Genomic DNA, 59,877 nt, shown 5'->3' with positions numbered 1-59,877 from the left:
GAGCTCTCCACGACAAATCCCAGAAGGCAGCTTCTCCTCTTTGTGTCCCCTTTGAAGCCTCGCATATTTCGCATGAGTTTTCTGTGTTGGCCACTAGAAAGCCAGAAGAGATGCAGCCTGTGACTGCAGGAGAAAAACTGCTGCACCTTTTTAACTGATGTGACACCCTGACTTCATCTGGGAATTGTTGAGATCCAGGAAAGTAAAAAGTAACGTAGGATCCTTTTATTCTGTATGAAAGGATGGTTGCTGAGACAATAGCTTTGGGAGAGCCACTAGCTGGACCTGAACTTTTACACTCAGTTTTATGTAGTTTGTGCTAATATACATCCACCATAAGCCACAGCGTTTTAATAAGTTGCATTTTTTAATTCAGATTTTGTTCTTAAAGTTTATATTGTTACTGTAAATCTGAATTAGAAAACCCTTTATATTGTATTGCTGGATTTCAGCTAGTGAAATGGCCTTACTTCACTGACAACAAGCTGAATTATGGTGTATTCACTTTACCTGTTTCAAATCATAATGATCTGAGAATTTACATTTGGGATTTCCATAACGTACTTGTGTCGTGCAGAAATATGAATCCTTCAGCAATGTTAATTATTTTTACTTTAAACTGTTGAATCTAGGTGTACAATAGGTTCCAGAACCACTGGGTATCCCCCATCTTCTATTTGTGCTTCAGTATCAATTGCTGCTGAGTGACAGAAGACTGCGAGTTCTATTGTCTCCCTTCACAGAAAAGGACTGCCAAAGAACTCATGCAAATGAGACTGGGAAATTAAAAAAAAAAAAGGTCTTCACAGAATCACAGAATCACAGAATTGTAGGGGTTGGAAGGGACCTCCAGAGATCATCGAGTCCAACCCCCCTGCCAAAGCAGGTTACCTACAGTAGGTCGCACAGGTAGGCATCCAGGCAGGTCTTGAACATCTCCAGAGAAGGAGACTCCACCACCTCCCTGGGCAGCCTGTTCCAGTGCTCCGTCACCCTCACTGTAAAGAAGTTCTTGCGCATGTTTGTGCGGAACTTCCTATGCTCCAGTTTCTGGCCATTTCCCCTTGTCCTGTCTCCACTCACCACTGAAAAGAGTCCGGCCTCGCCATTCTGCCCCCCACACCTTAGATATTTATAGACCTGGATCAGGTCCCCTCTCAGTCTTCTTTTCTCAAGGCTAAACAGACCCAATTGTCATTCTCTCATTATCGTTCAGCTTCCCTAAATAAGTCCCCTTCCCCTTATACCCGATTCACCAGATTTTTATTTAATGGTGTCAAAGGCCTCTAAAGTGTTTTGTAGCCCACATCTTGCAGATTCCATATGTGTAAAACCCAAGCTTTTATTTCAGAAAAAGCTTCAAAGTTCATTTCAGTTCATGCCAAGCTGACTTCTGATAAACTGAAGCACAGCTTTGAAAGCAACATAGTCCTTCTTTGTTATATGGCAAATAGCCACAAAAATTACTGCTGTTCCAGGAAGCCAAAACTCCCCTTTCACTGCTTTTGCAGAACAATGAACAGACAAAAAAAAATGGCAGCAGTTACAGTAGCTGCTAGGTTATAGGATGGGTGGGGTTTGAAAGTGGGTCCCCTTGCCAAGATTCAAGAGAAATTTCCCTTCATTCTGATGGCTTTCAGCTGGAAATACTGATTTTGCCTCTGTACTTGTTCCTGTTTCTGCAGAGAATGCAAAACAAAGCAATGGGAGAAGTAAACTGTACATGAGGAGGTCTGAATTTTTCTGTTACAGGATTTTACAGGAAAGTAGATCTGGCCTCAGGCTCAGTGCTCTGTGCACGTCGATGTTTTGTCACTTTCTGTGAGTTCGCATGGTTTGTTTTTGCACAGTAGTTCAGGGAGGAAGAAAACACCACTCCAAACTAATTGCACTTCCTCTGACACCAGCAATTAGGAAAAAAATTCTCTGAAACCGTATCAGGGCTTGCCAGAATGAAATAAAATTCGTGATGTTTTTTTTTTTTTTTCCCATGTATCTTTTACTTTAGCTATATCACAGTTAAATTCAGAGGACCCAATTCTCGTTTATTCCATGAGCCTTTTACAGCTTCTTGCCTGAGAAATTACAATATAATCACACAATGTAAATGTGAACAGGGCTCAGCTCCTCAGCTGATGAGCTAGTAAAAGAGTTCATGTAATAATAGAACTGTTTCTAGACTGAATACTAAAAGATTCACATATCAATATCATTATGTCGATTTGTCGGCTTTTCTTTAGAGCAGATATGGACATAAGCATGTTGTAAAATACCTTCCCAAATCATTTCCTAAAAAAAGGTCCCTAAATTATATTTGTCTCACTGAGATTGAAGCACGAGAAACCTGTAGCACTTAGGGGCATGTTTTAGTGGCTATGGTAGTGATGGGTTGACTGTTGGATTCGATGATCTCAGAAGTCTTTTCCAAGCTTAGCCTCTATGATTCATACAGGTTAATATGTATCCTTAAGCATCTTATCAGGACAATTCTGGGAACCAAGGCTGAAATAGGCATGAGAATATTCTGCCTTTTTCATAAATGTTCGAGAAACAAATAGGAATTTCACAGCAATTTTATCCTAGCTGATAATGTAGCCAGAGGTATATTTAAAAAGAGAGTTGCAAAAAGTGACATAGGAAGGTGAATTAGATCTGCAGTTGATCTCCCCTTCCGTCTAGGGGACACTGTGTTTTACAGAGCTATGCATAGGAAGAGGTCAGAAACAGCCAAGATGAACATCCTACAGAATAACAGATTTATATGGAATCTGCCTACAGAATGGCCATCCTCCAGTCCAGCAATAGTTCTCCCCGTGGGACAAAAGGAAATTTGCTCCTAGTTCTTCTATCCATTTGTAAATAAGAAATTATTTTTGTTTAGAACTCTATCAGTCAATAGTACAATTCTTCCACATTTTTCATTCTAGGAACACCCATATGGGACTGCTACCACTCTCTGGGTATTTATGTAAATAGAATAGAATTTTCTTAAGAAAATAATACTGCAGTGATCAGATTTGCAGACATCTTGTTTTCTTGAAATGCTGCTGTTAAAATTTAACAAATATGTGTGTGGATATATATATTCTTATCACATACATGTAGTCTTTCAGGGTTGGTTTATTTTTGAGTGTGAGAGTTATTTCTAAGTATCTTAGATAGATGTAGGACATCACAAGAAACAGCAGGATGGAATGTTTCAAGTTTTGTTCAGATGAAGCTTGCAGGAGTTAAAATGTGCTCTTAAAACGTTTGTAACACTAGGCACTTACAGCTTCTCAGGTTTCTGATATGCTCTCTATACGTTCCTGCAAAACAGTGGGATCAGAACAGCATCTTCTGAATGAAGCACTCAGACTCAGAAAATGAACAGTCTAATTGAATTGCTCCCTGTAAATACTCAGCAAAATCTGAGAGGTACCTTGAAAAAAAAGTCACTCATGGTTTAATATGCCAAAACCCAAGAGTATAAGAGGTCAGAATAATAACAAGTATTATTTGATACTACTGGAAATATTTGTGTGTGTAAGCAATGCAGCTCTCCAGCCTGCAGCTGGGACCAAACTGTACAGCACAGAGAAATTTCTGTGCAGATGAATCTGCTAGTTAGAGGCAGAATGCTAAGCTCTGTAACTGTATTTTGCCCTTTTCCAGAGGCAGACCCTTGAGAGTCCTTCAAGAGTTCATGAGATAATTCTGTAGGTCCTCCTTACATCTTTAAAGTGTTTCACATAGCATGTCATGTCCACCTTGCTGTCCTTGAATAAAGATCATGGCTTTAAACCAGTGCCCTTTTGTTCCGTGCTATACGCTCTGACAGGAATTTCTTATCTAAGTAAACGCTCCAAAGCACATTTTATTACACTCTTTTTAAAATATGTCAAATTCAAATGACAACAACAACAAAGAAAAACATTTATTGCTCTAATACATCATAGCAAGTTGATATTATTTTTATAAAGTGTTTTAAAAACCCCGAGAACTAAAATACTGTTTGATGATTACAGAAACTGTAGGACGTGATTATACAGTGATTATACAGAACCTATATTCATTTTATACACGGAAGAAAGTTCAGGAAACAGTAAGCAGGAAACTCTTGTATGTATATGTGTGTTAGCTACAATTAGCAGCCCTATCCAGAAGATGCTGAGCACACTCAACACACTGACTTCAGCAAGTGTTAGAAGACGGTCAGCAGCTGTACGGATGGAGCCCAAAGGATGTTCTTGAAGGAGCATGTGGTAGCAGTGATGATATTTTTAAGACCATTTTTCTTATGGAATCACTAATAAAATAAACTTGTAACAGTCACTGATAAGCACCAGCTCACAACACTGCATGTGTCTGCATCACTTGCACATTACACTTCCTGGCACGCTGCACATACAATACACCTAGAATTCTCAGTGCAGAAAGAACTGAGAGGGTTGTTAGGTAGCACTCACAAATTACCACAGGGAACATGTACTTTTTAGTGGCATTTTAAACAGTGAAGTTGCAATATTATTTTAGTGACTACATTCCTTATACAAAGGAAAAACATAAAGGAGTCAGTTACATACTTCCTGAAATTTTAATACTGGCTTTCAGGTGGTCTCAATCTAAAGTGCTTTCACGTTTCATATATTTTTTTAAATTTTCAATTTATACAAAAAAAAAACCAAAAAACCAGAATATTTATACATTTATTCTATATGCTTGTGAATGTAGTAGATGATTTAGTCTATTCCCGTTTCCTCACCCAAAAAATTGGCATTGCCATCTCCCAGATCTTCCTTTTGAAACCAAGTCTGTGAGCTTGTTCCTTGAATATAAGCATCCAGAAAATAGCAAATTCCAGGGATATCACTGGGAAAATTTGGAGGAAGTTCTTCTCTTGAGCGTGGCGTAAATACAAAACCTGGATACTCCTTTAATAATCTGTAACAAAAAATGAATTGCCTTGGTTAAGAGGGAATCAATCACTAATCGTTACTACATACACATACACTACACAATAATTCCTCATGAATTCTTTATAAAACAGGTCAAAATTTACTTTAATATTTATGTTTTTTACTGAAAAGTTTAAAACAACTATTTACTTGGTAATCTTGATAACTCATTAAATCAGGCACCAGTACAAACAGGAATATTGCCTCTCTTTTTTGTCTTGTCACTGTTTTGAATATAGGTGCTGTATTTGTTGCAAGTTCTTGCAAAACCAATGTAGCTAGTTCAAAAATGAGAGCTAATTCAAATTAGCACATGAAAACGGCACCACAATTAACGTTACAGCTAATGAAATACTGACAAGGTTATTAACTAAGCTATTCAGATCCTCCTGCCAACTCTAGGAATTTTTTCCACAAAACCTAATGGTCTTCAATATCTGAAACACAGATGGCTGTTCTTCAGGGATAAATATTGATGACTGGTACCTAAGGTTCCAAATAAACATTGCTACAGGTGGGAGTTGTGCAAGATGCCATGCTCTGTATATAAATCCATGTAAATGGATTTCAATGTAAAAACATTAAACACAAAGACTGTTTTTGCATCATTCACTCAGGTGAAAAAGCATTCGGTGGCAATAATAACTATAGTTTACCCTTCAACTCCATTGCCTGTTTTCTAGGCATCCAAATAATTACGGTGTGAGTTTGGTTTCTTTCCTTTCGACAGTTGACTTATTTGAGATATTGTCTTGAGATGAATAAGCAGACAAACAGGGAGCCACTTACACCTCAGAATATAAACAAGTTTCGTGTGAAAGAACTGCATAATGATTTTAAGAAAAGACCGTGGCCAACCTGATTCAGAACGACTTGCCGTGTGGACGTGGAAAAAGTCATTACTGGCCACCACAGTTCTTCTGACTCAGCTAAGCACTGGAGATGATAATGCTATGTCTCTGTTTAGACTGCATGATCCAAATCCAAGTTACTTATGTGTGCTCTAATACATCTGCTTTCACCTGCAGAAGATAATCTTTAGCTTTGCTCCCTCTAAGTCACACAGTATTGCCGCAGGGGATTCCAACTTCTCTGACAACTGGCCACACAGTCCTGACACAACATCAGATACACAGCACCAAGCAGAAGCTGAGTACAGCCAGCTGTCTAGGCTACAGTTCTGAATGTAGCAGATTATTTCAATTACTCCTGTTTCTGCACCCCCAAAAAATGGTATTGCAGTCTCTCAAATCTTTATGAAAATGAAAAAAATCATTTATATCCGTATTTCTGGTTATTTTACTCATCCAGCACTACGATTTCCTACTAGTGAATTCACCCTCTGTAGTTCATATTTAAAATTTTCGGCTATTCTGGAAGAAACAATAAAACTGTATGAGTTTCATGGCATAAAATTCAGATCTTTACCTGGAGCGCAGACAGTTGCTACCACCAAATTTAAAAAAGGTTTTTAATGCTTTGTCTGGAACATAAAAGACACTATGACTTGGCCACGGACATATTGGCAAGGTAATTTTAAGTATAACTGAAGACATAATACAAAGGGAGTGTTGGGCTAAGAGGACAAAGGAAATATATTTCCCATGGGAGAGCCTGCTAACTATCTGCACAAAACCAGATATCCTTTACTAAAAATGATCTGAGTGAATCATAAATAGTACAGCCTGGGTTCCACACTACGAGGTTCAAACTGAGCTGAGATCAAGACATGCATAAAATAAACACTATCATGGTTGATTCACTGCAACCTATTCATTCATCTTCCCTAATCGAAAGAGAATGGGGATGTGTACAGCGATGCTTAACAACTGTTTGATTAGGATGTTATTTTCAAGTGCCTCTGCATAAGCTTGGCATCCAGGAATTAAGAAAATAATTTAGGTTAGGTGCCTTCATGGGGTGCTGCTGAATCAGCAGCTACAGATCTGACCTTGATTAGACAGGTTTGGCCCCCGATACCAGATGCTTTTCTACAGACTTAGACAGTTGGTACAGACAGCGGGCCTCCTGTTTCTCCAAATAACATTGCTTGCTATCCTATCTCTGGAATGCAAGGTAGCAGGCTCAGCCAGGGAAACCACAAATTAACGGAGAAGCAGCGGATTGGTGGACAGAGTTGTAGCCGATAAGATGACCAAGCAGAGCGAGTCAAACGTCCTCCAACTTGACCCGGGTCAAAGAGGACACAGCCTTCATCAAAAGACCACTAGAGGAACATTGAGAGATACCACGCGTGCACAAAAGAACTGAGACTTGGGGCGGGGAGAAATATCAATCATTTTGAGGACTTGTAATCACCCAATCTTTTCTTGGAAACCTAATGCATACTTAAGCAGCTTGTTCTTTAAGTATGTGCTTTTCTTGCCCTCTGGTTTGCAGGCTTGGAGGGATTACCCACCTGCATCTGGCGTGTGCGCAGCGCTGATAAAACACACCTGCTTTATAACTCTGTGGTTACAGAGTTTGATTTTTGCACATCATCCAGTTTACAGTGAAAGCCACCTCCCTCAAAGATAAACCAGTTTTACGAGAGGCAAAAAAAGGCAAGAGGTACATAGCTTCAGGGCAAGAAGCAAATTTGCCCCAAGTCCTCCACTTATTTTAATCATAGCATCTGAAAAATAAATATCAGCCGTTCCATTTCACTCTGTTGCTGCTTCTGATTGCATTCTGAATAAAAATAGCTATTGTGAAATCATGAGCAGTCAGATAAAAAGAATAAAAAGAAAACAGGGAAAAAATAACAAGATAACAAACTTTTACATTAACTATTTCAAGTGGAAATTTTACTGATGTACACCATAAAGCACCGTACCTGTAAGTTGTTGGGCTGACATTTATTTTTCGAGGTACACTGCAAGATTCAAACTTGTTGGCAAGGGTTACATTATTTCCAAAGAGGCAATAACGAGGCATTTTAACTCCAACAACTCCAGCAAAAACAGATCCAGAATGAAGGCCAATACGCATCTTTAAATAAAAGGCAGAAAATGTCATGATTAGGTAAGGCAAATAAAATGGTTGAAGTGTTAAAAATTCTTTCTTAATTAAAGAATAAAATTGAGTTGCTAATATAAACCGAGTTAGTACAGCCTACTGAATATGTCTGTATTCTGGTCATTACTGCTTGTAGATTGGAAAGTAGCCCAAGTATATCTTGCTTTGCATAGTAAATCACTCTTCATCTGACATGACTGAGATAAAGTTGGTCTTTCTGGCAGTATATTCATCTGAAAACACCATCAGGAGTTACTATGACACTTAAATATTTTCCTAGGAGGAACTGCATGGCACAGTGTTAGACTGATGAAAGTTACTAAATTGAAACTGTAATTGCTTTGCTGTTAAGGTCAGAAGACAAGTCCTAGGGAACAGTGAAGAAAATATGTACATGCTCTTCAGCAGTAGAAACGTTCTGATACCTCCTCTTTGCAATTCATAGTCTGAATTTTGAGTTTTGTTTAGTTTTCCTCTAAGAAGCTTTAGAATTTATTCTTTCTCCCTATTTTAAAATTACTTTTACAATGTAATAACATTCATCATTCAGAACTACACAAGTAGCATTTGCATGGAAATTATAAACACTTAATATTGTCATAAATATGTTTCCGTATTTTCAGGCGTAATTTAATTTGATATTGTGAAATACAAATATAATGGTCTTTATTTCCACCATTCTTAATACTGCTGTTCTCTGTGATAAATGTGGAGCCTGTAATCCTTGTAAAAAACGTTTTCTTGGTCTTAGAACACAAATATTCCTTAAACCATAATCAAAGAAGCCTGAAGCTCCTTTTCTAAAGGGGCAAATATTAAAAATAAGCAAGTGCAAGGTGCAAATATGTGACTACCACTGAATCTGACAGTGGCCTTGCCAGCAGTAGCACCATTCTTATCGTGACCAGCAACAGAATCATCTAAAGACGTGTGGATTACTGCATTTACAGCACGTCTCTGATGATTCATGTTGGTGACCGTTGCCTGAGAATACTTTCATGTTCTCCTAGGTTCTTATTTTGAAGGAGGATTAGTATCCTAATTAGAAAACAATAAAACTGATTGCTAGGAAGACAAAAACAGCAGCACATCAGTGTGCACCCATTAATTTAGCAGGAACTGGGTTGATTTTAAGACCTCTGCCTCATCTTTATTTCTCCACAACATTCATATTCATAGAAATAAAATAGTCAGCCTCTCCACCTATACACATTTGATTCCCCAACTTGTCTAAGTTAATGCAAATTTTCCTTGAAACAAATACCCCCAGACCAACTAGGCCATCAAAATTTTCCCTTTTTACCATATATAATATTATAAAATAAAATATATGACCTTGATAGGCTCTCCATGGGGAGACACCACCTCATCTGACAGCTCCATCATCTTCAGGGCCATCAATGCTATTTGGACAGCATGGGTCTCACTTTCTTTGTGTAAACCTCCAGCAACACAGTAGGCATCTCCAATAGTCTCAACCTAAAACAGGTACATTTGTTCCTTAATATTACAATAGTTGTATAAAAGAACAGTCTGTGGCTTCAATATGCTACCTCCATGTTGACTGAGTCCTATTTGTCCTGCTAAATCATTTAAGTCTTGAATAAATCCTGTGGTATCCTTTAAAAGGCAAAAGTGCACAACTAGTATTTACTGCTGGACACGACAATAGAATACTTTTCCTTGCTCTCCTACTGTCAGACACCTGTAGTTACATTAAACACATTGATTTACCCCAGATTCATAGCACTGCAACTGAAATCCATTTTAGAAATGACCTCTTAGGTCACTTCTTGCTTGGCTGCATATATTGCCCACTCTGTTGACAAACTTTTGTTTTTGTTTTATGATTTATCTTAATATTTTTTTCTTATAATGAAGGTTTTAGGCAAAATATTTTTGGACTTGTATTATTCTCTGTCCTGTTTTGTCTTTATTTCCTTTCCTGCCACATAGCCCCACATACAAGCAAAAAATGTTGTACCTTGTAGACATCTAACTCTCCACACTGGTAATCAAAGCGAGTATAAAGCTCATTAAGCATGGTTATAACCTGCATAGGTGAGCACTGGGAACAGATGGCAGTGAATCCAACAATGTCAGAGAAAAGCATTGTGACATTATTAAACTTCTTGGCTTGCACCACTTGTCCTTGCCACAGCTGCTGAGCAACTTCTCCAGGAAAAATAGAAAACAGAAGATCTACGGTCTTCTTCTTTTCCTCTTCAAGTGCTTGATGGGCCTGTTCAAGGGTTGCTTTCAGCTTTCCTAACCTCTTCTTCAGTCCATCCTGAGCTCTGGCTTGCTCTCCAATCAGAACAACATCTCTCAGCGCATTGTGAATAGGAATATCTGAAAGATATAATCCACGTCCTGTAAAATCTTCTAGCCTATCCACACACGGAGATCCCAAGAATAGGATTGCACTGGATTCAAGAATATAGATCATTTGGCCTTTGAGATCCATTACCTGAAACAGAACATTAAAGAAAGAAGAATTCATGCACACCATGCAAGGCAAGTATTTAGAAACAAGAAACACATTTTGCTGAGCCATAGGAAAATTGAACTGATCCAGTTCTCACATTTTCTTCTATTTGTTGGAGATAGAACATGGAATACTAAATCGTAGAGGTAAATAATAAGTTCAGTATATTTTACCTTAGGCTTCTGGTGCAAAAGGTAAAACAGCTTAAGGATAAAACACTAATGTGGTATTGGTAAGCATCAATTTTATCTTAGGGATCAAACAAAAATCAAAAGAAGAATTTTGTGCATTTTTACCTACCAATAAATTGCTACTGATTTGAGTGGCCAATAGATTTCTGATAAGAACTATACTGTTCGAGTCATGCACAACTTCCTCTGTAAGATGAAGTGAGAAAATGGGCTTCAGTTTTATTAAAGTTTTATTAAAGTACTCACTGAGACTCAAAATTGAAATGCAGAAATACCAGGAATAACTCATATTCATGATCTAAAAAATCAATATTCTTTGTGTGTAATGCTGTTTCTGTGTTCTTCCCCTGTTCGCTCCTGCAACGTAGAAGGTGCTGAGGAGGTCTCCTTAATGTTGCTCTGAATCACCTTTTTTTTTGTGGTAGCAATTGCACCAGTAAAGGTAAATGAATATAAAAGATGCAAAGTACAAAAGATAACAAAGACTGAATTAACACAAGAAACTCCCATCCCCAAATTCAAAAGCTGCTGTTTGCATCTAATTCAAGTACGCTATGGTAAAACTCTCCCTGCTCCATTTTTTGTGTTAGTGATGCTCTTACTCTCAGCAACATGGCATGCCACTGGCTTTAGCTCAATTTATTAGTTTCTCTCTGTATTTCCAATGACTCCTTCAAAATCAAGCTAACAGTCAAATTTCGTATGTGCAGTGGTTCAAGAGAACTTTCAGTCAATGTTGGTTTCAAATTCTGAATTACCTTACATTGTCCTCATAATAGACCATCATTATTAAGTTGTATTAGAGGTTGAAAGATAAGTGATGTAAGCTATTTTAACTCTACCTATATTGCATGTCTCCGAAGAGGAAAACAAATTCATCTCTGAAGATTATAAAAAGACTCTTACCATAGATGACTTCAGATCAGTATTATCCCATCTTCTCACTCGTACAGTAAACTGCATATTTAACATTGTCATTATTCCACTAAACGTGCAGCTTATTTTAGGGGTAAGAATTTCAAAATATTCTTCAAAATTGGGCTTAGCTTGAAATTCTCTTCTGGTCAAAAGCCTTCTTATCCCATTTCCAACTTGTAGAACAGACATATCCTTGTCAAACATAAAATGAAACGGGAAGATCTTACAGAACACAGAGGCAGGAATCACAAGTGAAGACTGCGGTTTACATGGAGATAAAGAAGGTTTTGCACTTTTGACTTGTATAGAGTACAGCAAATAGGGCTGATTAACAAACTCAGTGCAGTCATTATGGAAACAAGGAGGCATGAGCATGACTTCCACCTCAGTTTCATACAAAATATGAGCCGCTGCTTTAATAATGCCAGATAGAATAAGACTTGTGATTTTCTTGGGAAAGAAATAATACACGTTTAAGAAGTCCTGATCTTTCTCCAGGCATAATATGGAAACTTCTTCAAGTCTGTCCTTTTTCCCTGCTTCCTGACTGTGGCTACTTTGCTTCAGCAGAGTAGTGAAACTGTTCAAGAAGTCCTTAAGGGTTCCTCCAATAACCCCCAGTATGTGTTCATCCTCTTCATAGCATATTTTGAACAGCTCTTCACCAAGAGATTCTCGTAGAGACTCCACAGGAACACCTGCATGGAATTACATTTAAATCAGAACTACACTTGTCATGCAATCTCAGGCTAGCCTCTAATTTTTTTGTCCTAAACCTAATGAAATCAGCAATATCCTTCACTGATCCAGCACAGACAACTGAGGGCCTTCTCACTTAGGAGTCCTGCTGTGACCGACTAAGGTTGTTCTTTCTGGTGCCTGAAAGACATGCAGAGATGGGCTGTAGTCTGGAACGATCCATTGTGCTGTGGTAGGAGCGCAGACAAAACGAATGCCCATTTTGGCACATGACTTAAACCCAATGAAATAATAATAATAAAAAAGTAAGAATAAAATCAGATCTGTGCAGATATACATGCTGTGCCAAATCCAATCGTTCCAATGCCTCTAGGAACATTCCAGGGCTCTGAAACCAGTCAGCACAGAACAGCTCATCTTCACGGTAGCTGTATGCAAACTGATTGCTGGGAACATTGCTGGGATTGCTGCACAGCTGTTACTAGGAATCTTTTTGAAAAGGGTTATCTGCCACGTGATCAGCTTTACTGCTTGAGGTTACAGAGGACGATGCTTCACTTCCTGGAAATGTTAATTTACTAACTTCAATAAGTATTGGCTGCTAGAGATGTAGCTTGCTCCTATATTCCAAATTAAAGCAGTTCTCATCCCAGAGAGTAGAATCCTTCAGAGGATGTAAAGAATCGAACATTTTCTCAACAGTTTAACACCACAAGATGCTACTAGCAACACTTTACAACTCTCTCTAGATGTTGGATGTTGGGGGTCAGCACAGACTTGATAAATTTTGACGCTCTGGGCTGTTGGTTGCCCAGAAACAGTTTATTTTATGTGATGTTGGCATTACTTCAGCCATCACGAGGAGGAAATGATTTAACAAGCCCAATTTATATATGTATATATTATTTTATACATATATCATTTTACATAAATATTTGTACATGTAATATATTTGTACATGTAATATAGATGTATTATTAAACAAGAATGCATTACCTGCTGCAATAGCATGATCACTGATTATTTTTTCAAAATCTTCTCTATCGCCAGTTTTTCTGCAAAGATCATAAAAAAAAGAAATAAAACTGAAAAATCAGGACAAACGGGATAGAAATAGTATGCAATACTATTTACCCTGTATTTACTCTGTAAAGATTAAGTTCTGCCAGTCAAATAGGAAGGTTTTGTTGGTTGTTTTTTTTTCCTTCTCATTCAAAATGGGCCTTAGTAGGATCCTAGATTATCCTGTGCATTTGTGATAAATTTAAGTTTTAGTTGTCTGAACTCAGACTATGGATTGAGGCCAAATGCTGCAGTGTGTCATTGATTACAGCCTCTTACATTGCAACAACCCTATCTTTTGCTTCACTAGTATTTTGCTACTTGTAAGTGTATTCATATTCACAAATAATAAATACTATATATATAATATACATACAAATATATAGTATAATTTGAGTATACATTCAAGCATTTCTTGGAATTACATTAAGTTAAAGAGAGGTAATAAAGCATTTGTTTTTGATAGGAAATACCCATCAACTCTAAAATTACTTGTCAATTGGTAGAAATCCTGATTTCTGTGTTACAAAACAGCAATCCTGTGAGTTCTGAGGTTGATAAATATCAACCTGAATGTCAGACACAAGGTGATGAGATGTAGCTTAGATCAATCTTCGCACAAGCTGTGAGCCTTTGATACAGATGATCTGAATTTCCTTACATGAAATAACTTAAATATGCAAAACATGCAAAAGCAACATAGATGTTTGGATTTGTTATAGATTTGCCTTAGTACACTGTTCAGGATAGCATACTTCTTTTTTTGCTTCAAACTAATCCTCTATATTCCAATACATAATTAAGATAGAGAAAGTATTCCAGTCAGCAATTATAATACACTTCAGACCAGCTATTAAGAATGCAAGTATACTAGAAAACAATTTATTTTTTGTATAATCATTTGAATTTAAAATTCTTTTCCCAGACTCTTAGAAATACCAGTGGTTTATTTATTATTAGAAGGCCATACAATTGTGAAATAAGACAACTATATCCATCTTTCCCATCTATGTCTGAGTGCTCCCTGAGGTCCCCCAGAACATCTGCTTATTTTAAGCAATGTTTCCCTGCACAAATGGCTAAATTTGCCCATTAAGCCAACTTAGATTGCATGAAATGCCATGCACCAATTTAACAAGGTAAGAGAACACAGATTCCTGAAGTCCTGATCCCCAGCCAGCACTCCAGCCATTATGAACTCTGCAAAACATTTTTACTGCATGGTTTAGTTGCAAGTCTATTACACATACGTACCTGGTTTCTTTTATCCTGTGCTTTGCTAATGTTCTCTGAAGTGCAAGATTTAGTCTTTCAAACTGGGAAAGAAAGAAAGCTACATTGATTAAGTATCGCTGCTGAAAATTTAATCATAACATTTTACACAGAGAAGAATTACTGTGCTGTCCTTGGGACTGACATCTTTTTTCAAGCTGGTACAGTTAGAAAGAGTGTGTCATTTCTGTGCTTGGGATTTAGATCATGTTGATGCCTTCAGCTCCATACTATCATAGAATGGCTTGGCTTGGAAGGGACCCCAAGGATCATCAAGTTCCAACCCCCTGTCACAGGAAGGGCCACCAACTTCCAGATCTGGCTCTAGACCAGGCTGCCCAGGGCCCCATCCAACCTGGCCTTGAACACCTCCAGGGATGGACGGGGCATCACAGCCTCTCTGGGCAGCTGTTCCAGCACCTCACCACTCTCTCTGTGAAGAACTTCCCCCTGACAACCAAGAACTTTCTCTTAGCATACAACTACCAGTACCTACTACTCCAGTACCACTATAACCTATAATTAAGGCCCCTTATTTGATGTGCATGTGTGGTTAGGCATTCTAAAAAATGCTGTGCTTCACCTCCAAATTGCCAGATGACAATAAAGATAATACTGCTAAAAATTAACTAACTCGACTTTCTAGCATAACTCATTACCCTCAAAAAAGAGCAATCCCTTAATTCAGAACTACTAAGATAAATAAGAAAAATTGATTCTGACAAAAAAAAATACAACACCCCAACAAAACAAAACAAAACGACACAGCAAAAGAAGAAAAACAAATCACCTGCATTCTGCATGACACCCTCAGCAAAACATATTAAAAAGTTGTAACAAATAACTTTTCCTGAAATAATATATATATATTTTTTTTTCAGGGCAATTTTCAAAATTGTCAAGGTTGAAACAGCGAAAGGTAGCACAGCTTCAAAAGCAGCTGCTACAGATCAACATAACATTCTTCGATTCAGATTACCTCCTTTTCTGTTTTTAGGACTATAGAGCTTTGAGACAGTGCTAGAATCACTTACACATGTAAAAAAAGAAATCTGACTATGTATTCTACAGATGGTTTGGGTTGGAATGGACCTTTAAGGGGTTTCAACTGCTATAGGCAGGGACACTTCCCACTAGACCAGATTGCTCAAAGTCTCATCCAGCCTGGCCTTGGATGCTTACAGGCCTCCACACCCTCGCTGGGCAATTTATGTTAAAGTCTAACACACATTCCTCAAGTAGTATTAACATACACATGTATTACATATTCTAATGATGTCCTCCACTTTTTGTATTTGAAAGTGAGGTAATTAAGCTCATAAATAGTCTAAATGATAGAAGGACCAATTTGATCAAAAGTTTATCCTGCTTGCACTATATCATGGATTTCCACGCACAGTTTACTGATGTCGCAAGGGGTTTGTGAATCATGATATGGCCACGTATTTTAATGGGAAAGAAGATGAGGTTAGTTGCTGATGAGAAGCAAGGCAGTTTAAAGTATAAAAGCAATGAAAAATGTTTTTAAACAAACAAAACCCTTCTATGAAGAATGATTGGGAAGGTTTCTGTCTATAGACCCTGAAAGCTGACAGCATGAGAACAAAATACTATATCTGAACAAAGTTCCAATTCATAAAACTTCAATAACTGTTGATATCTGCGACAAGAACCTTGAGGTTCAGGAGCTTTGGGAATACATGGCCACAGCCTCCTTGACTTTGCTCTTAGTACAAGTAATGGAATTGTAATGAACTGAGTATTCAGAGATGGCCGTTCACTGTCATCCCAACACAGACCAGTCTATTTGTCCATGTTTTCAGCAAAATTTGAGGTATACCCACATATTGGATGCCATGCAGTGGCACTTTCTTTAAAGCTGTAGTTCTCATATACAGAAATAGCATGCACTGTGTCTGTTCTCACTAGAACTGAGCAGAGACTATTACTGAAAATATATTAATTAACCCAGTGTTTCAACATAATCATTGCATTTCCCAGTTGCACAGATACTCTGTTCAGTCTCTCCAGGGCAAAGAGTCAGGCATGGTTTCTGCTAGGAGGACACTGGAACTTAGATGACAAGTTCTGTAGTCTTTGCTCATTTAAATCTAGTAGCTATGACACAGCTCACACACGACAAAAGTTCTATTTCTTTGTTTGAACCATTTGCCCAAATATATGGTTTAGAATTTTCCTTTGCATTAAACATAGACATTAATGTATTTAAAGTAATATCGCAGGAGGTTCGCATAATAGCAGATGAAAACAGTGAATTTATTTCTATATTTATTTGTGATAATGAATGATAAGCATAGTGTGGATTCAGTTAGGTGAATTGATTAGGTAAACATGTAATTCATGTGATTAGATACCAGGGCAGAGTTTCTCCAACTGTATCTCTATGTTAAAAAAATTCTTTGGAAAGGCATGCTCTTAAGAGGAACGAGTAAAATGAGCAGTGGGAAACTGCAAATACAGGATGAAATATAGGGAAATACAGTGGAAGAGCAGACAAAACTGATTGTGGCAAAACTGTATCAAAAAAGGAATTGGAAAGGATGAAATGACGATTTAACCTCTGCTGACCTATGTAATATTACAAGCTCTGAAGTCAAAACGGCTTTCAGGAGGCTTACATCTAAAGGCTTGCATAAAATGCATTTTGATGTACATAATGAAACACTGGTGTTAATACACAGTATCCATTTACCTCAGGAAATATTAGTTTGCAGATGCTTTCAGTTAACGTGTGCAGGTACACTCTACTTCTGCTCGTTTTCCTTTGTGGAAGGTTTCCTTGAGTGTCTTTTTCGTGGACTTCTTTGCAGATGGGCAAAGCTGCTCTGGAGCTGTTTTCTGTGCAGCCCTTCTCATGTTCATCAGCAATACGACTTTGAGTCAGTAAGGAGAAAGGACATTCCCCTGTGATCTTCAAGTCTTTCAGTTTTGTACAGAACATACTGTACTGTCTATTGAGGATAAGAGTACTTGGCTTGGTATTTAATAGTACTCTTCTGTTTACTAACAAGAGAAGAAGATGCCAGAATATTTGATGAAGCAACCACTGTGGAAGATTATTGGTAGCTATAAATCATCTCAGGAACAAATGTGTGCCCCTAGAAAAGAAGAAAGCAAAAAAAAAAAAAAAAACAAATAACACACAAATGTATTATTTTATTTTCTCCTTTAAAAATGAAGTGGCAGTTTATGCCATGCATGCATTAAAATAATGGCTTTCTTAAAGCCTTGCTCAAGAAAACACTTAAGCTTTGCTCATGCAGTATTTTAAGCACGTATTCCCTACTGACTGGAATGCTTCAGGTATTTAGAATTGTGTGCATGGCTAAGTGCTTGGCTGAATCGTGGCTCCAGCGATTAAGGCAGAGGAGCTGCTTCATCTGATACATCTTTGTTCATGGTGATGGATGAGGTTCCTGAAAGAGCAAATAGCAAAGTTCTAACGAGAAAAATCTTTTTAATTCTTCATAAGCAGCTATTAAAACTACTTGAAGTGGCACAATGAAACTGATTTGTAATGGATGCTTAAATCTCCATTTAATCAATGCCAAAGGCATCCTTCTTGGAGCAGAGAACTATTTGACTGAAGTCAGCCCTCAACTGCCTGGAACAGCAGACCGTCCAAGACCATGCGTTAGTGCCTGCTGTAAAAGCCACAGCTACTGCCCACAGCAGGTAGGAAATAGGCCACGTAACTGATGTAGCTGCTTGGAAACACCAGGAGATTTTATGCTTTTACAGGTGATGCCTTTCAAACAATGCATTAAAGCCAGAGTTGAGCATTTCAGTTTAATTTGGAATTAATTCCCTGTTTGTTTTATTTATTTCAGTAAGACTTAATTCATTTTCCATTGACCATACCTCATTTAATCAGATCTCCTCATCCCCATGCAATACAAGATAACCCTTGAGAGCTTCTGGCAACTCTTGAAGCAGCTGAAGCATTGCATTTCTCTCTCTGGAGGTACAGCCCAATAAGGCTTTCTTTCAGAGGCACTGTGGCTTTAATCGTGTGCACCACACTGCTTATTCCTCCCAACTGAAGGGCCACTGGACCGAGGTAAAAAATAACTAATTCCCTAATACAGGTTATGAACTGCTGCTTTTGAAACAGCTGTAATGAATGGCACGGCAGGGGAGTGCTGCACGAGTGCTGTGGATAAAAGCAGCAACAAGCAGAAGGCATTCTGGCTGGACCTCCTGCTGAAAAAAATACCTGGCAGAAAAGGCCCTTTTCAAGTGTGCTGCAATGCTGATGGTGGCAGGCCAGCTTCCAGAGGGTATCTATCGAAACTATTATTGTAAGCATCTGTAAATACGGGGAGAAGAAGAAGAGGCAAAAGAATGCTCGCATAAGATTTTATATTCCTGATTTCAACGCTGAAATTGACTTGTTTCTACTATATGAATATCAGTAGCACTTTATTTTTTAGTGCTGCATGCTCTTGAGTAGCAAACGTGGCAGAGAAGAGTTCCAAGCAAGGATCACGCTCTCTAGATATACATGAACATGTATTGTTATTTGTTGTAATATACGCATCGTTATATATACATAAATATTTTTCTTCAGGAGCCATTATAAAACCTCATATTACATTATTAAAAGAGAAAAGCAAAACAACAACAACAAAAAATCCACCTTTGCTGTACTTAACTGTACTTCTTATTGAATTCGTGTATTGAAATACTGTTTCAAAGAGAAGGGATAACATTTGTCATATACGTTTGAATCACTGTCAAAGGATGAGAAGATCAATGGCTGTGATGGAACTTACATGTATCTACTTAAACACTGCTGTTTGGGGCCTGTGATTTCAACATATTTCTACTCCTAGATTTTAAAAGATAAAAATACTTAAATTTTCAAAGTTGGGCTGGGCTTTTTGGTTTGTTTTTTCCTCTATTGCTGGTGGAACTATTTTTCTGTTTCTAGAAGCCAGTAATCTGGAATTATATGGGGAAGTTCGCTGGCATGCTAGGATAGTGTATTAATTAGTGTACTATCAGTGTAAATGTCCTGAAGTTCTTGTTTTCCCATGAACAAAGGGAATGGTCCCTTGATACATATATCCCAGTTCGAACCAGTATCAACTTATCAGGCACGATAAGATTAAAGTGGTGATGACCAAAGCAAGATTATGCACTTGGCCTGCCAATTCCACTTGGTATCCTAAGTGTACCTTGCACTTAATCTACCTAAAATTCAGCAAACATATCATTTTCTAGGAAAACCTGCCTCACTTCAGCTGTAATTGGGCAGTGCTTGTTGAACGCCTGTCAGAAGGACTGTGAATCATCTGTGTCGTGTTTAAAGAAGAAATTCCAGCAGTATGATGGACTTCAAAAAGTTATAAGACAGATGAGATACGGTACGTGCCACAGGTTGAATCAAACATTTGCAAATGCGTTTCAAGAATTATAAACTCCAGCCCTCCCATTTTTCACAGTGTTTAAAAACATTTTCTGACCATGAGAAAAAAAAAATAATATGGCACTTGAAAAAATATGGAAAAGTTTCTGGTTTTGATCCCCCTCCAAACATGCTCTGTGAGAGCTTATCCCACGGGAGCAGCAGTGTTTTATATGAATTCTTCATCTCTGCTGTATTAATTGCTGCCGTATTTACCTTTGGAAGCAAACTGAAAAATTGAAATGAAATAATCTGTGGTGAGAACAAACTGCAAGCAACAAATTTATTTAGTGTCTGGCTGAACACAACGTGGCACTGTGCCACTCAGAAAAACTCAGATGACTTCACATGGCATAGTCATAGCAGTAGAATAATTTAACAGTGTTCAAAATGCTTTGTGCAAACATTTCATTGTGTATTTACATCTGTACTTGTCTTACAGCCAAAAGGTCTTCCTGTATGATTATTTGTACTAGCTGCTTCTGAATATTTTCCTCTGCTAAAACAGTTCCTTGACAATTCCATGAAATACAGTGCAATGAATAAATCATGCAGTAAAACCGCCTTCTATTAATGCAGTCATTTATAAGAATTAAGCAACAACACTTGCTAACAGTAGCTAAAGTTGTTATTTAATCTTAAAGACATGGGAGGAAAAATTAGACGCGATGTGAAATACCTTTTTCTGTACATAAGCTACGTCATTCCATCAGAGAAGCATATGTCATGCTATAGTGTCACTTCTTATTTTCAGTCAGACATCTCAGTTAGGTGAACTTCTGCACACCGAGCCATAATTTTAAAAACATACACTGACTGATGCAAAAAAACCCTTAAAATATATTACTGACTGGATCTAACTTTCTGCAGCACAAGAGCAATTGCAGTGCTTGAAGGAGCTTAGTGTGGTCTGGAAGTCATTGCCTGAACGGCAAGTAGTTGTTAACATCTGTCTTGTCTTGATGCAAAATGGAGACTTGCAATTCCCACCAAGCTCTAATCCTCGTGGGATTAAAGAAATCACTGCCTTTTACCCCTTGCCAGTAGGCCTCTGCACAGAGCAAGGCACGATCTCTTTACACACAGGCAAACCACAAGTATCTCCTAGCAAGACAGATTAGAACCCACCACCCTATTGCGAATAGCTCAGTGTACATTTTGCTCTTTTCAGCAAAGAATCTCAGGGAATAAAACTAAATCCTGTAATTTTGTTTTAAATTCTGAAATGCAACAGCAACACTTGACTTTTTCTACTTAAGGAGATATGTGTAGCAGCAGAATCAAAGCTTTGATTTGCCCATTTCCAAAGATTTTAAGGAGCCTTCTAAGATGCTTAGAGAAAATGGATCAAGTCTGCATCAAAATAGAAGTTAATATTTTAAGAAGTCAAAGTAAGTTTGTTTGTTTGTTTTAATCTCACTAAATCCTGCACAAGTAAGCAAACTAACTTACTTGGGCTGCTTCATTGAACTTGAACACATTCAGTGTGCACATACCTTCAAAAAGTTAATTTATTTGGGTACGGCTGCTTTGGGAAACACAAGGTAACAGGAGGAGACAGGCAAATCTGTTTCCAAATGTCTGAGTGGCACCAAGTCATAACAGAACAATGCCAGTTAGTGCCAGTTGTTGACTTAAGTGGAGGACATCTTGGAAGACACACGTCCTTGTAGACAGGACCAAGGTTTTTCTCTGCATCTCCTCATTCAGAGACTAAACCTTCCACTGAAATTTGAGGATGCCTCATTTGTTTCCTTTCTAGTAAGTTAGTTCTGTCATTAACAGAGCAAATACATTGGCTAACCTACCTGAGGACAGCTGTGTCATTGGCCAAGAATAGCATGTAATGTACACGTTAGATGTGGTACACTGTAGGGATAGGATTTTTCAGTCTGCAGCAACAAGGCAAACTTAATTAAAATATCAGTAAGACCAAGTTGCATAAAGAATATAAGTGCAAAAAGGAAAATTGCAAAACCAAGGACTTGGGTGTTATGTGACTACTGAATCATCACTACACTTGTTATGTCATCACTACACTTGTGATCATTACTACGCTTGTGTAGATACCACTGTACTTACACTACAAAGTAATACCTTGTTTTCAGTAAGATTCTAGGCTCTTTCACTGCACAGTTGCTACTTGAGCAAAGGCTTCAAAGACAAACTTCAAGACAAGACTGTTATCCTCTCTACAGGTCAGGTGAGATGTGATGATTTTTAACAGCAGACTTCACAATAAGTCAGTGGTACCCCAGACATGACTGGATTCAGCAACCTCAAATTATCTCCAGAAAGGAATATGCTTTGTCAGGCATTAACTTCTGCTTTTTCCCCTGTAAACATCCACCCCTCTTTCTGCCAAGCTGTCCCTACTTCTAATCTGTCTGTACACCAGAGCCCTTTAGGGAAGTGTTATTTTTCACTCCAAAGCACTAAATGCCATTTTGTGCTGTGCAAGCCTAATTCCAGCGCCTTGACTTCCAGATTTAGCTCTGTTTGGGGCTATTTCTAAAAGAAGTACACTCACAACAGTTCTGTTAATCACAGCACACCTTTGATAGGAAGGAAATACCACTGCCCGTACTTAAATGCCTAGTGAAATTGCAGTGACTACTAATCTATGTTCAAGGTAGTATTACATACAATACATACTACAACCCATAGTAATCAGCTGTTAATTCAACAGCCCAAATATTTTACCAAACCCAATTTCAACATGGTGACTCGTTCCTGTGTCCTGTATAACAGCTTAAGACAAGCTAAAAATCTAGACGTTGCTTACAAGACTTTCTCCCCATTTCATGTGAAATTTCTTCACCTTCGTACACTTTTCTTCATGAACTGCTTTAAGAAACAGAGAAATGCAGTCAGTTATTGCCACAGTGATACACGTCTCATGGACTGTGATCTGCTGCAAAAATGACAACTTCAAAGCTAGGAGATGCAGAAAATAAGAAAATTGAATTATTCCTTTGTTCTCGTGGCAATCAGCACAAAATAAGTTTCAGGGAATACATAAGCAAACTTCAAAACTTCTAATGTATGTCATTTAAGGTCATCCTGAGACATACGCTTCTTCTGCTTTAAAATATTAACGTTGGTATAAGAACAACAAGCTCTGTGCCTCGGCACAGAAACCAATGGGCTTGGAGACAGGCTGAATCCCTAGTTTTAAAGTATCACTGAATTTCTGATACGGATCGACCCATTTCCCTCCAGTGGTCTGCAGCAAATTCCTGGATCCAAATATAACCCTAAGAGAGGCTTAGACTGGTTTCAATTAAATGCACGCGGGAAACCCTAATTACTGCACCCATGATTTGGCATGTAACTAAAGGAAGGGCCGATTCCCAAATGTAACTTATAAGATACATATTTGTCATTTTAAGTATTGCATGCACTTTCACAGGGTAAATATTTTCCCTCTGTTAGGACCAAATAACAGGGAGGCATGCTGAGAAGATAGCGTGGGAAAATGTTTCTCTTCCTGTTAGTCAAAGGCAATCTGTGAAAACATTCCATAGCAAGCCCAGCAGGCAGCCCCAAAGCACCTGGTTCTTGGCTCTTCCATCATGCTGTCAGGCAGAAATAGCAGTTTTGGATTGTGGTGCATCCTCTCAACTCCACTACAGGTCCAAAACATGGGTAGCACCACCAGCTAAGCACTTATAATAGAGGTGGTGCTCATGAAAACTCCAGCGACTTTAACTGTGGGAGCTCTGAAGGTTGGCTGCTCATGGGCCCTCGTTCTTGGGAACAGCTATGAAATGTACATGAAAGTACAATCTGCTGTGCGTAACCACAACTCATTATTTAAATGTCTTCAGAACTCCTGGTAATGAAGTGACATAATTGGTGACACCTTAAGTGATCCAGGTACACAGTGGGGGAAGCGACTGAAACAGTGAGAACAAACATTAGCAAAACCTATCCCAAATGCCCAGAATTATTTCCACACTTCTAAAGGAATATATTTTAAATATAGCATTTCCCTTTAGCCTGCATTTGCAGTCCACAAAAGTGCAGATTTTAGTGAGCATCTTAAGAAGAAAGCATATAAACAAATTGATGTCTTCAGCACTCTTTCAGCCATTTCAAGAATAAAAGCTCGACTTGCAGAAATACCATGGCGGTGTGAAGGAGTTAAACACAAAGATCAAAGACCTGCCTGTAGTCAGTGGAATGTAAATTAGAATTCACAAAAGGCAAAGCCTTGTGATTCTAGAACGTGAAGTAGTTGACAACTGTTGTGTTTACTGATTCTTCCCAAATACCTACTTAACAGCTGTATCTCTCAAGCTTACCAGTGCAAACTTTTCTCCTTTGAGCATACCTATAACTTTGTGTAACCTGAGAAATCTGACTTTTGTTTAGCTCATAGATTGGAAACGCTTTCTAGAGCCAAAGAAAGTAAAAAACAATTGTAATCTGCTGTGATAGAAAAGAAATGAATAGCTTTCTGTCTCAGAGTGTTTTTCACTGAAATCTTTACCTAGTATTTATGACTTAACCAGGATTGCTACATTTTCTATAATAAATGAAACAATAAACTTATTAAAACTGCCAGTTGCTAATGCATGAAGTTATTTCTCCTTTGAGAATCACGGTATTAACTGTAAAGCATCAGGAGATGACCAAATAATTCTTCCGCATCTTCAAAGACACTTATCTTGCTGAGTCCTGTATCTGCATGAATTCATCTGCCTCAAGTTGAATGTGCATAATTGTTTACAAAACTGGCCCTAAACACCATTGCTGTTTTCCAAAGATACTGGAGTGTCATGGAGGAATACAAAACATTGAGTATAGTGTCTTAGTGCATACATTAAAATAGTCCCTTTGTGTTCAGAGCTTTAAATCATAATGAACAGCAAGTTTTAGAAATCATGGAGTACTAAAAACTTCCTTGAATGCTACAGATCTTAGAAAATGGCTTGAAAACTAGGTCTGCAGAAAGCCATGCGTTTCACTAGTAGCTTTCAAGTGCAGATTTTAAATGTAATGTTTGTCACCTCTGACTTGTGTGTACAATGTCTACAAGATCATTTTCACACTGAAAATCACAGACAACTGCCTTTCATATTTATTCATATTTAGGAACTCATGCCAACTCACACTGAAGGCAATAGTAAGCTTCTGGGTATAGCAGGAATAGCATTAGTCCCCATCAGTTCTCCTGCTGTTGTCACAAAAACACTGCCTTGGCTGTTCTCTTGTTTCTGAATAAAAATATGCCCTTGGCTTTTGTTGTTCTGGGTTTTTGCATGTTGGTGTGAGATATGATATTAAACACACAACTGGTCTCATCTGAGATCAAACATGCTGCATGAGAAACTAAAAGCAAGAATTTCTAATTAGTGAAGATAGTTTGTCCTGCAGCAAGGTCACGGCCTTCCAGTTTTTCAGATAGGAAAAAAAAATATCTATTAAAGAGGTATATTCAGTCAGAACAGGCAGCAGAACAGAGGTTTTCACAGTCATCATGCAGCTACTGACACTGCTTTACCTAGAGCACAAGGCAGAGAAAACAGCTCTGAGATCAGCCACTTTCCTAATTGTTCTCTACCATAATATCTGCAGGGCTGGACCAGAAGGCACCTTTCTTTTCAGTTTAATGGTTACAGATGTTTTCTGCTACAAAACACACAAAAACAACAAAAAAAATCAAGTTCAGGTACAACTTCAGGTGGAGATAAATTACATGCATTTTGACCATAAGGGCTCTTCTGCAACTTTTCCCACAAAATTGTGCAACTCTGGGCAAGGTTCTCAACCCCAATTGGCAGATAATGAGTCCTTTAATCAAGGGAGGTGATTTCATTATTTTCATGAGACAAGGGCCATATGAATGATACTTACCAAACATGCTTGTGATCCAAACAAATGCCTTTTTAATGATAGAGAGCCTGAACACTGCACAGCATGAAACGAAGGGGAAGCTTTCGTAAGTCAGTCAATGTAGACAACATACAACTGTCCACAGTTGTTGATCTCACCACCTGTACAAGTGCATGATGTACAGTTACATTAACATCACTGTGTACTTACCTAAGCCTTAAACACCAAAGCTCTGCTGCACTTCTCAGATAGCAGTTTTTCTCATTGCAAACTAATGTTACGACGAAAATCTGCTGTTATTAAATATGTGAGAAAAAACAGAAAAAGGAGAGGAAGGAGATAAAGACAGAGAAAGGAACAAGGAAGAAGAAAAACAACAACAAAAAAAAAACAAGAAAGCAAAGAAGGACATAAAGATTAAAAAATCCTTAAGAAAGAAGAAAAATAATGAAATAGAAAAATTTCCAAAGGATCAGACAGTTCTTTTACTCTGATAACTGCTTTTTCTCCACCACAGAAGGTAGAAAACTGTATCAGCACTTAGTTTGTAGTTCAAGGTGTGGCTGTTGATGCTTCAGTGCTGGGAGCCTTCGTGTTCCAGTCCTCAGGCAAAATGAACAAGCAACAGCTTGAGAGTCTTGCATTAGAGGCTAGTGCTCCAAATTGGAGTGTCAGCAAAAGACATAGCAGCACAGGTATGTGCAAATGACAGGTGTGAATGATGTGAAGATGTGAAGTGCCTGTCATCCTCGAAGGCTGCAGTCTGAACCCTAAAGTGATAGGAAAGGACTCCAGAAGATCTGGGCTGCATTGCTTTTGCAAAGGCAACGGGCTCGTCTCGGATTTATTTCATTATGAAGCGAAATTAAGATCAAACGTAACTGTTAAACATCTTGGTTGCAGCACGTCACCTTCTGCAGTGATAAACTCCCCAGACATCAAAAAACTCCCATGGGAGCTGAAGGACCGTTAAAGTACGGCTTCCCACTCAAATGATGTACAGCACCCACTCTGTATTTACTATTCTCTAAGCCTTCAAAATGGCACACCAACCATGACCACCTGTTCTGCTGGGTGGTTGTTTTTTTTTCCCCCACTATGTTAAGACACCACACCATTTTCAAAAATCCTACCAAGATGGAGGCTGTGATGAAAAATGCATCTCTATTTAAAGCTTCGCAAGCTGTCACAGACTCTCCTTGGTTTTTACTGCCTTTTACTTCAAGGCAGAAACAATTTTAAAATAATTATGAGGGTTAAGCAAGGGCCAGATAATAGAGTACCTTCGATTTGTAATGTTACCTATTTGTGCTTTGAATAGGAGCTCTAAACCAGCACCAAAAACAGCTCTGTTGTTTCAGATGTGTAAAGGCATGGACAGTAAACCAAGATAAAACCCTACAAATAAACCAAAAGCAAGTCCTGGAAAGTTCACATGTACTCAGAGAACTACCTCAAACAGATTTTGAATTACTATCCTGAAAAGAAATGCTCCTTTGATTGGAAAGTTAAATGTATCGTTAACTGGGCTCTTTATCAAAGAAATCCCATGACAAGGAATAGGTTCCATCTGTGTGTATATGCAGAGAAAGATGGTGCTCTATAAGCAGTTCTCTCTTTTTCTAGGAATATACATGAAATTTCACAAGGAAAAGGCTAAGAGAACTTTTTTATAGTCAGGGCAAAGGGAAGGATTGATAGGCAGGAGTTCCCAGAAGATAAAATGAGAGATGTAAGTTTAAGGATGAAGAAATGTAGTACCATCTTCAGGAAGAACTTCATGCCAAGACAAAAAGTCTTTAAGCCTCTTGGTATTTTGGAGCACCTGGAAATACCATGAATCTTATAGAGTTCGTCCTCTCAGGATGTTAAAAATGGAGAGAAAAGAAAGACTGCCTTGCTTTTCACAGTCTTCCTTTGCATGAAGTCACAAACCTTGGATATTTCTGTTTACAGCTTAGGTGATACTGAAAATTCAGAACATGGTTTAAATATTTGCACCTAGCAGTTCCTAATGAGACAAAGACACCAACTTTTCTAGCATCCTGTGATCATACAGGAATGAAGTTCCCACAGTATCTCCAAGTTCTGTGCAGCATATTTATGTCGTAAACCTTTGTTCTGAGCCTTCAACTCTGCTTATAAGCAGCACCTAAATCCCACGTTGTCTATTATACATCAAACTAACAAAAGGAGCGCATTGAAAAGTAATGTAGCTTCTTTGCTGAAAGCACGATTACCTAATTTAAGTTCCGCCTTAATGTTCTGAATTAACTCATTAATATTTGACTACTGATTATGAGTGTTTTCCATGGCTGTAGAGCAATAGTAGGGAAAGAAACGAATACGTTATTAAAACTGTTGCATAAAAATTATTTTTTGCATATTTATTCCAATGTTAAATAGACCTGCCATTTACAATACAGGAAGTTGCAGCAATTGCAATAAAAACTGATATTTTTTTTTAATACACCAAGCCTGTAAGGTGTTTGTATGCTCTCAGTTTCTTACCTCATTTTTTTCCCTATTCCAATATGTTGCTAACTAAAATGTGTCCACAGCATGGGCGATGATGGATGTTCTTTTCTAGCTTTTACTACACATAAATCATAATCCTGTATTCATCCACTAATCCTTGCTCTTTGCTGCTTCAAATCCTATTTTAAAAGATACTTTTACCATTTAGCTGCCTTCTATCATTTAAATATATTTTTGCTTGGAAATGACAATTGCTTAGAGGTGTAAAATATTTCCAAAGAGAAACTGCAAGGAAGGTACAAAAGCACATTTCCTACATTATATCAATTAACCGTCAAAAAACAAATGTTACTCTTACTTCCCAGTGCCAGTCTCTTCTCTCCTGAGGGAATAATACGTATCTTGTCATGATGCCTCCCATTCTCTCAAGTCTGGTATACTTGTGCACTTCAAATTCTGACTAAGCTGTGACCCCACTAGTTATAAAATTTACCATTGATGTGGCCAGTTTTTTTCACGTTACTTGACTATCATGCACCATCTCTCACAACCCAGAGTACGTGACACGCAGAGTAAGTGCAGAGCTCATCTAAGCTGATGCTAATTTTCAGATCAGCTGTAGATTTTCAGTGTCAAGCGATCGATGCAGGCTCTGCCTCATGAACCTATTAAAGCGTTTTGCAAGCCATACCTAACTCAAAACTGAAAGCTGCATCTCCTCCATGGTATTTCATTTCCACCACACAATCAAATTTTGTCTGAATTTTTTGTCTGAGAAAGGAACTACCGAATGATACTTCAGTAACCAAGGAGGCCACCATTCAGTTAGTGACACTGATACTTGGTCAACACATGACAATTCCTATGGAGCCTTTGCTTTAACTGAAATGTTGTTATTTAACCTTCTGCCTGATGAGTTTATCCTTGGACAGAATGCTTAGCTGGGAAACTGTGCCAATGTAATCTTGCATTCTGCTGGAATTACTGCTTTTTCTCTATCACCTTTGCTAGGTGTGTTACTTGTTTAACTTTTCAAAAGGCCCAAATAAGACCAGTGACATATACAAATATATAGCAAAATATCATTATTTTCCTTGAAGAGCTTGCCCTCTGAATAGCAAAGAGAGAAAAATGGGATACAAAGTGCTACTATGCCTCTTTTGAAAGGCAATGAGATACACCACTGGTGATCACAAAAGAAAAACCACAGTTGGACTAAGGAGTGAATTTCTCTCTCTTCAACACAGTTGCACGGGTTTCCCTCGCTAGAAGTTCATTCAATCTAAAATTAATTGATCATTCCTGAATTTTTCCTGATTTTTTGACCTTTTTGAGAGAAAAAATAATTGGCACCACACTGTCCGAAAGCCTTGCTAAGTCTCTTAACTTATCCTTCATACCATTCTTCCCCATGGAAATTTTCAAACGTGCTTTGTAAATTCTGTGGACTAATGGCTATTTTCACCAAAATTTGAACAGTTTTTTTGATTAACTGAGCATTTTTCTCAACCAGAGACCAATGGTTTTGCACTCACAACTTGTCTGTGCAAAGGGAAAACTACGAAGACAGTTTAGGCAAAAAGAAAAAAAAAGTTAAATTAAAAGTTAGATTGATGCATGCTTTCCCTAAAGACATGGAATTTTTGCCATTTTTAGCAGTCCTATTTAAAACAACAACTGCAATGAGTATTTTAGGCTCCAGAGTGCCTGCAGCCAAGACCACAGGGCCACACAGCTTTTAGCAGATAGCCCTCCCTACTAACAACACAGCTGGGTATATCATCCTCTGCCTGCAAAACGTATAATAATTGTGAGGAAATGCAAAAGCTCAATTTTCCCAAGTAACAAACTGGAAATCTTGCTGAGGTGTTCAGTCAGTGCCTTTTACAATGCTCTCTCATGTGTGAAGGGTTCCTGCATTTGCCGAAGAGAGAAATCCGCTCTCCTTGAACAGCTTTTGCCAGTTTCCATCTGTATGGAGCACCAAGTGGAACGCAAGGTTAAAATGAAATTAAACATGTTTACCTCAAACAGCATTAGAAAGGCAGTTTCCTCCCCACAACGTATTCCTGTTTAATATACCATAAAAAGACCTGTTCCTGGGATCTCAAAAACTGTACTATTGCTGATTAAAAGCGGAGAGTTCAGCAGCAACCACTGTGTGTGGCATCACAGGAACAGTCTTTTACTGCACCGTCTGGAATCTGTGACATGCTAGAATTGAAGTGCACTAAAACCACCAGCCGGATCCCCACAAAATATCATTTCTCCGAAAGATCTGATTTATTTTCAGTCCGAATATCTTAGAATGGGGCTAAGGAAGAAGTTCACTTCATAAGTATGTTTGTTTTGATTTCCATTTGTGGGAGAAAAAGAAGATTTTAACACATTGCCTCACAGTAAGATTTTTTTACTCACACTGAAACAGTTGGATGACTTGCATGGAATATTCCCTGTAACTCTATAATACAAATAGCTGTCTAAGGGCTAGATTCCACAGCGCTTGATAAAATCTTTGGAACTGCCTCCAGCCTCTTCCATGATAATGCACACACCCTGCTTTCTATATTACAACCCACACAATCAAAGCTCTATTCCTGAGCCGCTGCACGGCTGACCTATTTTCCATATGGACTCAGCTGAAAGGATCAATGGGCACGGCCACGCATAAAGTGCAAGTCACAGGCAAACAGTCCCAAGAGACAGCTTCAGGCTGCCCTGTGCCCCACAGCCACACGCTGCGGTGCATTCCTTCAGGTACTTTTCCCCTTGCCCAGAGGCAGAGAAAAAATATCTGGCTCTCGAGCAGGGAGAGGGCAGCATTCTCTGCACAGTGAGAGGTACAGTCAAAGGGGGGATGGTGAAAGAAGTGCCCTCTCAGACATAATATGCAAGGTTACTGCTTGCTTATCAGCTAGGTTCAGCGTGTTGCCTGTGGGAAAGCAGCCTACTGGTGCTGATTTGCATTTGTCTGAATGCTTTTACTAGCAGGGCACCGTTCTCTTGGAACAGCTACTTCTGGAATGAATATGCAAGAAGAGAGTCGATCAGTGGGTTAGCTTGAAGAAACACTAAGGAACTAATTAAAATGGCAATGAAATCAAGAATAATGTCTGTAAATCGAGAATCATGAAATCAAGAGTAATGATAATGCTGCCAGGTTCAAGAAGCAGGGAGAGTTCCTAAAAGTAGCCTTGAGACTCTGAAGCATGAAAGGGGCATTTCAATCAAGAGAGGACTACTGTGCACTTAAACACGAAAGCTGCAATCTTAGCAGAGGCATTGATTCCATTTAAGCAAAGTACCACGTCATGAGAAATATAAATGGAAAATAAGTGTATCCCATAAAACTGTACTCCCATAAAGTGAAGTTATCTCAAAGATTGAAAGCCTGTGGAAGTGCTACACCTCAAATTTAAATGGGGTCTGCAGCAGTGAAGAGGACACAGCGAGACCTCTCTACAGTGAAGTAAAATTAATTCCTAGAGAACATCTTTGCTCCAAATTAGGTGATGAAGCAGCAGAATAACTGGCAGCAATGGAATCCGCACTCCTCAACAAATGAATGAATGAAGACTACTTAATAAAGAAATAAAATAAGAGTAGAAGTCAGATTGCTCTGAACTCCACGTCTACAAAAATAAATAAGGATACTCTGTGAACTATAGGGCATAAATGAACTAAACTGACTAGGAAACACTATTACTAATTGAGCAGTGGCATCACCTGACTGGGACAACCAAAGAACTGGACCAACAGGATGCTACCAAATGAATAGCAATTGACATTTTGTTACAAGTTAAAAGATGCTTTAAAGATATTAACACGGTCTTTTCAATTGATTCACAGATCAATAAGCAGAAATGTAATAAAAAATCTGCTGTTTCTAGCAAGTTTTCCCATCTTCATTAGGGAAAACAAAACAAAACAAAACAAACACCCACAATAAAAAAATGACCAAGCAAACAAAAAAGAAACAACAGTTGTTTAAACCCTAGCCTTACCCCATTTATGCATGTGCATAAATCCTACTGACATTTTAAAACAGAATACATATTAATAATCTGTCCTGAACAGTGTTTCTTTCTTGTCCCTGAACACTGATAAGACAAACTTGATTCTCTAACAGCTGGTACAACCAGTCATGGAAGACCTACAAAATGCATAGAGTAGATAGAAAAAGTGGCCAAGTACTTTGTAAGACATATTTCCTTGCTTATAACTCAGAATATTACATCTGGGCACTGCAGTGCTCAATATTCTTTATTATTATTATTTTTTTAACACAATTTACAACATATGTTGGTGTAATGAATAGTTTCAATTAAAAGGAAGAATGGCTTCATTTTCTACAGAATCTACCTTGAGTTCTTGGACTGCTTCCTTTGCTTCTCGACCTTAGTTTAGAATTTCAGACAGACAGCATTTGTCTTCATAGTGGCTGTGACATAATCTTTTATTACATGACATAGCCAGGTTTTGATCATTACTGATATTCTGAGCATTTTTTGGTAAATTCTTATTTATGTTTGGGTTTCACTAGGGGATCTGTTCTGAAACGTAGTGTCACAGAGTGGTTATGGATATATTTTTAAATAAACATCCACCAGAATAAGACAAATACACATGACTGTAGTACTTGCTTCTATGGACACAACATGAATACCAGCCTTGACTTCTCATTTTTCTTCTCATTTCATAGTTCTCTATCTACTGTAGTGAACCAATGGGACAAGGGGCAGTGAACAATTTCTGCTGATTGTGGCAAAAAAAGAGGATTAAAGATACCACTACAGAACTAAATTCAGTTTCTCCTGCTGTGTTTGCCTCATAATCTTGCACTGCCATGAGTCATAAGAGCTGTAGGCTACATAATTCCACAAAACAAACAAAAACAAGAGATCTCAAGATACGGTTTCCTTTCTCTTTTCTTACTTTTCCTGGATAATTTGGATCAGCATGATATCAGCAATTGCTTTTCTCTTCTGAGAATGTGCAGTGTGAAATCTTTCATATCACCATTATAGTATTTCTCACCCTTCCTTAAAATCATCTAGTTCATTTAAGGTTCTTGCTATTGGCAAAGCAAAGGAGTACTCAGCAGAGCTATGAGTGTACATTCAGTTGGAGTGAGAGAGCAACACCACCCAAGCAAGAAACTTCACAGTGAAGAGAACATCCCATTTGGAACATATTTTCACATGTCCCCTCATTGCTTCAATTGCCTAAATTTTCTGATTAACTGTGTGAAACAGTCTGCTACTGGAACCTCTTTCCAGTATGGACTGCCACCACCTTTTGCTCCTAATGCTAGAAAGGACAGGATCTATTTATGTGATTTAAAGTATACATCACCTTGCTCCTACTTTCTGCAATTTGGAAACAAGCTATCTTAGCTACATGAAAAGGGATCTCGGCTTCATTGGGAATCCTGCCTTAGGAAAATCTAAAAGATTATGCCATTTCCAAGTAAGTAATACTCTGTCTTCTACCAGATAACTGAACACTTGAACACTTGCACTTGTTTTGTTGCAGTTTACACTAATGAATAATTGCTCCATTACAACTGTTGACTGAGACTTTACGACTGAAAATCTGAGTGAACAAAAATGTCTTCCCTACTAATATTTCAACAAACAAAAGTTACACCACACCTCTTCATACCAACCTGTACATGGAACATCGTAATCAACACAGCATTCCAAACCAGTTCATTTCACACCAATACAGCAATACCAAGATCACGTCTTCACATAAGACTTTTATTTTTCCTGTCCACTCATCTTTTGCACTTAATTATGCCACCTCACAATGTGCACAGGAGAAGCAAATAAACCTGCTGTAGGAGTAGCATTGGATGAAGCAGGAGAAAATACAGATGATAGGTAAAGGTATTCCTCTACATTTGAGAGAAAAACGTCTCAAGCATCATTAGTAGATGATTTTATATATATATTTAAAGGGACTACTGGCCATGGGCTAGTGACGTTCACTGAGCCTGAGCCACAGAAACAGCTAGCTCTAGCCACTCCCAATAGCAATTACAAGCCTCGAAAAAGTAGAAAAAATACTTAAGCTACAGAAATCGACAGCAAAAAGTGATCTGCCGTTCCTGAGCAATACAGTAAAAAGAAATGAATGCAAAAGCGAAGTTATTGTTCGGGTTTAAGCGCGTGATTAAACGTCAGGCTCGTGTCAAATTCATGAAGTGCAACAATGCGAATCGCGCCGCAAACGAGATAAGAGAGCTCGCCTAATCGCGAGGCGCTCCGGCCAGTCCGAACGGCTGCCATCAGCCCCGCAGTCGGATAGCGAGTTCTTCGAAACCGGCACAATGCACAAAGGCCCCCGGCGGCTCGAGGCGACCGCTGCCAGGGACGAACCCAGGGTGCCCACGTCCGGCCGCGGGGCTCCCCGCGCCCCCACGCTGCCGGGGCTCGGCTCCAGCCTCCCGCCCGAACCCCCCGGCCCCCGTTCCTCCGCGCCCCGTCCCAGCGCTGTCCAGGGTCCCCGCCGCGCCCCGCCGAGCCGCCGCTCACTCACCATGGCGCGAGGGCTGCCCGCGGCCCCGCCGAGGGCTCCGGGCACGGCTCCGGGCACGGCTCCGCTCCGCTCCCCGGCGCCGCCAAGACGTATTTGGGGAGCGGGCGCAGCGCGGCGCGAGGCCGGCCCGGGCGGAGGGGGCGGGTGGAGGCCCTGCGGGAGGGGCCTCCCCGCGGGCCCAATCAGGGCGGGCCGGGCGGCCCCGAGCCGCGGCGGGGGCGGCGGCGGGCCGAGGGCACGCGTGCGGCCGCGGAGCCGCGAGCCTCGGCCTTTGGCGGCGGCGAGGGGAGAAACGTCCGGCTGCGCGGAGCTCCTGGCCGCGGGTTGCAGCGGAGCGGGAGGCGGCGGGAAGCTGCGACTATTGGCCAGGCTGGAGGTGGCTCTGGGCAGCCTGGTCTGCTGGTTGGCGACCCTGCACACAGCAGGGGGTTGGAAATGGATGAGCACTGCGGTCCTTTCCAACCCGGGCCGTTCTGTGATTCTGTCGATCGATGATCTTTTCCACACAAGTGTCTTTCTGAACGCAGTGACGATCGGGTGCTACCATCTTTGTTTTGTTCCCAGTTTGCTGGCAGAGCTTAGAATTACTCGTTGCTGGCAACGGTCTGTATCTTTATGTATACACAATATTCACATTTTCACTGTAGCTTTGATGTGTGAGGATTGTAACCGACAGTTAAGTGACCAGCGTGGGGAAGCCTCTGGACTCTCAGGACGCGCTGGAGACTAACAGCTCGTAACCACATTGGTGTGCTGTTGTGTCTCCAGCATGTCCCGAGAGTCCAGAGACTTCCCCGCAGATGAGAAACAGTACTTTTCCCAATAAAACTGAGAAAAGAGTAATTAAAATGATTTCAGAATAGTGGCATGTGGAGTGAAGCTTGATTTAGAACAAATTCATCATATACTTTTTATTGAGCTACCCAGGTCTGAAATCATACTCTAAACTCTTGTCAGCAATAAAGCGCAGCTTCACAATTTCGAAATCACCAGTGGAGCCCCAGAAGCCCTGGTTGGAAATGTTAATCATGTTGGGCTGACAGTTATCACTGGCCAGCCTTCCAGCAGGATTGTTGCTCTACAAAGTCACATGGGAGCAAACAGAAGATTTCACCAAGAAAAACAGCCATGGTGCACTGAAGGATGGGTTTTTGGAGCTCCATACCCACAGAAAACCAAAGGGAATCGTCTCTTGTACCTTAACAAGCTTGTGTTGAAGACAGAGCTGAAATCAACTAAAATAAAGCTGGCATATCTCTTGGTTTTGAGCCCATCACCTGTACATGAGAGAGGTACCAAATCTCAAGGTGTGGATGACTTTTTGCCTTCTTGGCTATCAGAACTGAAAAATGGTTTCATAACTATGTCTGCTTCACACCGTTCTTCCCTCCCTGCTCTGTTGACAGAGGACAGACCTGACAGCTGCAATAAAGCAACTGATGAATTCCTTCAACAACCAGTTAGTCAGTCAGCAGAAAATAACCTGCCAAAGCCCATTTTCTTGCTGTTTCTGCAGTTATCAACAAGCAAGATGAAGCTTAGTTGAATGCTTACCACACTGGGAAATACTGTACCTGATAAAATTACTGAGTTAATAAATAGTGCATTGATAGTGTTTCTTGCCTCTAGAAACAAAGGGTAGTCTCATGACAAGGTAAGGTCATGCCAATGTTTGCTCTCATTTGCAAATGCCCTCCTGCTCAGTGTCAGCTTCCTGATCCTGGGAAACCAGCTTTTGCTGTAAGCAGCTGATACAAATGATTTTCATTACCTTCTTCCAGCGCCAAAAGAGATTCTGTGCAATGCAAATTCAGAGATGACGATCACTGCAGTGTAAACCTGTTGTGCCTGGTGTAAGAAAGGTGGGTTTGGTGAGACAGGCACCTGTAGGTCTTCTTGTGCCCTTGAAATGCTGCTGTTCAGCCCTGTTGCACCACTCACTGTGTGTACAGCAGTAATGGCTTGCATTACATGAGACTAAGAAAAGAGTGATGACTTAGATCTTTGCAGTGAGGATTTGGAAGAAGAAAATTGTATTTCAAATTATATTAATTGAAATACTAATTTAAGACAGTATCCTTTTTTCCTTTAGTCATTGAGAAGCTAGTTCTTTAAGCAGAATTAGATTTGATAAATTTATTTTGTAAGATCTTATAAATACAAAAACAAGACTACATAAATAAACTTTTCTGTTATACTTGAAAATGGTCGCATTTTCTTCAATTCCTTTTTTAAATTAAAGGTCACTTTCTGAACATGAAGATGTAAACATGAGCTGCAGTGGTGCTAGAATGTAAGTCGAATCAAGTAGATAGGCATCATCATTCAGAGCATTATTAACACTCCTAAATTGCCATTTACTGTTATCTGCTGTATTTAAGCCAAGTTCTGAAAATTACGTCTTTGAAGAAGCATCTCCCAAATTTATCACCTCCTCCATGGCAACTGAAATTTCTGATACTAACTGAGAGAAAGAACAGAAAGCTGGAGCCCAGAGCTGTGGAGATTAACAACTATGGCTTAGCCTGGTTGGCTTCAGATAACAGCACTGTGGGACTGGAGGTGCTGGCAGACCACAGAACTGCAAACTAAGGTTGGAAGGCACCTCTGCCATGGATCCAGTGCTTCAGATCTGTTTGACCAGCGCTGAGCAGACAGGAAGCACTGCCTCCCTTCAGCTGTTGGCACTGCGCTTCCTTATGTGGTCCATGCAAAATGTGTTGCAGCCCAAATGATACTGAAGCTGTCCCCTTCAGTTAGTAATCCATTATTTATCCAAAAATAATATTAATGTGGATACACTACAATGCACATTTATATACTGGGGGACTGATGAGAGGAGCACATACATACTGGGGACTGATGAGAGGAGCACAACAGCTTTCCATTCCAGTGCAAGGGAGGTGCACATGACACAGAAAAGTGACAGCCACTTGATCTGTGGCGCTTGTAGTCAAATTAGGCTTTGCAGAACAAGGATGATCCTTGGAGGTGGATCAACACATGAAAACCTTATAAAAAAAAAATTGTATCATACAAGATATCTTCTGAAGAACCTTCTAAACTCAATATAAGTGCCAAAAGATGTGCTGCAAACTGGAGAGTTAATTTAATTTTGCACTATCTAAAATACATCCAAACTTAACTGTGGGTTTGAGCTCTAACTTCTACCTGGTTAGTATTCTGGTATTGCTTTGCTTGTTCTTCCTATAGAGAGTTGAAAACCATGGAAAACATACTACTGTGCCTGAAGGGATCTTCTTGACCTTTGATTGAGATTATATCAAATTCAGAAGAGTTCTCAATGATTTATCTATTTCTAACTCAATTTATTCTTTTCTGGACATTGTTAAATCATCTCGGATATTACTTATCCTTAAGACTCATAAATACCCTTCTGAGGAACATCAGTCTTAGTATTTGGACATGCACTGAACTTCAGAAGGGCACCAGTATTAAAAAGCTTTTTTCTTGCCCCTTTTCAACTGAAAGACCCACTTATTTTGTCCTTTCCAAAGAGTACATGTCATATTCTTACTGTCACACAGCTTTGGTCAGCGAGACCTGAGTATCAGGAGTAAAGCACACATTTTCACCAAAAAATGTTTATTTGCAAAGAAAATTTCAAGTCTGTCTAGAAGAAAGGTTTTGTTTCACTGAATAAATGAAAACACAGCTGGCTCCAGATTTCTACTTAGGCTGTGTATACATACATGCAAGCTGTCCTGGGTCATGCAAAAATATTTTTGTTGGTATTGCTGGTTTTCTTGTTAAGCTACTCTTTCCTGAAGGACTGCCTAGATTTACTAGCTGGCTTGTGACAGTATGTCTGTAGGTTGTACAGAAATACAATTTTGTAAAGTTTACCTTTTACCATGAAGAGTCAAAGAAATGCTATGATGGCTCTAACTGCAGGGACAGATAAATAGGATTCTCAGTCTTCTTCGCTGGAAATTACAGGTAGTCAGACTTCCTGGGGAAATATCTTCCTGTGGAAACATCTTTCTGCCAGTCAGATATGCTTTCTTGCACAAAATTCTTAAGTCAGAAGATTGATGGTTTGTTCTGATCAAGTATTACACCTGTTTTTAGGCAGAGCAGCAATGACACTTGGCTGGAGGATAGTTTCTTTTTCTTCTGAAGTCAAATTTAGAAAGCTCTCAACTTAAAATACAAGTTCCAGCTTGGGTAATTGCAAACTCTTTGCATCCTCCTCTAATTTAAATTGTTAGGGAATTCTTCCTGTCCCAAGTGACTTGTTATGAAATCTTTGTCATGCCTTGTACTAAACATTGGCTATGCCTATGCTGTGTAATCCAAATTCATTTTTCACCTCCTAGTTCCAGGTGTGTGCCCTGCTGAAGCCCCGACTTCCTCTTGGATGAGCTCTGCAAATGCATTCTTTTCTATTGTGCTTTAATTTCCATGAGAAGGGAGCTTAGGCAGGCAGGCAGGGAGGGAGCTGCAGAGTGATCCCACAGGGAGTCAAGAAATTAGGGTTGCAGAGATCAAACTCCATAAAGTACATTTATGCTGCAGTAAATTTTAGCTTGTTTCACGTAAGTGAAATGATTCTGTGCCTACAAGGTACAGAAATTCAAGTGTACTAATGCTTTGGTATCTGCTTAGATGACGGTCAACCTATAAAGAATAATGTATTTCCTACAGCTAGGAGTGCATCAGTATGTCAAATTTTGGTGGAAAACTTGTGCTGAAACAATGCAGTTATTGCAGATTGTGTTCTTCACTATTTAACAGCCTTTTGCTGATTCAGTAAGTCAGCTATCGTGCAGAACAAATATTTGTTTCTAAACTGCTCATTTTTGAAAAGCATTCGCTGTGTGGAGTGCTGTGTGCTTAGAGTCTCTGAAAATCAGTTTCATTCAGCTGTTAAATGGATGTAAGAAGAAAAACCTTTGCAGAAGCTGGCAGTCATGTCTGAGGTGCTCATTTTATCTGCTGTCTTAGCATTACTGATATTAGATCAAGTATTATTCTTGTGCACAACAGTAGTTCTCATTCTGTATTTTAGTCTCTGATCTTCTAAATTAAATAAAGTTACTTGATTACATCATTATAAAAATTGCTCCTTCACTCTTTGCCAAGGAGAGTTTGTTTGAATTGCACCAGGTACAGTGGGTTCCACCCATTTTTCATACGTTTGGATGCTATGATATTACAAATACATACGTGCTATAACCCAACAGGAGGTTGGTGTATGGGAATATACAAGCAATATCTCAGTTTTGTAAGGATAAATTCACTTGTAAAAACATTCGCTAGCAAAATCTTGAAGTTTCTCTTCTGGATGTTTTTGCAAACTGATTATCTATAGATAAAATTCTATCTTACGGTAATTGCATATCATAGAATCATGGAATCATAAAATAGCCTGGGTTGAAAAGGACACAATGATCATCTAGCTTCAACCCTCTGCTCTGTGCAGGGTCACCAACCAGCAGCCCAGGCTGCCCAGAGCCACATCCAGCCTGGCCTTGAATGCCTGCAGGGATGGGGCATCCACAGCCTCCTTGGGCAACCTGTACCAGTGCCTCACCACCCTATGGGGGAAAAACATGACAAAACTCCTACTGACCCGCTGCAAATAAGGTAAGGTTTCCTGTTTTCTGTGTCTACTCTTCCATTCCCTAATTATTTTAGTTTGAATTGTCTTTGATTCACATGGAGTTAGAATGAATGGGTTATACTTATATAATAAAGGTAATATCATCAACAGAATCCAGCTCTCAAGAGTTGTTATGGAATGCTGGAAATGTTTGAATAGGCTTGTTGTATTGCAAGGCACTGATAGGAGTTGGCTTCCTAATTTATCAGTAGAGCTCCCACTCTCTAGCTGAACTGTGTACTTCAATTTTCGAGTACCTAACAGAGAGCTAACAAGGAAACTGCCTCCCTCTAATGCAGCAGCAGAGCAGTTCCTAGGAAATTACAATAACAGAAATATATTCTAATATTCTTTCTAAAGCCCAGAGCATTATGCAGCTGAGCACTGGAAGAGGGCTGCAGATAAGCACATACTAATTACATCAAGACTAACTACAGATAAAAGTGTATAATCACCTGAATTTGATGCATGAAGTACATTGAGCTTTGATTTTCCCCCAAACAAAATATTTTTGTAAAGTATGATTCTTACCTTCACACTGAAATTTCCTAAAATCACTTTTAATATGTCCCACATCTCTACAGAAACATTCCTTTTCCTGTTAGGCATGAAAATTTGTCGTTTTCCTTTCGACTCACAGTTGCATTCATCAAGAGAATTAGTTTTTGCAGTACACATTTTCCTGTAATGATCACGAGACTCCTTTTGTTCTAGAAACCTTTCCAATGGAATAAGCCTATGAGTAGATTCTTTGTACAAAATCAGCTCAAAGCAACACTTACGCTCTCATTTTTGAATAGTTAATTATGATAAGACAACAAAAGAAAGAAATCTGAAATTGACTTAATATGACTAGCATAGAATAAGGAAGAGAGAAAAAAACAGTTCTGAAAAGCCAGTACACAGCAACAGATGCAAATGTAGGTAAGAATAGAAAAATTGGATAGTTTCAAGAAAGCAGTGCCATTTGGTACCTTTTGCCTGTGAGTTTCAAACCTCAGACACACGATCTGTTCCACGAAGATTTCCACTAAGTTACACCACTTGCTGCCACTTGATGCAAGGTGATGAGCAGCAAAAATACGTCTTTGCCATGCCTTAACATTCCCTCTCCAAAATGCTGCTCACAAAGGCAATGGGGAGAAACTCCAGTAAGAAGAAAATAAAGGACAGAATCTGAAAAAAACCAAAACGTTCTAATGTATCCATTGATAATCAGCCACAATGAGTGCTCTACTGACCTGCAGCTTACATCACCTTAACTACTCGGTCTATAATTATATGAGACTTATGGAGGTTACTACTGATATCTAAGCTGTATCAGTATGCAGACAGCATGCACTTCTCTGTCTCATTTTCATTAAGCTCAGACAATAATTTTAAGTTCCTTGTGTGATCTTAGATTCTGTTGACAGAATATTTCATCATTTGCAGAAGCTAAACAGTTTTGCAGTAAGATTGTTTTCAAAATACACAGCACAGAGATGAGATCTGTAGTGCAGGCACTACTCTAAGACAGGGCTTAAAGCACAGAGAAGGCTGCATGCTAGTTTTTCAAAGATAGGAGAGATTTCATAACCTATTTTCTTCTTCATACTTTTCTTATCTTGATGGATTCAAGACTTTCTTCAGGGAAAAAAACATTTTCAGAAGTTTCAACAGTTTAAAATAGGAGTGTGAAGAGTAAATGGTAGAACTAAATGGTCAACTTTGTGTAACTTCGTGGGGAAAAATCGGGCTATAGTGTATTGGTGAGTACAGCTGGAATGAGGTAACCAATAAAGATAATATTCTTCACACAGTAAAAACATCTCTGTAATGCCCAGAAAGAGAAAACAAAGTAGTAGACTACGAAAGTATAAGCATAATTTATTGATATTAGAAATAAAAGTAAGGTAAATAAGGTTGAAACATAGCTGAGTTTAAACTACATGTATGCTTCACCTCAGCAAGCACGCAATTCCAAAGCACATACATGGGCCTACAACGATACGTGCCTCAGTGCTACCTACCAATACCATAATCCTGTGCCACTTCTTGTAAAAGAACCACAGCTAGTTTAACCCAAATCCAATTGTTTAAACTCTTCACTTTAAAAACTATTACTTTTAAATTGAAAACGTGGAAGATGCAAAGATTTCCTGTTGGGTATTTTGTAAGACTTTGTTCTGTTTACTATGGATTTAGGTGTCTGAGAAGGCCGGTGAGACTGGAAAGTTGGCTGATCTGCCTACTAAAACAATGAGCCCACTGCAGCTGTCACAGGCAGCATCACTGTGGACTACATTATTTACAAAACTGTATAGTTTTCAGCTAGCAAGGCACTATATAAACACCATTACAATTTAATTAGCACCAATTGTAGATGGCATGCGAAATCTTGTCTTGTAAATACCTTCTTAACCTCAGAAGCTACGATGGATACACACAGACACACATAGCAAACGGAGGAAGTATTTTCTTCAAAGAAGAAAGTACTAATGAAATTGAATTTATGACCCTGGTTTGTGCTGATCTCCTTAGGTCTGACTTTTTATTCAGAAAAATTGTTAATTGATCTTTCCAGCCCATATCCAAGTAAAATGCGATGCTTCACAACCAGGAGAAAAGATTTGGGAATAATCCCAAATCTTTACCTGCCCTGTTTTCTAAGAAAAATCCTTAATTTAATAAGTTTCACAGGGAAGGAATCACTGCAGAGGATCTGGAGGTAATGGCTCAGTATTCTGAATGGCTGCAGATAGTAATTGCAGCTTGACCCTGACAATGATTTTTTTAATTATTTTTTATTGATGTAATTTAGCATCACATCATTAAATCACAGAAGAATCATTTTATTTATACGTAGAAATGTAGAGGTATAGAATGACATTTTAGAAAGATTCTGCACTTTCTAAAATTACTATCTAGGCTGGTGAGGAGAAATACAGATATGCAGTGTGCAATAAACTGGATGAGAACCTTACCATATGGGTGGCCATCAGATTTCCAAATCTATAATTCTTCACTCCTAGTATCTCCTTAGCCACAGGCTCCTTGATGAGGATTGAATTTTTATATTACAGAACAGTGGTACCTTACAGAATACGAAGCACTGTACCTTCCTGAAAGTCAACATGCAGAGTTTAATGGCTGCTTTAAATTATACTGAATATTAGCTGTCCTATTTCAAAGCCATAGGAGTCAGGGATAATTTGAAGTGTCAGAACTTCCATATCAGAATGATTTTCTGCTGTTGGTCTGTGATGAATTTGAGCACAAAAAAAATTGTCTGTGTTTTCCATGCAGAATGGCCACATCTTACTGTCTCAGATCTGAGCTTTTTTCAGTTGATGCGATTGGAAAATAGACTGGAACTTCTTTTGTTGCAGTTTGTGCTTGTTGCCCCTTGTCCTGTCTCTGGGGAGCACTGAAAATAGCCTAGCCCTATTCACTTGACTCCTGGCCATTAGATAGTCATGAGAGTTGATAAGATCCCTCCTTTCTCCAGGCTGAAAAGTCACAGGTCTCTCATCCTATTCTCACAAAGGAGCTGCTCCAAACTTCATCTTTGTGGCCCACTGCTGGACTCTCTAGAAATTCCCTGTCTTTCCTGAACTGGGGAGCCCAGAACTGGCCACAGTAATCCTGATGTGGCCTCACAAATGCTGGGTGGAGGAGGATGATCACCTCGCTTGCCCTGCTGGCCACGTTAATTTTAGTTCACTCCAGGATCCCATTGGCCTTCATGGCCACCAGGGCACACTGCTGGCTCGTGGCCAACCTGTGTCCACCAGGACACCCAGGTCCTTCCCTGCAGAGCTTATCTCCAGCAGGTCAGCTGCTAACCTCTACTCCTCCCCAGGTGTAGGACACTACACTTGCCCTTGTTGAACCTCATCAGGTTCCTCCCTTCTCAACTCTCTGGTCTGTCCACGCCTTGCTGAATGGCAGCACAGCCTTCTGGTGTGCTGGCCACTCCTCCCAGCTTTGTATCATCAGTTATCTTGCTGAGAGTGCACTCTATTCCTTCATCCAGGTCCCTGATAAAGATGTTGAATAAGACCAGACCCAACACCAACCCCTAGCTACATTCTAGTTTTGGACTTAAAAAAGAAAAACATGAGAAGAAAAATATATCTATTCTTAATTATCCTATTACTCCTGGACTTTATTACTCTTAGAAGAAGTTAGCACTTGAGACACTGGAGTGAAAAAGTCAGTATCTCTATCTCTTGTTAGTGAACTAAATTGGATGGAGCAGCATCTACTGTTCAAGTCAGAATGTATATATATATTCTAAGCAGCATCATTTTGGAAAAGACTGGGAAAACAAAAATAACCAATCCCTCACATTTCTGTTGAACTGTCTGTTTCCACTAAACTGCTGTTTGCATTATGAACATGGGTTTTTACCCAGGGAATTTTGTCAACATTAAGAGTGACAGCTCAGTACAGGATTCCATATATTCAGCAGAACAATACAGCAGGAGCATACAAGGATATTTCTGTCCATCACTATGGAGATTCTGTGCCTACAGAGTGTGGAAGGATTGCTATCAATAACAGCTTCCTTAGTGATCTACAGGTATGCATCAATGCATAGAAGGCAGTCTATTTTGTTTCCTGTATTCTTGCTATACCTGAAGAATATCAGTGTAAGAAGTATTAGGCAGATGAGGTCAGCATCCACAGAACTCACAAGTCTGCTTTGGTCACGTGCAGCTTCCACGTCTCTGGTCTAAAAAAATCTCTCATCTGAACCTTGGATTGATGCATTAGTTCATTAACTTCAGTTGTGGTTCAGTGAACATATTTTCCCATGCTCTCTTGGAATAAATTATGCAGTTGAGATTGGATTATTTTTTTCTAGTTAAAAGGAAATAAATCCAGCAGAAAAGTACATTTAAAAAATGTAATTATCCTCTTCTATGGGAAATATATGACTTTTTGAGATAGACAATTTAGTATACTAATTAAATTGAAGTATTGATGGAGCCTATTTGAAAGCCTAATATGCAATTTCTATTGAAAGAGAGATAAAGACTTTTAGTCATGAGCAAAAAAAGAAAACCCACTTTTTTTCTTTAGTATCTAGGGTGGCAGTACTTTTTTGTGCCTGTCAAATCCACATCTGTGTTTAGGAGAGTATATTCAGCTTGGCACAATGAAGAAGCTTTTTCATGAATATGAACAAAAGACACATCAAGATGAACCCGGCACACTGGGGGGGAACCCTCTGCAGCTTCTTTAATTGATATCTCTCGACTGTGAAATGATTTTATGATTTTGGGCCCTGAACTTCTAGCCACTGAAATTACCAGTTCTATTCACAAGTATGGAGTTTAATGTGATGTTTGAAGAGCTTGCTGGTAAAGGAATTTTCTTTACAATTAAATTTTCTTTACAAGGAGAGTGGTTAGGCCCTGGAACAGGCTGCCCAGGGAGGTTGTGGATGCCCCGTCCTTGGACGTGTTCAAGGCCAGGTTGGACGGGGTCCTGGGCAACCTGATCTGAATGTGTATGTTTGGTGGCCCTGCTAGGCAGGGGGGTTGGAACTACATGATCCTTGGGGTCCCTTCCAACCCAGGTGATTCTGTGATTCTGTGATGTGTAAAGGAATTGAGTACAAGACAGTCACCAGACAAGAGTACTTTACAAGTCCAAATTTTGGCCCTTTCTTGAAGGACCTAGAGAATGAAGGCGTGAAGAGAGAATTATAACCAACACATACAGTATTATCTGCGTGTTACTTCTAACGAACACTAAGTTACACAGAATGTAACTGATTTCCTAAGGAGTGAGGCATGTTCTATGTTTCTATGGGTAATATACATCTTTTAACCCATATGATCTTCATTATCAGTGGTACATCAGTGTAAGCTTTGATCAAAGTTTAAGGGACACAGATTTACTGGAAGTAACAGAAGTAGAAATAAGACAGAAAGTGGAGAGTGAGAAGAGGAGGAAAAAGGAGAAACAATTCTAATCTTGTTAGTTCTGTTCTTCAGTCCTTTCTAATGATTCTGTAAAATACCACCAGCAGAAAATTCACTTACAAAATTACACAGAAAGAAGAAATCAGGCACAGATATGAAGCCTAGAGGGGATTTTCCATATATTATTTTAACTTACTGGTTTAATTAGGCATAGTCATACATCCACTGAAATTCTTGTTCATTGAAAGAAAATTCAGCTCTAACCTACTGAACAGAGAACACAGGCATGATTTTTAAATATGATTAGGGAAATAACACTCAGTGGTGACAAGGGAAATAACACTCAGTGGTGCCATAAAAGCTTAGGAAATGCAGTTGTGCACCTGGGGGACATTCTATCTTTCTACAGAGTAGCAGCAGAACAGTTTGACCACGGTAACTGTTCTCCTGTGCTGCTCTGCCATGTCTTGGACCTCTCAAGGCTTCCTCTTAGAAGAAGAAAAGTTACCACGTGTTTGTTAAAGGCCTTTCATATGGATGAATCAGACCCTACTTGATGAGTTTCTCATGCTGCTTTTTCAACGTTTTGCTTCCCGTTGCAGATGCTTCAGGTTCTTGCAGCAACAATAATCGTCTCTGTAGCAGATCAGCTTTAGGAAATTGTGTCCAGGTGTCTTGCAGTGTAACTCAGCCTCTAGAAAAAAAAAGAAGTAACATCATTGAGCTGGATTTCTACAAACCACTAGCAACCACAGTGATTCCTATGCTGTTCTTTGCAAAATTCTGATCCATGGAACATCTTGCAGCCTGCCCATAAGAGACTTAGTGCAGACATATTTGATTGCATTCAATGGGAAGTCTACTTTTGATCTGAAAGAGGGTATTTCTTACTGCGGTGGTTAGAGAAATCTTTGCTGAAGATTACATCAGAAGTAAATTGTACGTGGCCTTGCACCACAGCACGCCATATATCAGGTTTCAAGTGAAACAGTTATTTCCATACTATTTCTGTATTCTGAAAGGTGATTCATCATGCCCCAGTCTGACATGCATAGACATGGAGCGAAGTTTACATTTATTTTAGGCATGATAATAACCTTACCAACTGTAGCACTCATAATAAATGAGCTGTTTTTCTGTTTAAAGGAATATTTCATAAGACTGAATGTAGTTTTCTTTACACAAGAGTTTGACAGGGACTGACTACAGCTATTGAATTTTCCTTTTCCTGGATGATAGAAGAACAACGAATTTGTTTGAATCTTTGAGGAAATATTTTTACTTTCACAACCTCTAATGTTTATATGATAAACCACCGAGTTTGTCATAAAAAGTGGTAATTATTGTAACTGTATTTGAAGTACTTGTGCTTGTATTGCTCAGTATTTTGTTACATGGATTGGGTATATGAAATGCTTTGATATTCCTGAAGTGCCCTTGTGAGTATTTACAGATGTAGCATGGGCTGAGTCACGTCACAACTAAACTTTTACTGCTTATGGACTAGTTTCTCATCTTACTCAATGTTATTGTTACGTCCAAAAGAGACTAGCATGAGCAATCAACGTACCACTTACTCTTTACAGTACTGAAATAATAGATACAAGGCTTGTGCTTCATCTGTAGATGTTATGAGAGATACTAGCATGTAAGTTCTATATCCATTGCCACTGCTTTATCCCTACCCAACTTAAGTTTTCTTTGGCTTTAGTAGCACTTCTCAGAAGGTAAGTGGATGAATGGTGTATGTGAAAGATTCATTCATTACTTTTCTGTTTCTAAAAGAACTACTGAAATTAGAAGCATGGGTTGTCAGGGCTCACGATCTCTTTATCTTCTCTTGAAGACAGGACTAGTTTCAATGCCCTGTTAGTAATGCAGCCAGTTCTGCAAAGATGGGACTCACAGGCTGCCTGCTTTTCTCCTGGAAGGGAAGAAATGTCCCTAGAGCTTCAGTTTAAGTATTTTTGTACTTGATCATAGCCTACCCTAATTAGAGAGCACCCAACTAAAACCATTTCATTTCTACATACTTCTGTTGCTGGCAGGAATTAAATTTGTAAGAAAAAAATTGCAATTGTGTTGTGTTTTTTTTTTTCCCCTGGTCTTCAAGCACCACACTTTTTTTACTATATGCTGCTTAAAAAGACAGTTTGTTAAACAAAAGCCTGATCCTTTGTCTCTCTTTGCTCCTGTTACCTTTCTTTAATAATTAGTCTTCAATTTTATTTCTAGTTTCACTTCAGCAAAGCAGTATTTTCACAAATGTCAGGGCAATTCTAATAAAAAAGTCTTCTCTGTATACAAAGAGATAGGAACAGTTGGTCATCCATTGCAAGCTTTAGCATAGCAAACCCTTGGCGTTTTTCTTTTAGACAGCAGTTCATGTTCATTCAGTAGTTTTTTCTAGCATTTTTGCTTTCCTATTGTTTAAAGAAAACGAAAAATCCTGCATACAGTAGAGAAATTAGCTTTCTCATGAAAACATGCTTTTCTCTAGTTGAAACATTCTGTTATGCATACTTCTGGAATCAATTAAATTTGCACAATCGAGACTTCATCATAACCAGGTTCTCTCTACTGATTTATTGTTACAGTAACTAACTTGCATGTTGATATAGGAGTGTTGATGAACATACAAATATTAGTCTATAATTCCCATAGATCTTACTGGGTGTTGAAAGCAAAGTAAATCTCAAAAATCCTTTCCTCTTCCTGGTAATTTTTCTTATCTCAGAATTCAAAGCATCACCATATCATGCTGTGCCATAGCAAAACATGGCCACACAGGAATATCCTCTCATCCAACCCACCCGTAGAGAGGTGTGCTGCCTCCCCAGGGCCTGTGTCAGGAACATCACCAAAAACCTTCTAGGTCTGGTTTGCTCCTCTGATTAGTACCTGCTATTGCTAGTTCAGGTAGGCAGTGATGAAATGGCTGTGGGGAGACCTCACTGTGGCCTTTCATTACTTGAAGGGAGCGTATAAACAGGAGGGGGAACAGCAATTTACGAGGGTTGATAGTAATCGGACAAGGGGGAATGGTTTTAAACTGAGACAGTGGAGGTTTAGGTTGGATATTAGGAGTAAGTTTTCACACAGAGGGCTGCAAGGGCTGTGTTTTAAACATGCAGTGTGATCTTCGTTATATATTTCAGCCAAAGAAGGGCATTTCTGCAAAACATTTACAACTTACAGAATCATAATTATTTCCATTGTGGTAAAAATGCATTGTTTATATCTTGCTCATTGGCAAGACGGATTATATTCAATTTTAGGAGAAAACTTCTGATAGAAATTCAAGGGGAAACGCAGTCTTTATACCACCTCTTTATCCAATGTGTGGCAATATACATATCTTCTAAAGCCAAAGAGCCTCCACAAAGAATGCCTGACCTGCTAAACATTTCCCATATGCAAGCTATCTTAATAAGCAGTACCTGTTTAAGGAATAATTTGCCTGTAAGGGCAATCATCCAGGTTATCTGGGGATGTTGCATTGTTTCTGTTCTCTGTGTTTTTGAGATTTACTGGGATAATAGATCCACTAGTGCACAAAATAAATAAATAAATAAATAAAAAATTAGTAAAAACTTAGTCTTCTGCATTTCCATTATCAACATTTCTAGATGTAACAGCCCATATAAACTAGGATTAAGAAATTTATCAGGACTTTAAAAAAAAAAAAAAAATACTGAAAAAGACACGAAAGCATAGATGTGGAAAACTGCATCCTGTGAGACAGCTGCCAGAGGAGAACCCTCAGGATCTAACACTTATTGACTTATTTTGTAAAAGAAGGGAATATCTTGCCAGGTCTTGCCAGCAGATGCTAATATAGCTCCATCAGTGGGAGTGACAATTGGCCCCACTCAGTGACACTGTTTGAGTTTGCTGGTTTTAGTTCCAAAGGAAGTCACGTTCAGCTGACACTTATTCATTTGCTGGTTCAAGGCTGTCAACCTAGCCTTGCTGATAGTGAAGTCACCAGAATGAAACCACTATGTACTAGCTAAGTTTAAGCAAAGTGGGTTAAAAAAAAAAAAAACAAACCCAAAAAACCCCCAAAAAAATAGCAGACACAAGAGGTAGAAATGAGTTTTAGATTTCAAGGCTTCAGGAATATTCACTTTCTCTTTATTTGATAGATGAGTCAGATATGATTAGTGTAATGATTACTTATCATCGTGTCAATTTTAATGAGCTAATTTGGCATTTGCTCAGGTGCCACACGTGTTTCCAAGATGTATTAATTCTAATTGCCTTGCATAGTGGACTCAAAATAAGTTGTTCCCAGCATCAAATCAGATTTGGCAGCTGTGACAGCCTTGCCAGATTTTCATCCCTTCTGGGAGATCAAAGGAGCTATGAACTCCTAATCAATGTGCTGCCAAAAAGGAAAGCTAAAAGCCAGCTTCATCCAAAATCTTGTCATCGTATATTGCTGTTTTACCTAAAATAAGTAACAATACTTTACATCAACTACTACTTGATTTATTCTGTTAAACAGAAAGAATTTGATCATCGATATTCAAAATCACTGGTAGACGGTGATAAATTGCCCAAAATACTATTTACAGAAAACAGAGCTGAGATTGTCAGTTTGAACTGTTGAGTCCTGAGCAATGTGCTGGCTTGAGGCTTCATTTTTCTCCACTTCATTACACTTGTGCCTCTCTTTCCCGCAGAATAGGAAAGAAATAGAGGGAAGGATTACTTTTTCTGGGTGGGGAGGATGTAAAGTGAGAGAAGAACATCACATTAAAAATGCCGAATACTTAAAGGCTGCCAGTGCTGTATTCTTCTCCCATTTTGAGCATTTGGAAAGTATTATCTAGTAATAAAAGGTCATCAATAATTCCCGTGCAAGCAGGAAGGACAATTGTATCAGTGTCTGTTATGCATTCTGTAAAGCCTCAAAAAAACAAACAAAAAAAAAAAATGGAGTGAAAGATGGAAGTTTTTCCTTTCCTTCAGAATAATGGAAGGCATCTGCTATTCTGGCAAAGTAAGGAGAAAATCGACACATTTGAGTACTTCAGTGAATTTAAGATGTGTAGTTTTTCTTATGTAAGGCTAGTATAATAGATATTAATAGAAACGTTCCAGCTCAGACTGTTCCTTTTCTTTTTTTTTCCTACAATACATATGTATGAGGAGAAAAGAATGGAAGTCAATAGTTCAGTTATCCTTACTTGTTCCAGCGATGCACTGGAATTAAGCTTACAGTTATTCCTACGTCCTACTCAAACAAATCTTTATTAATTCTCTATTTAAAATAGAACATGTTATGTGTTCTCCTAATGGGACACATCCTGCTATTAATATTTTAACAGATTTCCCCATGGACAGTAATGTAGAGTCCACTAAAAAATTGATGGCGTCATTATGTTAAACTGCAAGTATGTTTAAATAAAACCATTTTTCTTTATATTCATTCACATTTCTGCTCGTGAGAGACAATAGTTCACTGGTTAAACTAATTTGTTGTGAACACATAATGTTTTGCTTATTTTGGTATGGTTTGATTCTGAAAACCTGTCAGGAATGTTCATTCCTCTATGGATTAACACAACAGAGTTCAGCATCTTAGCACAGATTCAGAACATGTTTGCAAAAACCATTTGCCATAATTTAGGAAGAAATCATTGCAACCTAGTGTGATATAAGTGCAAGTAGGGCCTTGCTGGAAAAAGCTGGATAATAAGAAGAATGGCTAGAAATTGCAGGATGTAGAAATTGAAATACAGGAATTTATAAAACAGTTCTGTATGTATTCAACTGACTTTTATTGGGGTTCACAAAGCTAAGGAAATTTTAGCAATTTCAGAAAGTTGCTGAAACCTGCTTTCTCTGAAGAACTGTGTTTACAGGTAGAATCTTTTCTAATTTATACCTACTGTCTGGATTTATTATGAAAGATATACTGAGCAATTTACTTCATGGGGAAGTCTTCCCTAAGTAAGGTAAAGGTTGGAGCAAGTTTCTGCACTGGAAGAAGCCTCTTATCTACTCTTTTCCTTTACTGACTGCTTGAGGTAAATTCTTATTTCTTGAGCACTTCAGAATCTTAATGTACTCATTCCCAGAAGATGTGGAATACAGCATTGAATTCCTCCATGCAGACAAAATGGCATCTGCTGACATTCATTGATGCTTGCTGGATGTCAATGTAGACCAAGCTGTGAAAGTGAGTACAGTGAGGGGTGGGTGATGTGTTTCAGCAGTGAGGACAATGGGTTGTCTCCACTAGTGCAGATTTTTATGAGCATGGCATGCTGTCTTTTACTGGTGAAAATATATAGCTAATGGTGGTAACTGTGTTGAAAAACAGCGTTTTGTAGCTGATAATTTGTTCTATCAATTAGTGTTATTGTACTCTTTGTATCTGTTCTAGTTTCCATGCAAATAAATAGGAGGCATTACTTTCAGAGTGACCTTTGTAAATTTAGACAACACAGTGCAAGTGGATATGCTCAGTCTGGTTTTGCTTGCAGTTACTGTCAGGAAGTCTGCTTATAACTGCCATGTGCTAATACAGAATCATAGACTCATAGAATCACAAGGTTGGAGAAGACCTACAAGATCATTTATAATCCTTTTCCCACAGTTCTGCTGTAGTAGCCTGTCCTCCTATCACCATTACTACCCACCAAGCTACTAACCCATATCTCGTAGCACCTCATCCAAGTGCAGAAGCCAGCAATTGGCCTTGTTGAACCACATCCCATTCACCTATAATTTGGGGGGGTGTTTATTTACAAGGCAGGTTGATTAATGTGTGCTGCTGCTTTTGCACATGAGCAAATTTTTTCCTAAAATATATATATATATGTAAAATATACAGGACATGACCTTTAACATTACTTAGGAACATTTTATATTTCACATTAAGCTATTAGATTTCCTAGCTTTAATAAAGGCACTGAGTTTCTATAAAAACACTGATCCTATTAGCTATATAATGACGGTATCATTTAAATAAACATTACTTCAGTATCATTTAAATAAACAAAAACTATAATTAGACCTGAATTCTAAATACCTATCCTACCTGATTAGTGTACATCAACAAATAAGCTGGCTTTGAATGAATAAAATTAAACCTCTCTCATCTTTCAAAACTGTTTGACTAGTACAGCAGAACTGTGGGAAAAGGATTATAAAATAATTTAGTGATCTTTGTTGTAATACAGTCAATGTAATTTTTCTTTTGTGTCATGTAGTAAATCACAGAAGTTTTTGAAACTTCTCGTCGTACCTGACAGTTCAGCTGCTGTTAAAATTCCCTTGTCTGGTGTAAAGCAAAGGGATCTGGTTCTGCATCTTACTTGGTCCTCTTTGCCAAACAAGGTTGCCATATCCTACACTTTTGTCACGCTTGTGTAGATGAAGCTTGCAGAGGTAGAAGGGAGCACAAATAAATCCTCCAATTTTCAGATATTTACAGCCTCATTTGTGGTAAAAGTCCTGAGATGTAATCTTCTGGTTATAAGAAAGCTAACATTCAGTTACTTAGAACATAATGTTTATTTATCAATAATTTCCCCTTTTAATGAACTAGTTTTAAAAAATACTGCATGTTTTAATGGGACAGGACTTCTTTGTGCTAATCTGATGCAAATGTTATATATAAATCATGTCCTAAAAATGGATCCACCTAATCAAAGTCTTATGTTCACCTTGTCATCTCTTACTCAAAGCTTAGCATTCAAGCAATGTAGCAGAACCAGCTCTGTTCTGAACTCAGTGGGATGTGAAATATCAATATAACAAGCAAGCACCATTTCTCTGTGTAGAGACAGAACATCAAAGATGTCAGGATTAATTATGAAATGGGCTGTCAGAAGTACCACCTATGCTAAGAAAACAGAATTTAGGATGGGAGTAATGTGCTTATTTAAAAAATTAACATTAAATGCTAAGTTCATTTCTGTGTCATGAGACAGAAACTGTGCCATCTGGTAGCAGAAGGAAGCTCTTCAGGTTCTAGTCGCAGTGCATACTGTTGGCTCAGCTGATGGTTATGGCTACTGTGTATTCCAGTAGAATTGCCAGAGTTACGAATAAATGGAGGAAACTGAACACCAGGAATAGCTAAAACGCATTAGTGGAAAAGTCTGCTTGGATTAATACCCACTGCTTTTCATTATGGAATTTGTGCTTTAAAATCCCAGTTTAAACTGTCTCAGTACAAATGTTACTATATTGCTTCTGATATCCAGTCTAATGTTGGAGTGGCTTTGTATAAAACAGCTAGAAGAATATCCTAGACCAGAGTTAACATAGATTGCTAACATGAATACATGCTACTCTGTTTATATGAGTCAATTTACCCCTACACTAGGAATATCGAGAAGTCTGGTGCTAGCCACAGGCCCACAGCAGAGGTTGTTGCATTGAAATTGCCAAGACTATGTCTTGGGAACAATTACATTTGGTTGCTCACCTATGTGATCACCAATACTGTCCAAAGAAAGATAATGGAAATATCAGGAGTGACTGTGGGGCTTTGAGTCCCACTGGTGCTTTCTGTCCTGCCACCAAAGGATAAAAGGTTCCAGAAGATAGAACATAGCTTTGTGGCAGGTAAAAAAAAAGCAGAGCTTTTATGAGCATCTCACCTCAAGTGCCTGTACACAGGCCCACTCCTTGTGGGAAACAAATACATCGAGTTGGAGGTTTGTGCACAGATGCTGTTCAAGTTAGAGATGAAGAAGGATAGTTCAGGGTGCAACCTATCCAGGATACTTGAGAAATACGTTGGTGTGTAGCTGGTGAATAAGATGATAAAGGTAGGGGTGTGGTTGTCTTTAGTATCATGGAATTGTAAGAAAGTGTATGGATGTGTAGGGAAGATAGAGCTAAAATTTTCATAGCGCGTACAGCCAAGGTTGGTGAGATGACAGGAAAATGCAGCAAATTCTGAGGAATAAAAAAAAATAATAGTATGAGGGCAATCAAACTCCAAAGCAGTAGTCCAGAGATGCTACAGTCTCCACCATTGAGGATACTCCAAGCTCGTGTGAACAAGACATTGAACAACCTGATCTTACTGTGAAATTAGCTTTACTTTGGAGCAGGAGTGTACCAAGGATTCCTTCCAAATGAAATTATTCTGTGTTTCTGTGATTCTTAACAGACCACAGAATTTTCTCTGGCCCTGACATATACTCATGCCCATGCATTTAAACTCTATTAACACCAGAAGATGACCACATATAGACTGATCACTGGCAACAGTCCTCAGCCCATGCTGTTAAATGAATCATGGTGAGGAAAAAGCTTCCCTGTAGCAGGTCTAAATCACACTAGGGAGTTTGCTAACATTTTAAATTATGAAAGTTGATTAACCATTGCTCAAACATATGGTCTGGCCCCTTCTGCAGTTATTAATTTGTGTATAATCATACTAATGAGTGTAAACTGTAGTTAATAATCAGATGTGATCTTCTAAATGTCATCTCATCTGTAACATATAAAACATTCAAACAGCTACTAGAATGTCTCAATTCCTCTGACAGACCTTCTGCAATCAGAATGTAGGGATAAATTTAGTAAGTGTTCTGTAAATATAATTAATTCCTACAAAGCTGAGAACAACTTTGTAGGTCACAGAATTAGTCTCATTTTGAAGAACAAAAGTGTTTATACAAACACTTGATATTCTAGTTTCCCTAAGACTGACTTGATTTGAGAAAGTACCATCTATAAAGAGAGAGTGATGAGTCGTTTTTGTTGAAATAGGAAGGCCTTTGGTACAAAGTATCCATCTACCAACCGTTTGGAATGCTTCTTTCTGTTTTTAAGTTATCATAGAGCCAAGTCCTGTTTTCAGATAGAAGCATGTTGCTACCCTGCAGTCAGCAGAAACGAAGTCAGTGGAATCTGTATGTGAATTATAATGGTACGATTTGGCTCGAACTTTATAGTACTTCTGTCTCATCAGTTTCAACAAATTACTCGATTTAAACACACAGATTTATGCTAAGGGCTTTTCAATATATTTAATGCAACTGACTGATGCTGAAAATGTGACAGTAGTAAGCAGCTGACCTTGCAATATGCCCAGTAATCAGTTTTCCTGAGATGAAATGCCCTTTGGGATCAGCCTTGCACAGTGCATAGCATCACGGTTGCAATTCTGCCAACTTGTTCAACATATACTTGGTATTAAACATCTGAATCAGCGCATAAAAGTAATTAGGTTGCTCCTGTATTCAAAGATAAATACATAATAAAATGCTTCCTTGGGTACTGTACATACATTACCACAGGTCTGGCTTCTTATCTCTCCAGCTTGAGAACTACGGATTGTAGTTGCCCTGTCAAGATTTTATATTACTCTTTGCTAGGTAAATTAAAAAGGTTGTAACCACAATTGATACTGACGTACAGGCATGATAAATCATATGAACTGTAGATTCATGCAAGTCAGAGAGCATTTCCTGATAATAGCTAGCTGATAGTCAAAGTCCTCTAATGGTTATAGCAAGAAAGATCAAATAAGATCAGTTTTGCTGTAATTGTAGAAGTACATGATATCCACAACAGTGCCAAAAAGTTGAGTCTCTCTCAGTGTTGAGGAGAGGAGAGGGCTGTTCTGTGAACATTCAGTCAGATCCTTCTTTCCTGAGTGTTACAATTGGAAAGATCAGTGCGGTGGAAAGGTGATACAGGAGTGGAACAGCAAAAGGCCAAGCATGGATGGCTCCATCTCTTCCAGTCACACAGCTGAATTGCCTTCATCTGTGCTCCCAGATTGGTGATTGGTGGATGGTTGGACTGGGTGATCCTGTGGGCCTTTTCCAACCTTGGTGATTCTATGATTCTGTAAGATGTTTGACAGTCAGTTCACGGTTGAAGGTTGTGTTCTTTTAGGGGCCACTGCTCGGTGTTACTGGAGGCATGCAGTTGTTTGGTGCAGGTCCATTTAATGTTCCATCAGTCTCGCACAGGCCATCACTGAGTGTCATGCTTGATCTCACAGCAACACTAGAATATTTTGATGACATTCTGCTCCTTTCGGTGATCCTAGAGATTCAAAAACTCACGGAGAATAGTACAGATGTTTCAGGGGTACTAGGGTACCAGGAGGGGAAGGTCTGCCCTCCAGGGCAAAATGCAGGCTGTATTCTGTATTCCTGGGTCAACACTTCAGCTTACACTGGGGCATGTCCCAGCCACCTGTATCATACCCTTTGGCCAGATATCTGTGGCTGCGTAATAGTGGGGGCTTACAGAGAGAGCTACAACTGCAAAGAAGACTAACAGTGTAGGTACACAGTAGGTTGATTACAATGCTGGCGAAGTTTGGTAGCAACATAAAGAAGTCACGAAACTCAAGTGAAGAACATGATGAAGAATACAAACTCCACGTTTGCCAAGGGAGTGTTAACAGGCTGCTGTAGATTAACTTTACCCTCTTAATTTATTCACAGAAAGTTATTATTGAGGATGAGGTAAGCTAATCTGCTAAAGACTGGAAGGAGGTCTGGCACTCATTAGCCTCTAATGAAAGTCTGGAGTGATGAACGTGGATGGGTTTTTATATTAGCCACCTACAGCTGAAAAATATAAATATATAGAAAAAAATGAAATAAGATTTAAATCTTGTAGTTCTGCTTCTTTTTACCTACTGGCAGAAGTAATTAATAAGCTTATTTAAATTATACTCCCTCAAGAAAAAAGTATCTTAATATATGCCCGATTAACCTGAACAAGAATGACTCTATAGCTGAACCATAAAGAAAAGAGTAAAGTCAAATTAGAGAGAACAGTGGACAAGCTGTTGGCCAATGGTTTATGGGCTGGTTCGGCCCAGTTCTGTGACTAATGGGTTGGAGGGACCCACAGATCCACATCCTGGAATGGGATAAGGAATAAAGGGTAAAGAGATGGGCCCGAAAACAAAACAGTGGCCATGATCCGAGGAGAAACAAACTAATTTACTAAATAAGATGTTAGAGTGCAAGATAACACACTATCATACAGTATAATTAGAATTGCTGCTTATAAATCAAATATAATGAGAGTGTCCGAAAACTGAAGGCCTTACACTAATGCTGAGGTGAGACGTGCAGTCAGGCTGAGCAGCAGGGAGGAGAGCCTGATCCCATGCCTTTGCCAGGGATTTCATCTCCTCTCTGAACACAAAGTCCCCTCGGACAGGTTTCCAGACCTGGAACATTAACACTTTAATTCCCAGTGCACCACATGATGTTATGATGTGGAATACCAATTACCAGAAGTCATAACCATAGCAAGCTGTCTCCTTACTGCATAGATGAAAAGCTAGTGAGTGTTTTGCATAGCAAGACTTGGAGACAAATCTCCTATCAGATGGAAGTGAACTTGGCTTTCCAGGGTTCCTTTGTTTCAGAACTTATTTCTTTAAATCTGTTTTGGAGATATTCAGTAGTTTTGTGTGGTAACAGGAATGAAGCCATAGGATAAAGACTTTGTACATCACGTATCATCTTTTCATTTGATGAGCTTTTCCAGAGGTGACATAAACACAAGTCTTTTGCTCAAAAAATGAAGATTTGAGTTGACCTGAATAAATTCCACTTTTGCTTATATTTAGTAGATATTTATGTGTGTTACAGCAAATTATTTAAAATATAATTTGGACAAAAAGTCTACGAGTAGTACACCTCTTTTCCCATATGAATACCTAAATGAAGAGAGTACTGACATGCCAGCTATCAGTTTGAGCCCAAGTACTTTGACTTGATATTTGTTCTGATACCTAAAAAAAGAAAACAGTGTCATCTTCAAACAGGAGTGAGTAAATTCAAACTGCGCTCAAAAAGATCAGTAAGGAGTTTGTGCTTATTGTGAACTTATGCAGCTAATAGCACTAATAACATATGCTGTCTGAACATAGAATCACAAGGTTGGAAAGGACCTGCAAGATCATCCAGTCCAACCGCCCTCCCATCACCACTGCTACCAGAAGCACTAACCCAGATCTCACAGCTCCTCATCCAGGCGCCTCTTGAACACTGCCAGGGACGGCGACTCCACCACCTCCCTGTGCAGCCATTCCATGCCTGACCACCTTCTGAGAGATAAAGTTCTTCCTCATGTCTAAGGACATAATAGAATCATTTTAGAATTGCATTTCCCACATTTTGTGTAGAACTTGCTACAAATTACCTGGACTGATTTAGCAGCAGAGCTGTTTTCCAGTCTTACACAGTGCCTTAGAAATTGACTGTGACAAGTTGCACAGCAAGATTTTAGGCAGTTGTGAGCTGTGTAGACAGGTTTTTATTGTTGCTTCACTGTGAACAGATACAGTTTAGAAAAAATACACCATTTGGTAATGCAGCCAGAATGTTCTTATTGGTGGGAATGTATAACACCTGCCTGATGACCAGTAATCTAGTATTTCATTGGATGTGATTTTTGTCCTTATTTGCAAACAATTAGAATCTGTTTGCCAGGAAA

At 38.9% G+C, this 59,877-nt stretch overlaps 1 protein-coding gene across 4 annotated transcripts; it reads right to left on the bottom strand.

Moving 5' to 3' along the window:
• Positions 1 to 3,891: 3,891 nt before the first annotated feature.
• On the bottom strand, positions 3,892 to 35,007 carry GUCY1A1 (guanylate cyclase 1 soluble subunit alpha 1). 4 transcript variants are annotated; one of them, XM_048942922.1, is made up of 10 exons: positions 34,879 to 35,007; positions 25,879 to 26,018; positions 17,299 to 17,704; positions 14,568 to 14,629; positions 13,248 to 13,306; positions 11,541 to 12,250; positions 9,940 to 10,425; positions 9,291 to 9,434; positions 7,774 to 7,928; positions 3,892 to 4,923 (listed from the first exon to the last, which is right to left on the bottom strand). In XM_048942922.1, the coding sequence occupies exons 3-10, from the start codon at positions 17,545 to 17,547 to the stop codon at positions 4,722 to 4,724; spliced, it is 2,067 nt and encodes a 688-aa protein (XP_048798879.1). In that variant the 5' UTR covers positions 17,548 to 17,704; positions 25,879 to 26,018; positions 34,879 to 35,007; the 3' UTR covers positions 3,892 to 4,721. The 4 variants fall into 4 exon arrangements, with proteins under 4 accessions (XP_048798879.1, XP_048798881.1, XP_048798878.1 ...); XM_048942924.1 differs by lacking the exon at positions 25,879 to 26,018 and adding an exon at positions 18,823 to 18,915; XM_048942921.1 differs by lacking the exon at positions 25,879 to 26,018.
• Between the last annotated feature and the right edge of the window lie 24,870 nt (positions 35,008 to 59,877).

The sequence above is a fragment of the Lagopus muta genome, chromosome 4 (assembly GCF_023343835.1).
Source record: "Lagopus muta isolate bLagMut1 chromosome 4, bLagMut1 primary, whole genome shotgun sequence".
Lineage (NCBI taxonomy): Eukaryota > Metazoa > Chordata > Aves > Galliformes > Phasianidae > Lagopus > Lagopus muta.
Note: the sequence above shows the minus strand (reverse complement) of the source record. Positions and strands in the feature narration are given on the sequence as shown.

What these genes read in the sequence shown, in the direction of transcription:
- GUCY1A1 (XM_048942922.1), bottom strand. Translation starts at nt 17,547, where the DNA reads ATGTTCTGTACAAAACTGAAAGACTTGAAGATCACAGGGGAATGTCCT. An exon ending in CTGATCTGAAGTCATCTATG is followed by an intron (nt 10,426 to 11,540) that starts GTAAGAGTCTTT and finishes GTTCTGTTTCAG; the next exon opens with GTAATGGATCTCAAAGGCCA. An exon ending in GTCAGCCCAACAACTTACAG is followed by an intron (nt 4,924 to 7,773) that starts GTACGGTGCTTT and finishes TTTTTGTTACAG; the next exon opens with ATTATTAAAGGAGTATCCAG.